General features: G+C 46.6%; 8 protein-coding genes and 3 pseudogenes across 8 annotated transcripts; 5 read left to right on the plus strand and 6 right to left on the minus strand.

The window, feature by feature from the left end:
* The first annotated feature begins 5533 nt into the window (after window positions 1–5533).
* LOC125553339 lies at window positions 5534–11711 on the plus strand. Its single transcript, XM_048717140.1, has 10 exons — window positions 5534–5713; window positions 5815–5898; window positions 6271–6337; window positions 6898–6977; window positions 7481–7544; window positions 7756–7814; window positions 8404–8505; window positions 10793–10897; window positions 11294–11386; window positions 11567–11711. Exons 4-10 carry the CDS (start codon window positions 6924–6926, stop codon window positions 11633–11635), a joined length of 546 nt encoding a protein of 181 aa, XP_048573097.1. The 5' UTR covers window positions 5534–5713; window positions 5815–5898; window positions 6271–6337; window positions 6898–6923; the 3' UTR covers window positions 11636–11711.
* Window positions 11712–17660: 5949 nt separating this feature from the next.
* Window positions 17661–18386, minus strand: LOC125554472 (germin-like protein 9-1). Its single transcript, XM_048718022.1, has one exon. The coding sequence runs from the start codon at window positions 18384–18386 to the stop codon at window positions 17661–17663; it is 726 nt and encodes a 241-aa protein (XP_048573979.1).
* Window positions 18387–18987: 601 nt separating this feature from the next.
* On the plus strand, window positions 18988–19635 carry LOC125553340 (putative germin-like protein 9-2). Its single transcript, XM_048717141.1, has one exon. It carries the CDS (start codon window positions 18988–18990, stop codon window positions 19633–19635), a length of 648 nt encoding a protein of 215 aa, XP_048573098.1.
* A 1286-nt stretch (window positions 19636–20921) lies between these two features.
* Window positions 20922–23201, plus strand: LOC125554473 (germin-like protein 9-3). Its single transcript, XM_048718023.1, has 2 exons — window positions 20922–20952; window positions 22543–23201. The coding sequence occupies exons 1-2, from the start codon at window positions 20922–20924 to the stop codon at window positions 23199–23201; spliced, it is 690 nt and encodes a 229-aa protein (XP_048573980.1).
* A 2500-nt stretch (window positions 23202–25701) lies between these two features.
* LOC125553341 lies at window positions 25702–26359 on the plus strand (annotated as a pseudogene).
* Window positions 26360–29246: 2887 nt separating this feature from the next.
* On the minus strand, window positions 29247–30086 carry LOC125553343 (germin-like protein 9-1). The gene is made up of 2 exons (XM_048717142.1): window positions 29791–30086; window positions 29247–29676 (listed from the first exon to the last, which is right to left on the minus strand). Exons 1-2 carry the CDS (start codon window positions 30084–30086, stop codon window positions 29247–29249), a joined length of 726 nt encoding a protein of 241 aa, XP_048573099.1.
* A 724-nt stretch (window positions 30087–30810) lies between these two features.
* On the plus strand, window positions 30811–31473 carry LOC125553344 (germin-like protein 9-3). Its single transcript, XM_048717143.1, has one exon. The coding sequence runs from the start codon at window positions 30811–30813 to the stop codon at window positions 31471–31473; it is 663 nt and encodes a 220-aa protein (XP_048573100.1).
* Window positions 31474–32941: 1468 nt separating this feature from the next.
* LOC125553345 lies at window positions 32942–33579 on the minus strand (annotated as a pseudogene).
* Window positions 33580–34443: 864 nt separating this feature from the next.
* On the minus strand, window positions 34444–35669 carry LOC125553346 (annotated as a pseudogene).
* Window positions 35670–46422: 10753 nt separating this feature from the next.
* On the minus strand, window positions 46423–47139 carry LOC125553347 (putative germin-like protein 9-2). The gene has a single exon (XM_048717144.1). The coding sequence runs from the start codon at window positions 47102–47104 to the stop codon at window positions 46472–46474; it is 633 nt and encodes a 210-aa protein (XP_048573101.1). The 5' UTR covers window positions 47105–47139; the 3' UTR covers window positions 46423–46471.
* Window positions 47140–48467: 1328 nt separating this feature from the next.
* Window positions 48468–49947, minus strand: LOC125550158 (40S ribosomal protein S25-2). The gene is made up of 3 exons (XM_048713082.1): window positions 49806–49947; window positions 49511–49720; window positions 48468–48771 (listed from the first exon to the last, which is right to left on the minus strand). The coding sequence occupies exons 1-3, from the start codon at window positions 49806–49808 to the stop codon at window positions 48658–48660; spliced, it is 327 nt and encodes a 108-aa protein (XP_048569039.1). The 5' UTR covers window positions 49809–49947; the 3' UTR covers window positions 48468–48657.
* Window positions 49948–53340: the final 3393 nt, after the last annotated feature.

Consider the following 53340-nt stretch of genomic DNA (forward strand, 5'->3'; position numbering starts at 1 on the left):
ACGCAAAGGGGACGTTTTTTGGGAATGGGTCGGCGCGCTGGGCCAGCGTTTTTATCAGCGGCGATCCAAACGAATGTGGGCAGACAAAATGGGTCGTCCGGTTGAAGTTGCTCTTACAAAATTAGAAAAGAAGAAAATAATAAGAAAGAGAAATAAGTCGGCGCAGGAGCGCGCAGTGAAAAAGATGAGAAAAGTGCATGAGGAGAGAGAGAGGATATAAAGTTGATTATGTCGTGTGTGGGCCTAATGGGGCAGCTATGCATTGCGTCATTTGCTAGGCTAGACTAATAGAACGCCGGTGCATTGCTATGAGCCTGAAACGTGAGGCACTAGGAAGGTGATGCTTCCTTTGTAAAGCAAAGCAGCGTTGGTACGTTGGAAGACCGGACAAGCTGAGTGGTGGGGCCACAGGTCACCATGCAATGCAAGCGCAAGAGAGACTGAGAGAGATGCCTGTCTGCAATGCAAAAGGTTAAAGTGAGCAAAGACCCTCTCCCCAAGGCAACGACTGCACATTTTGGCAATATGGATGCATCTACGCCGGGTGGTGATGGGATGGAAAAACCAAAAGCTGCCCCGGACTTGGAACCCCAAAGAGAAAGCACCGTTCTGTGTACACTGCCTGTGGCGCTGACAGCTGTGTACGTCCTTGAAAGGTCATCAAACTTGGTGTCGGTGATCACTTTAGTCCCTGTAGTTCAAAATACCCAAACCACCACTGTCTGTTCTACGGTTTGGTTTGCTCTACGTATTCACTGACTTTTTTTTTGCGGGTGACGTATTGGTGCTGGTTAAATGGATAGAGTGGCGTTGACTATTCGCCGTGCGCGCCCGTCAACTGTTTGTTTCTCTACGCAGCTGGTGCGCATGTTCGCCTTGTATCGTCTAGGCAACCACGATCAAAAGTTCAAGGAGACCTACAAGCCCGACGCGCCGACGCCGGGCGCGTCAGAGGGGCGGCCGGACGGCAACAAAGGGGCCAAGAAGGCGAAACACGTCGACGCGGCTACCACGCGGGTGCAGGAGTCCATCGAGCATTGCCCCGGCGACGCACAGGTCCGGGCCGTTCTACGTGAAGAGAAGACCGAGGCGCGGTGGTCGGCGTTGATGACGAGCAGCGCCGTCAAGCTCGACCTACTCCGGACCAACATCGCCGTGAAGAAGAGGGACGCCGACCTGGCTTTCCTGCTGAACGGGGCGGATATGCTTCAGAGCAACGACGAGGCGATCAAGGCGTGGTACTTGGCGGAGCGTGGTCTAATCCTGAACCAGCTGCCGTCGACGGCGCCGCCAACTCCCACGCCCACGCCGCCACCATGCCCGAGCGATGATGCCTCCACGACTCCCCGCAGTACATAAGCCACGCCGACACTGCTCAGCACAGAAGCCACGCCGACGCCGTCCAGCACAGAAGAAGCTCCGACCCCGCCAAGCCCGCGCACGCCGACTCCGCCGACGCCGGAGGCCGACCTCGTCGTCTGATGCGCTGCAGGCGTGCCCTTTCTTTTTGAACGCCGGACTTTTCATTCGATCGCCGAACTGTAGCCGTATGATCGCCGGATTTGTGACGTCTATTTTATGAGCGGGAATGAACTACGTTTAAATTTGCCACAGGTTGGGGGGCGCCTGGAGGCGGCGCCTGAGCGTGGCTGGGAGTTAGGTCGTCCCAGGGGCCGATCTAGCGTCGATTCACCCTTAGGCCGGTCTTTTTCAGCATCCTGGGAGGCTGAACGGCCGGAGATGCTCCGATATACTGATTTGCATGCAACCAGCGCTACTCCACCTTGTCCCACGACGCCCATGCCTTGCATGCAGAGATGAAGCGCTGTACTCATGTGGTAAGGGAACAAGGAAAAGGAAGGAAGGACCCATCAACTAAGGCTGCGTATTCCAGGGCGTTGTAATCTATTGCATGCGCCAATCCATCTTTCTTCATATTGTGCATGCAACCACAGAGGCAAATTAGTCCAAAAAGTTACAACAGACTCTCTCCTCGGTACGTATCCGGGCTTGCACTTTCTACTGCCTCTGATTATTATATGCTTTCCCAAACTTTCTACTTTAGATCTTCCTGTAGCCCGACAGATTATTCCGATGCTGCTCTCAACCCGCCCGAACTTTTCTTCCTCTTTTCCGATGGTGGCCTGACAAGAGAGCAGAAATGCAAAGTTCACCTCCCAATCTCCCATGCATGTTGGACCCTGGATGCATGCCTGCCTGCTTTTGTGTTCGAAGATCCACCCCAACTACTGCTTGGGCTCCCACATATCTATAGCATAAATATGGCAGAAAGAGGGCATCCACATTCTACTCAAACTTCAGTCGGTCGTCCGCTCCCATATATATATCGGAGCTGAGAGAGTGGGGGTCCAAGCTGAGGGCGTTTCCTGCTCCTGCCATATATATGCATGGCGGAGCACCATGGCGCCGCCGTCTCCGTCGACCCCATGCCGGGCTTGATAGCTGAAAAGAATCGGCTGGAGAGACGCATCTTACAGTTTCCCCGCAGCCTCAGCCGCGACGGCCATGCCTCGACCATCGAAGCTCTGGGAGGGTTTCTTACCAGGTTCAGCGGCCAAGGAGAAATCCCTTGGCTCCGCATCTACGACTCCTACCCGGCCTGGCAACAGCAAAGTAAGTACTCTACTAGCTAGCTCTCTTCCCGCTCCGATTAATGCTACCTTGATCGACAGCGATCTAGGCCCGGGAATGCCTGCTTACTCAATGATAGTACATGCTTGATGCTTCCTAACTGAAAATTGGGATGCAGATGTCATTATCAGTATTTCACTCCCTAGCACTAACCGCAACATCAGCAGGTGAGCAGCATGCAACTAGCAAGCACGTACGCCGCAGTAAGCACAAACTAACAGCCAGCACACACGCACTCGGCAGCAAGCACACCCAGAATCAGCTCGCAGCAAGCCAGCAAGAGCGGGAGGACCAGAGACACCACCGGAAGAGAGCAGAGATTGGGAAGGGGCCGGGGGATACCGGCCTTGTTGGTGACGGCCAACAGGCGGTGGCCGCGGACACTCCAAGCGGCGGCGAGGCGAATCCAGATGCCCGCGACGGAATGCAGGCAGACCTAAATCCTCGATCCAACCTGCTGCACAACAAACTGCGAGAGAGAGAGAGAGTGCTGGCTGTTTAGGGTTACGGCCCCTTTTTTTTGCGGGAATAGGGTTACGACTTTGCGAGTGGTGGAGTGGGCTTCTCGTGTCTCCGGCGTGTCTTTTTTTTTTTTTGAGGGGATGTCTCTGGCGTGTCGGCGCCGTCCCGGCGGCGTATGGGCATTTTTTTCCTTTTGTTTTAAATAAAAAATTCACAATACCCCAGGGATACGCATATCGCTGCCGTATCATGCGTATCGCCGTATCGCTGACGTGCAGGACGGGGCATATATATGGGAGCTTCGTAGCGCGCATATATATGCATGGTTTCACTTTCACGTTCACCCTTGGATCTGAAATGCATGCACACAGGATGGTTTGGACTTTGGGCTAATCATCATTCTCACTTGGGATAAGTATATTTTTCGTCCTCAAACTCTTCTGAGAGTTTAGAAATCATCCCTCGACTCTAATCCGGATAGTTTTCGTCCCTCAACTATCAAAACCGGATAGTTTTCGTCCCTCGTGCCGCTTCGGGCGGTTTTCGTCCGATGTGAACAGTAGATCGATGACTAGTAATTCGAAAAAATAGCAAAAAAAATCAAAAAATCTGAAAATTTGTGGGATCAAAGTTCCTCGGAGGCGTAAGGTGCGTGCAATTTTTCATACTGTTTGGACATTCCAGATGCTCATGACAAAGAAAACTTTAAATATGTACGTCGGTGGACAGTAAAATTGAAAAAAAAAGAAAAAAAATCAAAAAAATATGAATTTTTTTGGCATCAAAGATGCTTAGGTGTGCAAGGTGCGTGCAAATTTTTGTGCTCAAATGACATAAGAGGAGCTCTAGTCAAAAAAACAAAATAGTGCACTTTTTCAAGTTTCTTTCCGAGCCAAAATCTTTTTTTTTTGCCACGAGCTTCCACAATGTCCAAACACTATGAAAACTTTTAGGCACCTTGAGCACCCCGAGCATCTTAGATGTCGACAATTTTCATATATTTTTTGATTTTTTTTCTATTTTTTTGGTTTTACTATTCACCAACGTACATATTTATGGTTTTTCCTTTGTCATGAGCTCCTGGAATGTCCAAACAGTATGAAAAATTGCATGCACCTTGCGCCCCCGAGGAACTTTGATCCCACAAAATTTCAGATTTTTTTTGATTTGTTTGCTATTTTTTAATTTACTGTTCATCGATTTATTGTTCACTTCGGACGAAAACTGCCTGAATCGGCACGAGGGACGAAAACTATCCGATTTTAATAGTTGAGGGACGAAAACTATCCAGATTAGAGTTGAGGGTCGATTTCTAAACTCTCGGAAGAGTTGGAGGACGAAAAGTATACTTATCCCTTCTCACTTCCGCCTCACGTATGTCTTGACAGGTGGCCTACTGAACCGGGAGTGGAGCAGAGCTGCTCTGCTGCAGAAAGCCATGGTGTTCTTCACGCTAATCACCGTTCAGGGTGACAATGGCGGCGCCATTAGCAGGAAAGCATTGGGAGGTGGTGCCAAATGGAAGAGCACGGGGGCATCCAAGATATGGAGCGAATTTGTTCTTGACAAACTCTACTTCAAAAGGGATGGCGAAACAACGCGTGGGTCCAGAGAGCAAGGATTCACTGCTTTCGAGTTTCACCTCCCGATGAACCACTCGGTACATACATACATACATACATACATACGTACACACGCAACTGCTTGCCCACACTTAACTGCTTCGAACTGCATGCATGCATATCATCATGGACGTACACCCTCATCCTGGTTGCTAGCTAGCTTTTTCGTTGGTGTAGAATATTGCATGCAAACTAGCTAGCTAGCTTTTTTTGTTGATAGATCTTGCAATCAAGGTATCAAGGTAGCTAGTGCTACCTTAGCTTTTTTTGTTGACTGATCAGCTTGGCTTGCCCGGCCACAACGAGTGCATGCATACACATGTACTGCCTGACTTGCTGTACATGCCTTCCCTTTTTGCTATAGTATCGCATGCTCAACAGTGCACTTCCTTGACTCATTTCCCAACACCAGCGGTAGCACCTGCTCATTAACTTTGGTCTCCATATGCCCTCAAAAGAACATTTTTGGTCTCCATATTAGGATCCGCATAAACATATAACCAAACCAACGATTTGAACCTTCCTACTTTCCGTGATGCGATCTTCGAAACAAAGACTGACATTGGACAAAGTTTAGCCTAATTTGATTTTTTTCCCAGAGAGTGATTTTCTCTTGAGGAAAGTGACAAAATTTGAATGTCGGTGTTTTTAGACACATTTTAGACATTTTTTAGGGATAGACACATTTGAATGTCGGTGGTGCTCTCGAACCTCCCTCATGGGCTGTTTCCTAACGAGCCCAGCCCAGCCCCAGCCCAGCCTTTAGAGACACCAATCATGCCCAGCCAGTAAACAAACTCCCTTCCTCACGAGCCCTCCCTCCCTCCTAGCTCGTCGACCCCTAGGGCCACCGGCGGCGGCGGCCAGGCCACCCAACCCAACCCAACCCAGAGATAGCTCCGCCCGCATCGCCCACCCCGAACTCTTAGTTGCGTAGCAAGGGAGCAAACGGCAGGCTTGGAGGCGCCGAGGATCCGGTGGGGGCGATGCATTTTGTGTGCAGTAAATCGGCGATTCAGCCATCTACTTATGAAAGTACATATGTGCTGATGTTTCATGTTTGATTTTTAATTTCTAGCCCCGCCCCCGAGTCGCTATCTGCGTGCTGCATCCTACGGACTATCACCATACTGTTCGGGATTTGAAGGATTATACTCACAAGGTAAAGCATTCTCTGTTCATTCATATGGATTGTAGACCTCAAGGAATTTACCTCACCATCCATTTTCTGTCGGCTGATTTAATTGAACCTAAACCAAACTGCATTGATGCATTCCAATGAAAATCCCATTTATTTTTTTGCCAAATCTGTAAGTGGTGTTCACCTGTACGTGCTACCTTCTATATTCATTGTGCGAGCCAATTAACCAAATCTATTCCGCTACCACATAGTAGAAAAAAAAGTGAGATCGATTGATTCCACAGTATTGCTAGAAATGATATCAACAGCATCAGTATGATCTTAATTTATTTTTAAACACTGTTGAACTAGATTTCTTGCATACTCAGTGCTGAATCTACTCTCTTCTTTCAGGGATGCTTTCCAGGGAGATATCAGGCAAACCTGCAGGTGGTGCAACATGTGCGACCAATCAATCAAGGTATTTATATAGCATAGTATCATACTTGATGGTCATCCTTCAACAATTTAACTCAAATAGGCAATAGGCGCCAACTGTATGTTATTGGAATAATAATGATCTTTGATCTAGGTACATATATAGAAAGCCCTCATTTTATATACGTCCATGCCTAATTCTTGCAAAGTATGAAAAATATGTACATCGATCTGTTCTTTGATTTTTTTTACTTGGAATTTCGTGTGCTGGTACATTTAATTTCTGCAGACAAATTTAAAACCCCAGGGGTTGATTTTAGCCACATTGTATGTAATATTTGATAAAGTTAATAACGTAAAAAGCATACGCCTTGAGCTCTAGATGTGTAGTACAGACATCTACTATCTGAATACATGGTTGAACATAAATCGATCACTGCAGAATGATGAACTAAGGGGTTTATCAGTGATAAAGATAGCCACCTATATTGTGGAATTTAATCTGGGCTATGTAAAATAGCTCCAATTCTCTGTGCGGTGGCCTATTAAGTCATATGGTCTTACAATGGCAAAAAATTACATGCTTTACTACCTTTCTTGCAGGCCCCTGTGTTGCTGGTACCGGATTCATGAATAGTCCACAGGTTGATTACACCAGTAATCTACTAGCTTCTAACAGTGGGGTAACTGTACTTTCTGACCATTACTAGTTATTCCTGCCTGGGGTTCAATTTCATGTGTAACCTGCATGTTTGCTACATATATATGTAACTACACACACCTCTAAACTGTACTCCCTCCGTAGAGAAATATAAGGATCACTAAAGTAGTGATCTAAGTGCTCTTATATTTCTACGAAGAGGGAGTACATATTATCTCTTGTAAAGGTAGAAGCAGTTTTAGTAAGTAAATTTTGGTGACACATATTTGTCATGAATTTTCTTAATGGTAATGGGGGGTAAGAGAGGTCGGAATGCACTTACCAATCATGCTAAGAACCAAGGCTTTTACTCTTTACTAGTCATGTGTACATGGGTCCAGAAATGGTAATTAGGACGGGAAGAGAGTATTAGCAGCAGTAGCATTAGTACATGCCATCTTAGATAGTACTATGATTTTAATTTATTTTGAAACAACACTGAACTAGATTGCTTACTCAATGTTGAGCTCACCCTTTTCGATTCAGAGAGACATTCTGGGAGCAAATCAAGTGGACCAGATGGCAGTGCACCATGAGGGACAATATTTAGGTGGGTATCCATAAGAGGGTGTTATTTTTTCTCTGAATGCCCTTTTTGACCAGTCATAAGATAGCTATATTGTTTATCTCTGCCTCCTATATATATTGTGGAATTTAATCTGGGCTATATGTAATAGCTCCAGTTCTCTGCGATGTGGCATATTCAATTGCATGGTCTTTCTTATACTGGCAAAAAGTTTACATGCTTACCTTGTTTGCAGACAGCCATGCTGGATTTATGAATGGTCTACATGTTGATTACACCATTAATAACACTGAGGTAACTGGTCCATTCATACCAATACAAGTTACTCCTGCCTATAGTTCAGTTTCATGTGTAACATGTTTGTTTGCCTAGATACGTATGTACCTATGTACACCTCTAAGTAACATAGTTCAGCTTCATGCCTTACTTTATTACCTTGTCTGGCAAGAGGGTGGTATCAAGGGCTCTGCAAATGCTTAATTGGGAAATCATGTTCAGAAGTAAGGCATGAAGTCCTTCGATGTTCTGGGTGTACTTTGGTAAAGAATATGCAATTCAAACGAGAATGGAGTATTAGGTTATTAACACGCAGGACTAGCCTACGCATTATGAGATATCATGCATTCTGTTTATACCATGTTATAAGATTACTGAAAATATTGTGAGGTGATATATCTCAACGCCATGCACAATCAATACTCCTTCACAAGTCTTACTTGATGACAAAACCAGCAATACATGCCATTTTCCTGTAGAGGCGACTGATACTGTGTAGTATGTAATTGTATACCATGTTTGACCCATCAATGTTTTTACTGTATGATAGTGACCATATGTATTAAAAAATTATGGAGTAATCGTGGCCATTGTCATTTATTCGCAGAGTTCTGGATACAATCCTCCTGCCGGAATACAGATGGATATACCGTCCAACACGTATCCTATGAGTGACGACATGTCTTATATGCCATCGGAAATTAACATGGTATGCACACTTCATCTGTAATTTCCCTTGCAATCATAGTGGAGGTGATATCTGCTTTTTAAATAATTCTCAACTTGGTGCTGTCCTTCAATACATAGCTAGACATCAATATACATATAAGCTTACTCCACTCTTAACTATCATTAACTTGCTAGACATAATGTTCCAAACTTGATTCATTGATCGAGGCTGAAAGTGCTACTACTAGTTTGTAATATCAATTCTCAACTTGGTGCAGTCCTTCACTATCTAGCTAAGCATCAATAATTCAATTTACATACAAGCGGTTTCAGACCTATTATTTCTTCAGTCTTAAGTCCTAACTATATATAGTTAACTTGCTAGACATAATTGCCCGATCTTAATTCACTGATAGAGTCTTAAAGTGTTTGTTATGGCGCTGCTAGAAGGAGGGCGTGAGAGGGCCGGCCGGGGGCCTTTTGCCCACGGCCGGGCAAGATGGAAGGGATTTCTTCCTTAATTCTTGCTTGATTAGATTGATACATCTCCTCTCTTTATATAGAGAGGTTTACTTGACTCCCAAGCAAGGCTTACTTGACCCCTAAGCAAGCGACTCTTATCTCTAATTAACCCTAAGACTAACGGGCTATACCACCAGCCCAGGCCATTAGGCCCATTACATACTCTAACACTAAACCCCACCTGGACATGCAGCTTGTCCTTGGGCTGCAGCCTAACCAACTTATAAGCACGACTCGACGCAACACAAACCTAACACCTAAAAACAAGCCTTTTACATCTCGGCTTGTTTTATTACTCTCAACCTGAAATGGACTGGGACGATTTATTTTGGACCCCTTAACAAAAAGTGGACACCATCCGCACGTCGGACGTGCACATGTACATCCACCTGGATTCCATGGACACCATTTGGACAAAAGGAGTGCATTTGTATGGCCACCTGGAAGTGGTCGCAAAAGCGACCAGCAGAGGCGCCCTCGCGGCGGCAGGCGGAATACAGTGGTGCTACGTGGTGCGCTCCTGTCAGTGACACCCTGCCTTCTCCCCGCCGGACGACTGTTGGTCTGCACCGCACAGAGAAGAGTGGAGGGCATGCGATGGAGAATGACGAGGAGGGGTGAAAATAATATGCCCAAGATCCCCGACGCAGCGGACGAGATCGAGGTCCTTTGTGCAGCGAAGCGCAACTGGGAGGAGCGGCAGCTGCAGACCACACATCTCCCGCACACGCCGACGCGCTAGGAGGCCGCGCGCAGCAGCTTGCAGCCTCACCGCCGCCGGCATGTGGCTGTTAGTGATCCTAGCCGGAAGCGGTGACGGCGACGGCAGGAACTTGATCTACTGGATGGGGACGCCCTGGGGAAGCGGTGATGGCGATGGCGGGAACTTGATCTGGTGGATCGGGACTCCCGCCGGCGCGGTCGATGTAGGGCCGGAGCTGACCGGCGGTGGCTGCTGCGCCGCGCCGGGCAGCGGCTTCTGCGGGGGAGCGCAGGGCACGACAGAGGCCGCCAGGAGCGGGGGCGGCCACTGCAGTCAGGGCGGGGCGGTGGTGGCAGTGGATGGCAGCTGCAGCGGCTGCAGCCACGGCAGCCACATCGGTGCGGTGGCGGCGACGGGCGGCGCAGCCGGGTGCGGCCCGTAGGACCCGGCCAAGAACAGGGGGATCTCCTGGACCGCCTGGGTTAGGTCCCGCAGCGTCCCGGACACCTCCGGGGTGAGGACGGCGGGGGTGGGCGCGACGGAGGATCCCAGCGCGGGCAGGAGCGGGGCGACAGTCGTGGTGGTCGCCGAAGGCGACGAGGTGACCGGCAGCGGAAGAGACGGGTTGGGCGGTGGTGAAGACATGATCAAACCAAAGCTAGCTGATACCAAATTGTTATGGCGCTGCTAGAAGGAGGGCGCGAGAGGGCCGTCTGGGGGCCTTTTGCCCACGGCCGGGCAAGATGAAAGGGATTTCCTTCTTAATTCTTGCTTGATGAGGTTGATAGATCTCCTCTTTTTATATAGAGAGATTTACTTGACTCTCAAGTTAGGCTTACTTGACCTTAAGCAAGCGATCCTTATCTCTAATTAACCCTAAGACTAACAGGCTATACCGCCAGCCCATGCCATTAGGCCCATTACGAACACTGTTAGATATCTGTATGAATTAATTAAATTATGTGGACCATTTCTAGTATCTTGATATTGTTACTATCCTAGCAAAATAAGATTTTTTTTGTAGGATCATGGCCAAAATTGTCCGATGATTACCGTGTTTCAGTTGCCATGTATACTGAATTGAACTGACCTTTTGTTGCAGTTTGGTGGACAATATTCTCATGCAAATGCCATGCCAATCCAGAGAGACTACTGCGATACTTCGTTTTGGAATAGTAACATGCATGCTCCAATCCAGGATGCCATGGTACACTCCCTTACTGCTGTGAACATCGCTTTTTAGACCGACATGTAAGTTAGACCGGGTTCAAATAAGACATAGATGATCCTTCCGTGTTCTGATCTCATTGGGTATCGTGTCTATACCATTATAAGATTACAGTAAGTATTGATAAGTCGTGGTACCATTATAAGATTACTATAAGTACTGATAAGGGATACATCTCGACTCCATTCGTAATTAATTGCAATACTACAAAATTGGATCTGGCAGCCGATATAGTGTGACTTCTCACATGTTATTTTTGTTAAGCAGAACAGTTAGTAGTTAGTTAGCGTACATTATCTGGCAAGTTATTTTTTTTGCTTGTTGATAATCTGCTTACAGCTACATTTCGCAACATAACAACTTGAATTTGAACAGACTAGTTACAGTCAGCCATCCATTCATTCCGCTGCATCTCTGGAAGAACCTTTTCATCAGCTCCTATTATCAGAATACAACTCAATGCCCGAGGTACTACAATCAATATGCATTCTCAGTCTTGCTGCATCACCGCATATTTGTTTCTCTGTCAGCAACATAGACAACATTCAAGTATACAGTCTTGCGAAACAAGAACGAAAGTTTGTAGGACTGTTTTAATTGCCACATATATTGGAATTGAACTGAGTATGCATTTCCTCTTGTTTGCAGCCTGGTGGACAAAATTCTCATGCTGATGGGATGTCAACCCAGAACTACCACTACTACAATCCTTATTGAGAGTTTCGAGATTGTGATGTGCTATATGAGTATGTGGATTATCATGTTTTTCTTGAATAATCGTGTCCTAGGAACACGTGCTGCTTGCTTGTGGAACAACCTCTAAATTCATGTACTCCCTCCATTCATTCCAAAATGTAGTGTATATTTTGTTTCCTAAAAAGTCAAACATTTCTATGTTTGACCAAATTTAATGGAAAATATACCAACATCCATAGTATAAAATTAGTATCATCAGATTCATCAGGAAATGTACTTCTATATTTTATTTATTTAGTATTTTAGATGTTCATATTTTATCCTATAAACTTGGTCAAACATAGATATCTTTGACTTTTGAAAAACTTAATATGCACTACATTGTGCAATGGAGGGACTACACAATGATGTTATTCTACATGGTTGCTCGTAGATAGACATATGTGCGAGCAAGCAATTACAAAACACATGTGGATGAACAATATAAACCTTTGTACGATTGCCGGTCCTGTTTCGTTGTGTTATTTGAGTGATGATATATAATGTAGAAATGCAAGGCCTTATTAGGGCATCTCCAATGCAGAACGCTTATATACACGCTTAGAGAAATAAAAAAATCAAGGCGCTGTTTGTTTCAACACTAAGGCTTAGTTTGGCAGTATAGTTTTGGAAAAACCAAAGTATTCTAAAACCACAGTATTCTGATGGGTGGGCAACAAATACTCTGGTTTCTAAAAAACATAGTTTTTCTCAGTTTTTGACAAGTCCACGGCAGTGTTTGGCTGCTGTTGTTTTGCTGCAGCTTTTTAACTGATAACTTTACTACATGGCCAAATCAATCAGCAGTGCTAACTCAGCTACACATAGCAACACGACCGGATTAATCAGCGTGTGCTAACGGATGCTGGCTGCATGCAGCCCTGCCATGCACGATGTCAGCCTCCTATGTATCATGTATGAGTGTGTGCTTCAATGACCAACAATTTACTCCACATGCTAGCTTGGTTCGAGACGTGCAGCACTACCAGAAGCCCAGAATCCAGAAAGTAACCAGCAACCAGCGAATTGTTTAAAATATACGCAACAGATAGAGGAGTCGGGGGCATCCATCAGATTTTCTAATCTGGACATCAATGGGCGAAGTGCTCTCCCCAACGACTTCTCTTGGCTTGGTTTTAAAAAAAGTGATCATGACCTCTTTTTAAAATACTGTAGAAAAACTACAGTATTAGAGATACCACAGTATCTTAGACCACTGTAATTTTTTAAGCCAAACACCTCAAAGTATTTAATACTGAAGTTTTTTTAGAAACCACAATATTCCCAAAAAAACTTTAAAAATACATCACTCCCAAACGCACCCTAAGGGCATGTCCAACGCGGCGCTTAAACACAGGTGCCAGGGTCTAAATCCCGGCCAATTAGCGGTTGCTTTCTTTAATCCTGGTGTCAGGTGAAGCGTCGACGCAAAAGTGTGCATCCAGTGCCAGACACTTTTCCTTCCTGCTGTAAGCGCCCAGGCTGTTTGATTAGCCCATGTCGTTAGCATCTGCCGTTGTAAGTCCAGGCGCTTAGATGACTTTTTAATTTTTAATCTTTAATTTTTCCTTCATTAGCGTCTATACAAGCGGCTCCCATTGGAGATGCCCTAAGTGCCAGGCGCTTAGGAAAACCAGCTGCCGCACAAGAGCATACCCTGCACGGCAAGGAAAGCACAAGCGCTCGCTTCTACTTTTTGCGCCGATGCCTCGTATGATGTCAGGAATAAACGTTCGAACCGTCCATCGACCAAGGAATAAATCCTGGCGCCCCTGCATTAGCGCCTGCGTTGGACATGCCCTAGGCCTGAAGAGTTGGTCAGTCATTTTTCTTTTGTGTAATCTGAGTAGTCCAATTCCAATGTTGTCTTGGTCGAGATAGAGAAAAAATTGAGTGCCAACTCTTTAATTGTTACTTGTAAGTGAACGCCAACTTTTGTGCATTCACTCCTCACAAACAAGGAAAAAAGAACTATTGTATTCAAACTAGATTTTTTTTAGGCAAGCACTGAGCAACTAGATGATATCAGGGAACTAGCTATCTTTGTTAGTATGAAGAGGGAAGCATGCAGAACGGCGGGGAAGCGAGGTCGCGACCACTGTCCTCCTCCTCTTGCGCTTCGGAGTCTCCGACTCGGTTGGAGGCTCCACAATCTGCAACGGCACCTCGTGCACCGTGGGTTCCTGATCTAGTGGATGCTCTATCCTGGATCTGAACGCCCACCACCTCCTCCTAGTCCACGGGCTGGAGGAATCTCGGCCTGCTCCATCGCCCAGAGGAGGATTTCGATCTTCTTCTTCGGTTGTGTGGGCGGGGGGAAAAGATTTGCTTTCTCCCTCTTCGTCATTTCTCTGAGAGTGGACATTGCCGTCCAGTTCAGCTGCCTTATATTGTCAAACCAAGAACGGATCTCTGTCAACCTAGCCATCTTGACCTGGTCGCCGCTGGCGATCTCCACGAACTCGGCATTGTCGCCGCCGGCGATCTCCACGAAGTCGGCGTTCTCGCCGCCGCCGATCTGCTTGATCTGATGCTCCATCGAGGTTCTTGCGTGGATGGAAGAGGGGGTGGATGTGGAAGATGAGAAGAGCAAAGTTGCGGCCGCGAGAAGGAGGAGAAGGCTAGCAGATGGCCGCGGTTGTAATGGTGATGGAAGAGGGGAAGGACCACGGCGGTGGCTTTGCATTGGACGAGAGGGGCGTGCACATTTTTCCTAGGACTGAAATGCCCCTTGATTAAAAGGTGCCCCCACCTTGTCATATTTTTCCTAGGACTAAAATGCCCCTAGATTAAAAGGTGTCCCCACCTTGTCATTAGTACTTTCGAGTACTTTCATCCGCGTACTTTCGAGTACTACGTATGTATGCGCCGTTAGATCGAGACGAACGAACGGCTCCAAAAAATGCCAACTACTGTAAAAGTTATAATATCTTTATATCTCGTTGTATTATTATACTGATTAATGGTATTTTGGATAATTTTGTCATGTTCGCCGAACTACGCAATTAATATATATGTAATAGTTTTGAACTTTTGATAGACAAGTCTTAGATTATGTGCTTTTTTTGACAGTGCGGTCTTGTGTGATGCTTGCTTGATGATCGAGCTCTGTCCATGTTTTTGAAGATGTTGTGTCAGTCTTGTAATAATGATAGAAAGAGGAGGAAGAGGCGACTGGCACCTTGGTTTGCTGCCCACCAGTCTCACTCCGACTCCGAATCTGATTCCAATCTCATCTCGAATCGGTCTCCACCTCCGACTCTATCGCCAACACACACACTTAAATCCGTCCACACACCCAACAAGAGCCACGCGATGTGGGATTGATCCACGCACACCCAGGACCAACACCTGGATCTGGCGACTATGGATCTCGCTGCTGCTGCTTATGGCCACCATGCAGGAGTAGACGAACGGCCGATCATCCGCAGACACATAAGCCTTGAGAACTGCCCGTCCCTGACCCCGCCTACTCACGGCTACCCCGACGAGGACAACGGCGGCGAGCGGCCACCCTTCGTCCTTCTCGAGCTGTACGCCTACTTCGCCGACCGCGACAACGCCACCACGGCCAGCTGCGAGATCACGGACCCCGAGCTCAAGGGCAGCAGCATCAAGCTCACCTTCTGCGTCGTCCGCCCGCCACAGGTCTCCTACCTGTGCGTCCATGCCGTCGGCCTGGGTAACCCCATGTTCGCCGACCCGCCTGAAATCGTCGCCGCGGAGGCAGAGGGGAGCCTCGCCTTCATACGCGTCCTCATCGGTGATACTCCGCTCGACGCCGTGCTTGACAACAGCAAGCGAGAGGAGTTCTTTGTGTATGACGCCCGTCCTCTTGCCTGTGTTTTGAATTTCGGTTTGAGATTTTTTTTTCGCCCTAGGCCGAGATGGCCGAATTTCGGCCATTTTCAAAAATTTCGGTTGAAATTTGACTACAATTTGATTCAAATTTGACCAATATTTGCCAAATTTGATCGATTTCCGCTTAAGATACTTTCCGCCCCAGGTTGAGATGGCCGAAATTCGTTTTTTTCGGCCGAAAATCAAAACACAGCCCCTCGCTCGTGCACCTCCCGCACCCCGGCCACCACCAGTGCTTTGTCGACGGCACAGCCGCCATCGTACGCCAGTGCCGCGGCCGCCATGATGGAGCCGGTGGCCACGACTACGCCTACATCATTGCCGCGCAGTCTCGTTGGTTCGGGTTCGACAACCCTTCCCATCTCTGGCTCTACCACTCCGACACCGGCGCTTGGATCAAGCAGCCGGTGGCAGTCGAGGAGCCACTCCCCGACAACTACACGCATGGCTGGAAGGCCGCGGTGTGGAGCATCGGCATTGGTACTAGTACTATCTTGTCTCCGGAGGACTGGCGCATCGATTACGAGCTCGACTCCTCTGAGTTGCGACCAGACATTGATGGTACCGTAGCTCCTCACATTGGCCTGCCCAAACTGAGCCTGCAAGATGACGGCATTGTGTACTTCCTCACCAAGGTTGACTACCGCCACACAGGTCTCCCGGCATGGGTGCTCGCTGTTGACATGAGGAACAAGACCGTCCGGAAAGTCGCCGAGTTTAGCCCGACCAGGAGTGTCGGTTTCTCCTTCGACTACGATGCTAGTAGGATCTCCAAATATCTTAGAGTTGCTCCATGTGTTAATTGAACACACCGTGGAGATAGTCATAGATCATGAACAACGTACGAAATTAACATGCATGACATGGAAGCACACGTAAAGCAGCATTTATATTAGGGCGGATAAATAGCGGTTTATTGTCGAAACTACATTCATGCGATCTGACTTGTAGATCCGTGTAAAATTTTCTTTTAATTTTTTCTTCCATATTTTATATGTTCTTTTTTTTCTTTTTTTTCCTTATTTGAAAAGGGGAATGACCCCGGCCCTGGAGAAAAAAAAATTATGTTCTTTCATTTGACCGAGACTTCGTTAAGTCTCAGTCGACTGAAATCTAGTCACACCCTTTTATGAAATTATGACCCAGCATAATCTGCCCATCAGGATTCAGTTCCTAGACTTGGCACGGGTGATCACATTTCCCCCCGGATTTATTCTAGCTTTCCCCACACTATTCTTTCAATGGTATAGCATGGCTGTCAACTAGGAGGTGTCTATGACGACTTTCTTTATCTCAAGATCCGCTGGCTTAGTCTCTCGAAGGTGCTCATAGGACAGGGTGAGTGTGTGTGTGTTTGTGAGCATATGTGTATGTATTGTGTTTCTCATAACAAAATTATGAAGTTTATATATTTGTGCCAATTTCTTTATTTGGTGCAGAGCTCTAAAGTGCATCACTAAACGAATATCTTCTCAAAGGTTTATGTTGTACGACTAGATATAAGGTTTATATTGTCAAAGATTTACATATATGTGTTTATGATGAACTTTTTATATACAAATGGTGCTTTTAATTGAAGTATAATTTAGCATCAAGGGATACAAACACAGTGATCACACAACCAGTCTCTACATGATTAGAATGCAAATAACCAACATCAACACATACACAAGAAATATTACATTTGCCAAAACCAGTCATACAAGACTGAAACTATACCTAGGCAGAGGAAAAAAGAAAAAAAATGAATCATTCAAAACAACAGATGATGAAATACAACAACCATCGGCATCAACCATCTGTGTACAACACAAGAAATGATACAATAAGGTGGACAATGCACTTATATTCCGACATTTATATGATTCATTCACTAGAGAATTATCGAAATGTTGAAGAATCATCTTAGTAAATCCAAACATCAGTTAACCCAAATTATAGACCCAACCGACCAAAAATTATGCATCGACATGTCAACTTCAAAATTCATCTAAAAAACTACTCGGATGCACAATTATCTAGAAATCATCACAATATTTATATCCATCGGATACATTAAATAGCTTATTCACGAGTCACGACCGTAAGTACTTTTGAAATAAGGTCGTGACAACGGACAACAATACAGCTCTCACAACATCCCAAATCAAAGCAACAATAATGCGGCTGCGAAGCCAACCAGGAGCGAGAAGCATGCCGGCACCAGCGAGGCGGCACCGTTCTTGGGCGCCGGAGGGGAATCGGGAGCGGGGGCGGGAGCGGGCGGCGCGAGGTCGTGCTCGAGCGCATGCACGGTGGCCTCGTCGACGTGGAGCGACTTCTCGAGGACGGCGTCCGGGATGCCGGACTCGAAGAGCGTCACGGGCAGGGAGACGGTGCCGGGGCTGGCGCTGCCGAAGGCCGAGAAGGCGCGCGCCATGTGGTCGCCGCCGTTGAACTGGAAGTGCACCATGCCCTTGGGGAACACAAACATGTCGCCCGTCTGCAGCGTCTGCGCGTACAGCTCGTTTTTGGTCTCGTCGACGAGGCCCACCATCAGCGGGCCCTGCACCACGTAGAGCAGCTCCGACGCCCTGGGATGGACGTGCGGCGGGTTGACGGTGCCGGGGCCGAAGACGAGCGCGGCGTAGGAGACGGACTGGCCCAGCAGCGCGGGGAACTCGGCCGCGGTGGCCTTCGACACGGTGAACTTGGCCGGGTTGGCGGAGTTGTCGGCGATGAGGCCGGTGTAGGTGAAGAAGGCACCGTCGAGCACGGACGCGTTGGTGCCCGAGGGCACGACGAAGTCCGTGAGGATGTCTGGGTCGCTGGCGTGGGCGACGAAGGCCACACCGAGGAGGACGAGCAGAGTAATACGAGATGATGGCGCCATTTTCGCCGAGTTGTAAGGTTCTGTGATCGGTGGAGGCCGCCGGCTGGAGGCTATTTGTAGGAGTCGCCGGGGCATTGGAAGAGCCGTCAAGATGACACTGCCAGCTGGAGCAAATTTAGCTCGCCATCACAATTGTTGTTTCCAATGTTTGACAGGTAACTAGCAAATTTGTAAGCATCGATGAAGCTCTTGTGACAGTTGATAATACTAAATCCAGTGCTACATTACATATTTGCAGGGTTTTGGTGGACAAGTCATACAGCTGTAATTTAGCAAGTCGAGAGTGAGACACAAAGTAGTACCGAAGTTTTGATCAGAATGCTAATAATTTCCCTAATTTGCATGCAGGTATGTCCATATGCATTGTAGGAGACACCAAAGAGTTGCATGACATTGGCCAGTTAATTCTTCCTCAGATGTGTGCCAATTAGCCCTAGCGTGCGTGGGTGCATGCGTGTTGCAGCTTGGTGTTCATCATGTCTATCGATCGATTTTCTGTAGAAGTAACACAAGCAGATCTGCAAGATCTTCACCGCATCTCACAACCACACCCTCCAACCATCACTCTCTTAGCAACGTTGTAGCTACACATTCAACTTCAATGGTATCCATGAACTACTACTCCTTGGTGTTGGTGGTAGTTGCATTGGTCTGGGCACTGGCTGCCGTGGCCGGCGACCCAGACATCCTTGGTGACTTCATCGTGCCGGCGCCGATGGTTGGCATGCCGCCGACGAACATCACCAGTGACTTCTTCACCTACACCGACTTCCTTGCCGCAAAGGAGTACATGCCGTGGCCTCCACAGTATTTCATTGTGATCAAGGCCAATATGGAGGTGTTCCCTGCGCTCAACGGGCAGAGCGTGTCCTATGCCATGCTTGTGTTTCCCTCCAGATACGTCAACCCACCACACACCCATCAGCGCGCCGCTGAGTTGCTGTTTGTCCAAAGCGGTGCGCTCTCCGTCGGATTTGTTGACACTGCCGGTAAGCTCTACACACAGGTCCTCGTGGCAGGTGACATATTTGTGTTCCCCAAGGGCCTCGTGCACTACCAGTACAACCAGGGCCCCAACCCTGCCACCGCGTTCTCGGCCTTTGGCAGTGCCGCCCCGGGCACCGTGAATGTGCCTGCCTCCGTGTTCGGCACCGGCATTGACGACGCCGTGCTTGCCAAGTCATTCAAGACTGACTTTTGGACGGTGCAGAAGCTCAAGGCAGCGCTCACTCCACCACCCAAGAAGTGATTCATTGGTGCTTTTGTCGCTCTTGTTCTTCGTCACTGTATCGCCCCTGCCGCGAACTAATAAGGCACCATGCTAGCGAATGACAGTGGCATAATCCCGGTTGTATTGTTAGTTTGAGTTGTGATTGTTGTGACTTGTAATAATATGCTTCTTGTGGTTTGTGAGTTGATATTGTGATCGTGTCAAATTTATTTAATCATCGTTTGAAGAATGTGCCATCAAATACACTTGTGTATGTTATGCAACTCTGTTCTTTTTCCTTGCATTGTTACATGTAAACTCTGCCATTTTACTTTCAGTGTGAGTGTGTGACGTATTATAGCAATTATACATTTGAGTAGTGTTGTGGTTCCGTTTCGTTATTGTTTCAGCCCCAAAGATGGCCTAACTCCACCGTGTGAGAAGCTGGTGCTGCTTTTGACGCTTCAGCATCTCGTGTTTTGGAGTTTTTGCTGCTCACTAAACTAAAAAATCTCCACGAGGTGCTTTTGGAGTTTGCGGCGGTGTGTGTGTGTGTGTGTGTGTGTGTGTGTGTGTGTGTGAGAGAGAGAGAGAGAGAGAGAGAGAGAGAGAGAGAGAAAAGGGTGTAGAATATATTTTTCTGCGGTAAATTATTTCAAGGCTCTTCATATAGTGTTTTGCAATTTTTCGGGATCAGATTTTAGGATTCACGCAAACAAAAAGTGATGCAAAAATTATGATCTCACATTTATGAGTAATAGACCGAGAATATACTTTTCCAAGTCTACTGAACCACACTCACTATCTTAATATTAACAATTCCAGGTGGCCAATGCCAACCGTTTTCGTTTTCTTTTTTGAGTTGACCAACAGCTTCCTAGTTTAGGGTATATGACAGAAAAGTCTTTTTGTTTGTTAGACAACATATAAATAATTACGCATGCAACCAAAGAAAATCCCACTTGCAAAAATGAGCACCAACAAAATAACTAAAATAATGTTCCCCACAAAATAAAAATAAAAATAAATTATGCACGAGTCCGTACAATAGATCGAATGCATCTCATTGTCAATAGTAGGTAGCCTAAATACATTTAATTGATTATAAGGGCATTATTCTTTTGGGTGGCTTAGAAGCGTTCTAATTGAGGTCACTAGAAAATTCACACAATTGTGACATTCGCTACTATGGACCAATAGAGTGCACGACGCGGCGTGTGCGTCCTACTCGCTAGCCAGCCGCCTCCTACCCAAAAAAACTAGGGTTTCTCTGCCTCCCGCCGGCGCTGGCGTCGGTCCGCCCCGTCTACCGTGACCTTAGGGCCATGGGGACGGAGTGGATCCTGGCCCTTGCCAGTGGGAGGGCTCCGTTTTTAGATCCTTTTTCGAGATTTGTTAGGGTTTGTGTCCTACTCAGGAAGGCGAGACGGCGGCTACTCTCTGTAAATGGAATAAAGGTTTCCCCGTCTAGTCCCCGTTCCGGTGATGCGTCTAGCATCCTCAGTGGGTGTGTGGAGGTGTGTCTCCGGTGGATTTGCTCGGATCTGTTCGTCGTTCGTCTTTGTTCGTGTGTCTTCAGGTTGGATCCTTCTTATCTACACTCTTCATCAGCGGCGGTTGCTGTTCTGGTGCGTTGGTTCTACGGGGCCTTAGCACGACGACTTCCCGACTGTCTACTACAACAAGGTTTGCCCGGCTCCGGCGAGGGAGGGGCGATGACAGCGGCGCGTCTTCGGTTCGCTTCAGTGCTTGTAGTCGTCGCTAGGTGGTCTACAAGTCTAGATGTCATTTTTATTATTTCTAGTGTTCGTTGTACTATCATGACTAAAAATGAATAAATCGAAATTTTATCCCAAAAAAAAAGAGTGCACGACGCGACAACAAACTGACCTAATCGGCTGGCGCCATTTTCGCTAGGTTGTAAGGTTGCGTGATCGGTGGAGGTCGTCGGCTGGAGACTATTTGTACGAGTCGCCGGGGCTTTGGAAGAGCCGTCGAGGGGACCCTGCCAGCTGGAGCAAGTTTAGATCGCCATCGTCATTGTTGTTTCCTATGTACGACAGATAATTAGCAATTTGTAAGCATTGGTGAAGCTCGTATGACAGTTGATAGTTACTCTAGACCTGATAATACTAAGGGGGTGTTTGTTTCCACAGATTTTTTTGTGTAGGGACTAGAAAAAGTCTCTCTTAGAGACTTTTTTACTAAATGGGAGGGACTTTTTAGGGACTAAACTAGGCATTTAGGACTAAATAAAGAAGACCCTCAATGAGAGTCTTTTTGGGATTTTTTGGGACTTTTCCAACAATGCCTCTTCATGCACCCATTGACCCGCCACCCCATGATGTTGTTTGATTATTATTTTTCTATATACTAAGGGCAACATGGTCATTTAATAGTCTCTAGGAAGGGACTAGGACTCTGGAAACAAACAGGGAGAGACTTTTTGAGGACTAGAGACTTTTTAGTTGGGACTAGAAAAAGTCCTAGAACTAGAGAACCAAACACCACCTAAATCCAGTGCTACATTGCATATTTGCAGGGTTTTGGTGGACAAGTCATACAGCTGTATATAATTTACGAAAGAAATGAAAATAATTTACCAAGTCGAGAGTGAGACACAAAGCACCAAAGTTTTGATCAGAATGCTAATATTTTTCCGAATTTGCATGCGGGAGGTGTATCCATAGGCATGGTTGGAGACACCAAGGAATTGCATGACATTGGCCAGTTAATCCTTCCTCGGATGTGTGTCAATTAGCCCTAGCGTGCGTGGGTGCATGCGTGGGTACGTGCGTGGGTGCGTATGTGTACATCAAATGCTCAATCGATCTTCTGTTTTATATATATGTATAAATAGCACAAATAGACCTGCAAGATCTTCACCGCATCTCACAACCACACCCTCCAACCATCAATCTTTTAGAAAACTTGAGTTGCATTCAGTTTCAATTGCCTTCATGAAATACTATTACTTGGTATTGGTGCTGGTGCTGGTTGCACTGGCCTCATCGCCGCTAGCCACCGTGGCCGGCGACCCAGACATCCTCACCGACTTCGTCATCCCAAACATGTATGGGATAGCGTCGATGAACATCACCGGCGACTTCTTCACCTACACCGGCTTTCGTGTCACGAACGGGACCCTACCATGGCCTCGGCGGAACCTCATTGCGATCAAGGCCAACATGGAAGCGTTTCCGGCGCTCAATGGGCAGAGTGTGTCCTACACCAAGCTCGTGTTCCCCTCCGAATGCGTCAACCCACCGCACACCCATCCGCGCGCCGCCGAGCTGCTATTTGTCCTCAACGGTGCACTCTCCGTCGGGTTTGTCGACACCGCTGGCAAGCTCTACACACAAGACCTCTCGGCCGGCGACATGTTCGTGTTCCCCAAGGGCCTAGTCCACTACCAGTACAACCTGGGGCAAAGTCCTGCCATCGCGCTATCGGCCTTCGGCAGCGCCGCCCCGGGCACTGTGAATGTGCCTGCCTCCGTGTTCGGCACCGGCATTGACAACGTCGTGCTCGCCAAGTCGTTCAAGACTGACTTTTGGACGGTGCAGAAGCTCAAGGCAGCACTCACTCCACCGCCCAAGAAGTGATACATATGTGCTCTTGTCGTTCTTCTTCTTCTCCACTGTATCGCCACCGCCGCGAACTAATAAGACCACCAAGCTAGCGCATGATAGTGGTGTAATCCCGATGGTATTGTGAGGTTGAGTTGTGATTGTTGTGACTTGTAATAATATGCTTCTTGTGTTTTGTGAGTTGATATTGTGATCATGTCAAATTTTATTTAATTTTGGTGTTAAGAATGTGCCATCAAATATGCTTGTGTCGGTTATGCAATTCTGTGTGTTTTTTCCTTGCATTTTTACAAGTAAACTCTATCCATCTTATTTTCAAGGTGATGTACTATTGTTATTATACTCCCTCTGTTTCTTTTTAGTCTGCATATAAGGTTTGGTCAAAGTCAAGCTTTGTAAAGTTTGCCTAACTTTATATTAAAAAAAATTAATATTCATAATATAAAATCAATATTATTAGATGCAACATGAAATGTATTTTCATACCACATAGTTTTAGTATTGTAGATGTTCATATTTTTTGATATAAATATGGTCAAATTTTATGTAGTTTGACTTTGACCAAATTCTATACGCAGAGTAAAAAAAATGGAGGGAGTACATTTGAGTAGTGTTCTGGTTCCATTTAGTTATTATTTCAGCCTAACTCCACCGTGTGACAAACTGGTGCTGCTCTAGACGCTCAACCCTCTCGTGTTTTGAAGTATTTTCTGCTCAAGCAGTTTTAACATGGTTCCTCTTGCCTCCTCTTAACACAAGAGAGGTAAGAGTATATAATAAATCTAAGCCGTTCATTTCATGAAGTAGTGGGTCTGAGTACCTCTTATCTTCTTAACTCCCATGTGAAAAGGGGAGGTAAGAAGGACCATGTTAAAATTTGTCTTTTCGGCTCACTGGACTAACCTGCCGAAGGTGTTTTGGAGTTTGCTGTGTGTGTGTGTGTGCGCGCGCGCGCGTGTGTGTGTGTGTGAGAGAGAGAGAGAGAGAGAGGTACAAGTCTCTTAATATAGTCGTTTTCAAGATTATTGGATTCATGTAAATAAAAAGTGATGCTAAGATTATGGTTTTAGGTTTATGAGCAAGACCGAGAAATAACTTTTTCTAAGTATATTGAACCGAAGTCACCTGCTTAATATTGTTTCGCTTTCTCTTTTGAGTTGGTCAACCGTTTCATAGCTTAGGGCACAATGTTTTGTTGTTTGTTAGACAACAAAGAAATAATTACTCATGCCATCAAAGAAAAGCCTGCTCACAAAAATGAGTACCAAGAAAATAACTACAATGTTCCCCACAAATAAAAAAAATGTGAAATGAATTATGCACAAGTCCGTACAATAGATCAAATGTCTCTCACCATCAATAGTAGGCACGCTAAATACATTTTATAGATTATCAGGGCATTCTTTGTTAGGTAATCTTGTCTAATCTGGTTAATTAGTGTTAGCAAAGTTGATTAGTACTCCCATCTATGACAAATATAAGATGTTTTGGATATTTCAATATGGATTACATATGGACAGGAATAGGTGAACAAATACACTAAAATGTGTGTATATACATCCGAATCAAAAAAGTTAAAACATAGCTAGGAGGGAGTAATTAAGTAGAGAAGACGTACTAGTTGGTCTAGTTTGTGTCGTGTCTGGGCTTACAATGCTAGCCCGGTTAGAGCTAGCTTGTGCTTTGCCTGTATGGTACTAGGAGTGGCGTTTGAGTAGGCTAGTATCCGACAACATTCTTTTCATTGCGGCTTACTTGCGTTTTAATTGAGGTCGCCGCAAAGTTCACACATTAATTCGCTACCATGGACCAATAGAGTGTACGACGCGTCAAACGAACAGACCTCAACTTGGCCGGGGGGTTCTATCTCCTTTTCGAAAAGGAAAAGACCTAACTCTTTTTTTTGCGGGTGGAAAAAAATCCTTAACTCATCAGCACGGCGGATAGTTTAGTTAGGTTGTTCCAACGAATGGGCGCCCAGTATCTGGGATGCTTTCGTGACAGAGTTTTCTTTTGTGTGTGTGCATGGACACGCTGTTCTTGTGACAGTTAATTGTTAATACTTAATAATGCAGTATTAAAACAAACATACAGTTGTACGCTATTTGCTCAACAGTTCAGACAGCTAAGTTTGGTGAAGTTTTTTTCTTTTCCGGAAAGACGGATTGGTAAAGTTGAGAGTGAGAGACACAAACACCCAAGTTTTTTTGTTAGAATGATAACAAAATTTTGAAAGTTTCATGTAGGTATATCCATATGCTTGGAGACACCAAAGAGCTGCATAACATAGGCCAGTTAAATCTTCCTTAGATGTGTGTGCTAGCTAGCTGGTTACAGCTTGCAATTCTAGAACGCTCATACATCACCCTTGGTGTCATAGACTCTTCATCACATCAATAGGTTGCCCCTTCTGTGTAAATAACACAGCAAGCAGCCCAACATCTTTCACCACAGCCTCCATCAATAAATCTGTTATCACAGCTAAGTTATTAGCTTGCAGATACATTCAATTTCAATGGCTTCCACAAACTGCTACACCTTGGTGTTTGTGGTGGTTGCATTGGTCTTAGCGGGCGCCGTTGCTGGTGACCCCGACATCGTCACCGACTTTGTCGTCCCAAAAAATATTTACGGGATAGCACCGATAAACATCACCGGCGACTTCTTCACCTACACCGGCTTCTGTGCTGCCATGAACATGACCATGCCGATGCTGATGCCGGGGGCGCAAAACTTCACTGTGACCAAGGCCACCATGATGTAGTTCCCAGCCCTTAACGGGCAAAGTGTGTCCTATGCCTTGCTCAAGTTCCCCTCAGAATCCATCGACCCTCCACACACGCACCCGCGTGCCGCTAAGTTGTTGCTTGTCCTCGACGGTGCGCTCTCTATGGGATTTATGCATGCATCTGGCAAGCTCTACACGCAGGACCCTGGCCGCCGGTGACATGTTTGTGTTCCCCAAGGGTCTGGTGCACTAGCAGTCCAACCCGAGGGAAAGCCCCACCGGCGCACTCTCGGCCTTTGGCACTGCCGCCGCAGGCACCGTGTCTGTTCCCATTACCGTGTTCGGCACATGCATTGACAATGAGGTGCTCGCCAAGTCGTTCAAGACTGACATGCCTACCATGCAAAAGCTCAAGTCGGCACTCACTCTACCACCGAAGAAATGATTCGTCAGTGTATTGCTGCCACCATGAATAATAAGCCCTCGAGCCAGCGAGTGATGGTGAAGTAAAGCTGGTGGTCATGTGAGTTTTAAGTTGTGTAATGATATGCTTGATGTGACTTGTGAGTTGTTTGTCGTGATCATGCCAAATATTATATGATTTGGGTGTTAAGACTATGACATCAAATGTACTTGTGTCTATTATGCAAGTCTCCTTGTTTCATGCTTTGCACATTTACATGTAAACTTTGGGGAGCATATTTGGGGCACGCAAGCGCGGGGGCACCGAGTCCCTCCACGTGTGCAAATTAAATTATGTTTTCATATGCGTGTTACTCGTGATGAGTGTTTTCAAATAAGATTCATTTTGAATACGTTTTGACGAATTTTGAAAATAAATGTTAAGTTTCAACTCTTCAAACTTATTATGAGCGACCCATAAAATCATGATTTTTGTGCGTACAAATGACAAAAAAATGATTTCAAACTTTACCCATGAAACATGGTAAGAGCAAGCGACAAAATTGCAAGTTTCAGATAAAAAGTCATAAGTTTCAATGACTGAAACTTAAAACTTACTATGCCATTGTTCAGATTCAACTACTTTGCGAATTGCGAGACGATCGAGCGGTCGGGAAGGGCTTGATAGGTGTGTACCTCTGTGAATTTCCGTAAACTCCGTCATGTTACTTTCACTGTGATGTACTATATTATTTCTTATTGTACAATCGACCATTGTTGTGCTTCCGTTTCATGGATATTCCGGCGATCACTCCCCCAAGATGACCTAACTCCACTGTGCCATATGCCGGTGCGGCTATTGACACGCCACCATCTCGTGCTTTGGAGTTTATTGCTCGCTGAAATAACCTGCACGGGGTGTTTGGAGTTTTGTGTGTGTGTTGGCCTGCATGTGTGTATTGTATGAGCTTCGAGAGCGGCATTTAAATTGGGCCCGGGAGTGAACAAAAAAAAACTAAATACTAAATAAATTCAAAAACTTCTGATTTTTTATGGAGAAAGATGCCAGAGTGCGTGATATCCTTAAAAAATTTGAGAGCATTTGGATGTCTGAGTGGCTCTCAGCGAAAAAGACAAATTTGGGGCCTATGAAAGTTTCTACTATTTGTGCACGGACCCTATTTTGACTCTTTTTTGCTGAGAACTACTCAGATGTCTAAATGCGTTGAAATTTGCACGCAGCTCACGCACTCAAACATCTTCCGTGCAAAAGAATAAACAGATTTTTAAAAATATTTCTAGTATTTGTTTTAGAATTTACTGTTCACTGTGTGTAGATGAGCCCATGCTTGGAATTGAATATTCGATGTGGTTCTCTCAATTTTGTTTGGTGACTGAATAGGGCAGCTTGTTATGACCAAAATTGATTCGCTTTTTTTGCTATGTCCATGGAGCGACCAGCCTCATTTATTAAATATGTTTGCAGTTAAAAACCAATCCATGACTTTTAGTAAGGACTGAAGCTTTCGGTAGTTTCCATTCTGGTTCTACCTGTTTTGCATCCGCTTTGACAGCTCCACTCCTCAATCTGATTTAGACAAACCCACGCTCTATGGATGTTGATATTTTTTCTTTAAACTTGGTCAAACAGACACGCTTGACTTTTGGAACATTATTTTATTCCTTTTTTTCCTTTTTGTAACATGATTTTCGTTTATATAAGTAATAGTGGGTGCCCTCTACTGCAAGAGTTTAACAACCTTTATAAATACCTATTGAGTTGTGTCTGAAATAAATAAAGAAAGAAAATTGATGGTCCTGATCCTTTGGAATGGTCAAATTTGTGTTTTATATCACTACAGAATATTAAATATTTGTAGGAAAACAGCACTACATAGAGTTTGGGTAAGTTCAATTATCTATTCACGAGATATGTACAAAATGTTTGCAGAATAGTATAAAAAATTCCTTGCGTCCTTGAAAGTTCGTGTAACCTTGTTGTTCGCATGACTTGAAAAAAAAGTAGGTTTGAGATCACCATATTAAAGTGTATTATGAAAGCATGTATAATAATACTCATCAATTTAGATCCGCGTAATTTCGTTTGTAGGTCATGGTATAAAATTACACCTCTAACCTCACCAACGGAAGGTTGTGATTTAAACTTGATCACGTAATAACAGAATAAGCTGGCCCGTGTTGTTGTAACTTTGTTAAGTTATGTTGTTCTGACTTGTGAACGTGATAATATGCTTGTTGTGACTTATGATTGTGCTCATCTCAAATTTTGTTTGACACAAAAACAATGTTTTGTTGCTCGTCGAACAATTGAGAAATAATAGGGTTATGTGCCATCAAAGAAAAGCGCACTCGCATAAGCATAGCGAAAAAGAAAAGAAAAGAAAAGACATAAATTATGAGTCCATACACTCTATTCATGGCGTTGAATGAACTGCTTATATGTTTGCAGTCCATCTAGTTTTCGCATGAACACGACGAATTTAGATGAAACTTGCATCAAAATAGAAAGTTCACGTGAAGTCTTACTATTCAACACTGCCCATTTTGTGTGTGTGTGTGTGTGTGTGTGTGTGTGTGTGTGTGTGTGTGTGTGTGTGTGTGTGTGTGTGGATAATATATCCAGGATTAACTATTTATCAGCTGCATTGAGCAATAAATATTTGTAATGGTATTATGTACCGAAGTGTCAACTTCAACAATCATCTAAATTGTCCATGCACACACTTTGTATACTGTAAACCAAGTGAAACAAATTCAAATACCTTTCACATATATAAAATTTCCCCCTTAGTAACCATCACAATTATTTTGGTTCTTCGGCTAGTCGAAATAGCTTATTCGCCGAAGTACTTTTAAACTACGCTCCTCGCAACAAGATAAGCCATGGCTCTCAGTCACATCTTCACAAGTCACAGCAACAATGCCGCGGCGAAGCCAGCTAGCAGCGCGAAGCACGCCGGTGCGGGCGCCGCACCACCATTCTTAGGCGCTGGCGGTGTATCTGGAGAGGGAGCGGGAGCGGGAGCGAGCGGCGCCAGGTCCTGCTCGAGCGCGTCCACGGTGCCCTGGTCGACGTGAAGCGACTTCTCGAGGACGGCGTCGGGGATGCCGGACTCAAAGAGGACAGTCGGGAGCGAGATGGTGCCGGGGCTGCCGCTGCCGAAGGCCGAGAAAGCACGCGCCACGTGGTCGCCACCGTTGAACTGGAAGTGCACCATGCCCTTGGGGAACACGAACATGTCACCCGTGTGCAGCGTCTGCGCGTACAGCTCACCTTTCGTCTCATCGATGAGACCCACGAGCAGCGGGCCCTGCACCACGTAAAGCAGCTCCGACGCCCTGCCGGCCACCATTGAAATCATGGAAGAAGAAGCACATGCATGACATGAGCACAAACCTGTATATACTGAGGATGAATCATGATCAACTAAAAAGAGTGTAAAGTTTTGTTACCTTGGGTGGACGTGAGGCGGGTTGACGGTGCCTGGGCCAAAGATGAGGGCAGCATAGGAGACGGACTGGCCGAGCAGCGCCGGGAACTCGGTGGCGGTGGCCTTTGTCACCGTGAACTTGGCTGGGTTGGCGGAGTTGCCAGCGAAGAGGCCTGTGTAGGTGAAGAACGTGCCGTTGAGGAGCGACGCATTGGTGCCGGGCGGCAGGATGAAGTCTGTGAGGATGTCCGGGTCGCCGGCGAGGGCAAGGAAGGGCACAGCAAGGAGGACGGCGAGGGCAAGACACGACGACACCATTTTCACGTAGTAGTAAGGTTGTGTGAACGGTGGAGGACTGGAGGTGGCTGGCCTGAGGCTGTGATTATTTGTAGGAGGCTGTAGGGGCCAAACAAATTGGCTTGCCGTTGCTATCGTTGTTTCCTAAGTTTGATGATACAGTGGTGACAGTTCATGGTTGAGACATGATTATAAATCCATTGCTAGTTCATGGTTGTAGCCTGTAGGAGGCTGTAGCCTGTAGGGACACTGCTAGCTGGGACAAATTGGCTTGCCATTGCCATCGTTGTTTCCTAAGTTTGACAGGTGATGTACACGTTTGTGCTCATGTCATATATGTGCTACATTACATACTTGCAGGGTATTTAGTGGGCAGATCATATTTGTCAAGTTGAGCCTGCAAAGTTTGTATCAGAATGAGAACAAAAAGATTCTGAGTCGCATGCTGGTATATCCATATATATGCTTGGAGACACCAAGAGCTGCATGGAATTGGCCAGTTAATTCTTCCTCAGATGTGTGTCAAATAGCACTAGCTGGCTCCAGCTTGTTGCTGTACAATGTTCATGCATGGCCCTCGGTTTCTCAGACTCTTCATCACCTCACTAGCTAGATTTCCTCTTGTGTATAAATTACACAACATGTAGCTCAACATCTTCACCACAACTCACAACTACCGCGTTCACCAATCAGCCTCTTTGTCACCACAAGATCATTAGCTTACTTGCAGCTACACTCAACTTCAATGGCGTCCATCAACTCCTACTCCTTGGTGCTGGTGGTGGTTGCATTGGTCACGGCACCACATGCCATGGTGGCCGGCGACCCGGACATCCTCACCGACTTTGTCGTCCCTGACAACTTCTATGGGATAGCACCGATGAACATCACCGGCGACTTCTTCACCTACACCGGCTTCCGCGCCACCATGAACATGACCATGCCCATGCCCATGCCGGGGGCACAGAACTTCACTGTGACCAAGGCCAGCATGACGGAGTTCCCGGCACTCAACGGGCAGAGCGTGTCCTACGCCATGCTCAAGTTCCCCTCCGAATCCATCAACCCACCCCATACCCACCCTCGTGCAGCAGAGCTACTGCTCGTCCTTCACGGTGCGCTCTCCGTTGGCTTCGTCGACACGGCTGGCAAGCTCTACACTCAGGACCTAGCCGTCGGCGACATGTTCATATTCCCCAAGGGTCTGGTGCACTATCAGTCCAACCCAGGTCAAAGCCCCGCAGTTGCACTCTCGGCCTTCGGTAGCGCCGCCGCGGGCACCGTGTCTGTTCCTGTTACCGTGTTTGGTACTGGTGTTGACGATGCGGTGCTCGCCAAGTCCTTCAAGACTGACCTGCCCACCGTGCAAAAGCTCAAGGCGGCACTTACTCCGCCACCGAAGAAATGATTCGCCGGTGTATTTCTGCCACCGTGAATAATAAAGCCATTGAGCTAGTGAATGATGGTGGAGTGAACCTTGAGTTGTGTAATAATATGCGCATGTTGTGACTTGTGAGTTGTTATGGTGACTCATGTCAAACTTCATTTGATTTGGGTGTTAAGATTATGCCATCAAATATACTTGTGTCTGTTATGCAACTCTGTTTATTTTTATTTCCATGGTTACAAGTAAACTCTATCATGTTACTTTTCAATGTTACATACTATGTTTTTTTTTGCAGGAAAATGTTACATACTATGTTAATCGTTATTGTACAAGTGAGTAGTGTTGTGCTTCTGTGTGTGTGTGTGTGTGTGTGTGTGTGTGTGTGTGTGTGTGTGTGTGTGTGTGTGTGTGTGTGTGTGTGTGTGTGTGTGTGTGTGTGTGTTGACAAGCAAGCCACAACTTCTATTAAGGACTAGTATGAAGGTTTTCAGTAGTGTCCATTCCGGTTCTACATGTTCTGCCTCCGCTTTGACCACTCTTCGAGCTGATTTAGACGCACTCACATTCTAGGAGCAGGCGTCATCTTATCCAAACATACACTTAATTCAAGCTCATTTCATGAGAAATTTTCTCATGTGCATAATAATATAGCGATGGATGCACATTCTTCTATACAAATCACACTTATTATTACAGGTCACAACATAAGACAAGTGTCCCTCTCTATCTTCCATACACCATTTTGGGGAGAATCCTATCATTCTAAATAACACTATGGAACTCAGTAGATGGCCGCTCGAAATGAAATGGTTCTGTGCTGTTTTAACTATCTATCGCCACAGAAACATCCAAATATAAATGTAACTAAAGATTAGCTACAATCTTGGTATGGACAGAACTAAGAACAAATTTCAATGTCAGATGAGTCTTGCATTCACTACACCACAACATATCGTAGCTAAAAACTGCTGAATCGCCCCTCTGGCTAGTTTCTCTCCCTTAGCTCTAATCGCCAAGTTCATCGCCACAATTTGACAGCAAAGTTCACTTAATTAGTTCACTGCTATAAATTTGACATGCCAAAATTTCATCATGCACATAATTGTACACTTTTGTGAAGTCTGAATTGTTTAAAACATGTATCATATGCCAAACTGAAACTGTGTATCATACAACATCGGTGCCTTCAAAATGGTATACAAACTCACCAGGCACAACCCAATACAAAATCGCGAACATATATGTAACTCAAAGAGTCAAGATCACAAGTTCCAAACATCAACACACACACAAACCATTCGATCCAAATCAAGATGACATTGCAAACACATATATTCAACATCATTTCACCACCAAATTGCTCCTACCATGTGGATGCAGTACTTGGTTGTCTGCATTGCTTGGCAGGTCAGTTATTTCAAGAAGCAAAAAAAAAAATATTCAAAACACACACAAGGACAGTTGGCACATCAGTCTTGAACGGACGGACTTATTTCTTGGGTGGCGGAGTGAGCGCCTCCTTGAGCTTCTGCACAGTGGGCACGTCAGTCTTGAATGACTTGGCGAGCACAACATCGTCCACTCCGGTGCCGAACACGGTGACGGGCACGGACACGGTCCCCGCGGCGGCGCTGCCGAACGCGGAGAGTGCCATCGCGGGCCGAGACCCCTGGTTGGACTGGTAGTGCACCATGCCCTTGGGGAACACAAACATGTCACCAGCGACAAGGTCCTTGGTGTAGAGCTTGCCAGCGGTGTCAACAAAGCCAACAGAGAGCGTGCCCTCGAGGAGGAGGAGCAGCTCGGCAGCTCGGGGGTGGGTGTGCGTCGGGTTCACGGTGCTCGGCGGGAACCTGAGCTTGGCGTACGAAACGCTCTGCCCGTTGAGAGCAGGGAATTCTGCCATGGAGGCCTTGGACACCGCGAATTCTGCCATGGAGGCAGTGGCACGGGGCGGAAGCCGGTGTAGGTGAAGTAGTCGCCGGTGATGTTGATGGGAATGCCGATCAGCGTTGTGGGCACGACGAAATCAGTGAGGATGTCAGGGTCACCGGCCACGGCAGCCAGCGGGGCTGACACCAGCGCAATGGCCACCAGCACCATGGAGTAGAAGTTCATGGACGCCATTAGAGCAGAGCTTGAAGCTTTTGCTAGGTGAATGCCTGTAGCCGTGCTGATGGAGGATATGATTGATAAGCTGCTATTTATAGGCAGCCAGGTTTCCATTTCTTGGAAAGGAATTGGAGGAACCGAGGAGTTGATGTCTTGTTCTTCTGTCCCTTGTGAGTGACGAACACAAGGTGTTGCATAGAGAGTAACCATTTGCTGGCTAAGATTAAGACCAGGAGAGCGTGTGGTTTCTCAACTCCCGGGTGTCCCTACACCAGTGATGTTTCTGCTCCTCGGGTGCATCAAAACTGCAAGGAATTCACTGGTTTTTTGGTGAAGTTAGCATCATGAACAGATGGTTGTGGATTGGGGATTGAAGAGGGGAACGAATCGTGAGCTAGGCCTAGGGGAACAAATAGGAGTACTAATAAGACTTAGGACCAAATTCCATTTTGAACAACAACGATCAACCTATCAGCCTTGCATACGGAATAAACATTACAAACGAAAATGCAATACCTAGCTTCTAGGAAAACGCCTGGGTGCATTCCTGTTACAAAAATACATTCACTCAAAGGACGTGAGCAAGACCAAATTTCTTATCTTAATAGTGTCATTCTTGCTTCTTAACAATGTGAATTAGGAGTAAAACTTTGTGAATGGATGAACAATGGAAAGTTACAACAGCATACATAGATACTCCATGGTTCAGAACATTACCATGATGTTCATAGCATCATAATAAGCACCAACTAATGACATCCAGTTGCTATCCAAAATCACATGTTCTATCGGTAGTACTGATATAACAATAAATGAGAAGAGTACGAATGAAATACATGATGTGAATCCAAGGGGAAAACAAACGAGTAGTCTTCGACATTACACAAGCCCTGCTGAGAATGGAGACTCCTTGTCTTCTTGCATCTCACGGAACATAATTGGTGTAATGTTATCTTTGAGGCGGTGTTGAGTGAGCAACATGCGATATTGACTCTTCCCTATGTTCACCATCCCTAAGAACTTGCCATCAATGTCGAGACGCAGCACATATTTTGAATTAAACCTGATCAGCAGCTCACGCTCGTTGAGGACAACCATATCATTGAACCATTGCACTGTTGAATGAAGTGGTGTTTTCATTTTCTTTTTGAAAGAAGTTAAATAAAGTTGTCGTGATGCCTCCACCGTTGACACATCATCTGATACTTGAAAGACCATATTTTGGCGTCATAATCCAGCATCACCCAAACATCCATAGCAGTGAAACGAGGAGTCGAGCTGCCCCAAAAAGCAAGTGTTTCCTTCATTTTGAATAACCTCCTATTAGAGTACGGCTGGGCAGGACCACGCATCCACCGGAATGACTCAACTTTTGTGTCAAACACAATAATGTCTCTCCTGTCTCCCGTAATTTCATTGGTGGAATAAGGACACCAATGCAGGCTGCCATGGTGGTCTATTGGTGGTGGACAATGAGGCAAATAACGCAACCCATTCAGTAGCATATGTTCCACGGAAGCATGTCCCACACAACGTCTTGATGTAGTTGGTATTCTGACTATGATGTGCCTCGGCTCAGTGGATCCCACTGTGAGGACATATAAGCTGAATATATGTGACCGTGAGACCCAGAGCACCCTGTATTCTCCAGTAGGATGGTGCCGGTAGAAACCGATTACGTTGTTGCCGGCTTTCCCAAGTTGAGGCTGTGGTAGGACAGCATGCATGCGGATGAGCGGGTTGCAAATGTAGAATTGAGATCTCCGGTAGATGATGAGGAAGCCATCACAAGCGGCTTGGATGCTATTCTCTAAATGTTGTTTGGCACCCGGAAGATATGGCTAGATTTCTTGACTGGAAGCTTTGGCACTCACATCATGGAAGACGATGAAAGTGGCTGGCCACCCCTGCCCATTGATTATGGGGAGTGATCGCTGCGAGTGGTGGTGTTCAAGCATAAATTCACTCATGGAGGTGGCATCACGCCAGGACGTTCTGACGGCACGACAACGACCAACGTCCTTGGGTGTTAGCCGGACGAGTAGCTTGTCGATGAGCTCCCCAGGCAAATCCTCAAGGAGTGTTGCCCCTCTTCTGTCCGGCATGGTGCTCCATTGAGTCAAGGGTCAACTAAACAAAGCAAAAAAAAAAGATTTACTGAATGTCTTGGGTGACTAACTTAAATAAATAACACAAGTAAGAAAAACTAGTTATGGAAGATGAAACTGGTTTACCTTAGAAGATGAACATGAAGAGTAGGCGAGGTTCCAGCGATGGCGACGAACAGGGTCCGCAACATGGGTGTGTTTTGTCGTGTCTAGCCATCCATAAATGAATATTCAGCGTCAATAGCAGATGTAGAGAAAAATTAAGAAACACACACACACACACACAGAGAGAGAGACACCCATGTTGAAACATTACTAACACCAACTAACATAAACATCAAAGTTGTGAACGGTTGAAAACAAATGTCATATGCCAAACTGAAACTATGTACCATACAGAGTTGGTGCCCTCAAAATGGAACACCAAAGTCACCAGACACAGTGAGGTTCAACCAAATACAAAACTGCACACATATGTGAGAGAATCTCTAGCGGATCCGCTAAAATCTCATACTGCAAAATTGTTTTAGGGTTCCCCCGAAAACTTATTTGTGGTACCGTGCATGCTCCGGTGGAACATATCCTGTAAATCAGTACTGCATATTTAAAAACATCTTCGTGCTAGAAAATAGTTCATCACACAAACATAGTGCATACATAGGAAATACAAACTTCGGGCTACGAATTAATAGCTAAATCGACCGTCACTCGTCGATGTCGAGGTAGAACTTGACTGCGAACTTGCGGAATGCGTGAGCGAGGGCGTGCTCCTCCTTGGCGGCAGCGAGACGATCGGCGACACTTCTTCTCCGGCCGCATATGTGCGCTCCACGGTGATGAGCTCCGCATCGGCCTCCCGGCACCTCTTGAAGTGTCGATAGAGGTTGGCGTCGAGCTTGTGGAAGCTGGCCCAAGGGCTCCGCCCGCCGCTCCGGGAGAGCCGGCCGCTGTCACGAGCTTGCTTCTAGCGATATGGCTCCATGGTGCCACTGGAGCTGCCGGCCTCCGTGTCGTGGCGTTCCTTCTTGTGCGGAGACGACCCGCCACGGATTGTCGCCCATCCGCCAGCCATCAAGGGAAAAAGAAGAGGCAACGAGGGTTGAATTTCTCGCCGAAGTATGTGAGAGCTAGCGGCGAAGGGGATCCGGAAGTCTAACCCTAAAAGCCCCCCCCCTCCCGGTGTCGTGTATATAGCGGTTGCGGGGTGGAATATCCAGGTCACCCTAAAAATATTTACGGGCCGACTGATACGCGGAATCTCTTCGGGGCAAAAAATGCCCAAACCCACATATGCGGTGCTTTTTGTGGAGAGGTGCTCTAAGTAAAGAGTCAAGATCATGAGCTCCAAAGATCAACACACAAACGTTTGATTCAAATCAAGACCACATTGCAAACATACACTATAATTCAAGCTCATTTCACTAGCAATTTTCTCCTGCATGTGCATTATAACATAGCGATGACATTCTTCTATAAAAATTAAAACTTATTAGTTCCTCCGTTCACAAATATAAAATGTTTTAGATATTTTAATATGGACTACATACGGACTGAAATAAATGAACAAACACATAAAAACATGCCTATATACATTCGATTCTGAAAAACTTAGGGCATCTTACATTTCGTATCATATGAATTAAGCTCTTATAGACGAGGGTCCCTCTTTGCTTTCTGTACACCATTTCGGGGAGAATACTTTCATTCCGAATGACCCTATGCAGACTCTGTAGATGGCCTCTCCAAATAAAATGGTTCCATCTTGTTTTAACACTCTGACACAAATGAAACATCCAAATATAAATGTAACTAAAGATTAGCTAAGAACAAATTTCAGTGTCAGATAGTCCTGCATTCACTACGCCACAACATATCGTAAAAGCTGTTGAATCCCCATTCTGGCTAGTCCCTATCCCTTAGTTCTAGAAAACAAAGCTCTAATCACCAAGTTCACCGCCGCACTTTGACGGCAAAGTTCACTGCTTCAAATTTGGCATGCCAAAATTTCGTCATGCACATAATTGTACACTTTTGTTAAGTCTGAACTGTTTAAAACAGGTGCATATGCCAAGCTGAAACTGTGTATCAGACAGCCTCGGTACCTTCTTCTTTTTATTTTATTTTTGAGCGTGAACGGCAGATGCTCTGCCTTTGCATTATAGAAGAGGGAAAGTGGTCCAGTTAATAGGGAAACCAGACCCGAAAACCATACAACACGCGGTTAATATGGGAAACCGGCAAAAACCACATCCAACAACTCATGGCACATCATCTGTGCCGGAAACAAGCGCCCCCAGACCTAGGAACGGAGGCCATGCCTTGTGTCCAACAAAGACGAACTCCGCAAACACCCACAAACTCTCTACAATGGCAGCACACCGAAGTGCACCCTCGCAACAGAAGTGGTCAAGCATTGGCCTGAACTAATGCGTGCACCGCCTCGATCGCCTTGGGCGTGTGTTCCTTCTTGTACATCTGCAGATAGTGTTGCATCTTCTCATTCAGGTCTTCTTCAGATGCTTTTCCTTTGTTCTTGAGTGTTGGAACCTCTCCAAAGGCCTCCGCCCGCCTATACTCCGCGCGCTTGGCTACAGGAATGTCACAATCTTTGTTTTTCTTGTCCAAACGGCAGTTTCGTCGCTGTAAGAGAGAAGGAGCAGCCTCTCCCACCTGCAAAACTTGCGGCGAGCTCGACACAGTGAGAGCAAGCTCTTCGAGGAACTCCCCCCACGGAGAGGAGGCTCTCCCAAGAGGCTCATCTGCATCCATCCGGATCAGCTCCTTTGAAGGCTTGCTGGTGCAAGGAGCACTGGAAACCTTCGGCTCCTCCAGTGTCGACTGCTCAACAGGCTCCACCTCAGACATAACCATGTCAAAACAAGAAGACACCTTGGCCCGCTCCTCCACGCCTTGACTCACCATCCCGAGTAGGACAGAAGCCAAGTCAGGAGGATCATCCTCGAGCATGACCTTCTCCAAGGCAGGCGGATCATTAACGGACTGAGCCTTCTCACTCAACTCAGCTGAGCAGCCAGCCACAACAAGCGCACTGCAATCCTCACCAACGGCCACAGCAGGAGGAGCAGATTCAACATTGGCAAGGTCTTGGCTGCCCCCGATAGCTTCCATAGGTTCCCATAGGCTTGAGACTTGAGCAGTCCAACTCTCCACAGCAGCAACCAAGTCTTGAAGAGGCTTGAACAGCACCTCAAGACGAGCAGCGAACAAGGCCTGTAGCTCAGCGCCAAGCGCCTTCGCCTGAGCTGCAAGGAGAGGCCGCAAGGGCTCCAAAACAGCAGGAGGCACGCCGGGGTCAGCCGCCGGCACGACACCATCAGTCGCAAGGTTGTCTTGGTGAGAAACCACCGAAGCCCAAGTGCGACCAGGTCGATGAAGTGGGGCTGGAGGCGATCCGCTGCAGGGGGGAGGCTGCTGACGAGGCCCGGTAGGCGCGAGGGGGGGCGACGAGGTTCTGAACCGGCAGGATGCCGTGCCAAGCACTCCCGCTCGCGATGGCCGGAGTGGCCACATCCCAAGCACCGGACAGGGCCGCGGCAGCCCGCGACAAAGTGGTCCGACGCCAAGCACCGAAAGCAGAGGCCGAAAGTCCTCTGCTTGAAAGTGCGAGGCAGTCCAGCATCCTTCTGTTGGAATTTTGCTAGTAGGCCTTTGGCCCAAAGCCCAACTAAAATTCTGAAATTCTCTTGGCCCATTCATGCACACATGTGAGTGGAGTGAGTGAGGCTAAAGTTTAGTCCCACATTGGAAGTTGAGAGAGAGTTGCACCTCTTTATAAGGTGAGCTCTTCTACCACTTGTATGAGCATGAGAAGAGGAGACCTACACGCGCGCTCCTCCTCCTCGCTCGCCTCGCCACGCCACGCCACGCCTCGTCACGACGCGACACGGGTTGCGGGATTGAGTCGAGCCGAGGACAGAGCTATGCACATTGTCTATATTTTTGCTGCATGGGAAAATTAATGAGTCATTAATTAATAATTAACGGACGCGTTAATTACTGAACCGTTTCCGATTCTTTTGGATCGTGATGACTCGGACGTGGGGTTTACTCCCACGACCTACCCGGCCCGCAATATATAGTCAGGCAGACGTCTACCCTAGCCGCCGCTTCATATGGTTTCTCATCACCGTTCCAGATCATTGCGCCGCCAAGCTAGTCTTCTCCATCCCTCCTTCCGGCGTGCACCGCGAGAAGGGACAGCAGGCCTTCGGAACCCCGCCTCTCGTGATCCTGTATGGGAGAGGGGCGATCAGGTTTTTGGGGAGCGCACTCGCGCGACTGCTGGCAGTGACGACTTCGTGAACAACGACTTCTTCCCCGACCTCGACAACCTCATCCTCGACGACATGTGCAACAACATCAACGCCGGTGGTGCTGCACCCGCTGCACCGTATGTGATTCTATCCTTCCTGTTCGAGATCGTGGTAGAATTCATGTTTCTAGTATGTGCCCTAGATGTGATATGTTCATCTGCTATGCTAGTTCGCATGATTAGTTTAATCTCTACTGCTGTGGTCATGATTTATATTCTGTTTATTCGGATTAAATCTCGTAGTAATTTGCTCATATTTCCAACAATCCAAAAACCTGATTATAGGCAATTTACTCCGAGTGGTTTTGCTGCGCATCTGAAACCGCCTGCCTTTAAGGGGGCGCAATATAAGAGGTGGCGCACGAGAGCAGTCTACTGGTTTCAGACCATGGGCTGCTATGATGCCACCAAGGGCAAGCCTGAGGGCGATCTTAATCCAGCACAGCTGGAAGCTTTTGAGAAGATCGATACCCTCTTTAAAGGCGCTCTTCTTAGTGTTCTTGATGACTCCATTGTGGATTCGTATATGTCGTTTGACAACGGCAAGGACATGTGGGATGCGCTCGAGGCCAAGTTTATTGCCTCGGACGCCGGCAGCGAGTTGTACGTCATGGAGCAATTCTATGACTACAAGATGACTGATGAGCGCCCTGTTGTACAACAGGCTCATGAGATACAGTCGCTCGCAAAAGAACTTGAGTACTTCAAGTGTGTGTTGCCGGACAAATTTGTTGCCGGAGGCATCATTGCCAAGCTTCCACCTTCGTGGAACAATTTTGCTACTTCCCTGAAACACAAGAGACAGGAGTTTTCCGTTGCGGATCTCATTGGTACTCTTGATGTTGAAGAGAAGGCGAGAGCAAAGGACACACGTGCTCGAGTTGCTGAGGGAGGTTCTAGTGCCCACATGGTACAGAAGAAGAACTCCCAGCCCAACAAGTACAAAAACAATAAGAACAAAACTCAGGGCAAAGGCAAGTTTGATACAAAGAACAAGCCATCACATTCTACCAACTTCAAGAAGAATTCTCATAAGAAGGGGAAGGGACTTTGCCATGTCTGCGGTGATCCTAATCACTGGGCTCCAAAGTGTCCTAACCGCTTTGAGGAGCGCGAACATGAGAAGAGCGGCAAGTCCGCTAATGTTGTCATCGGTGATACTGATATGAAGGAATCAGGGTACGGTATTTTTCCTACCATCCTTTCAGTATTTCAATCCCCTGATTGGTTAATTGACACCGGTGCCAATGTACATGTTTGTGCTGACGCCTCCATGTTTTCTTCTTACCAGGCAACAGGGACTTCACCCGTGCTGATGGGAAACGGGTCACATGCCATCGTTCGAGGTGTTGCTACGGTCGATCTGAAGTTTACTTCGGGGAAGACTGTGCGTCTGAAGAATGTTCATCATGTGCCGTCCATTAATAAAAATCTCGTTAGCGGTTCCCGTTTATGTCGAGATGGTTTTAAGTTGGTTTTCGAATCCAATAAAGTTGTAATTTCTAAGTGTGGACAATTTATTGGAAAAGGCTATGAGTGCGGAGGCTTGTTCCGCCTATCTTTGTCAGATATTTGCACTAAAGTTATTAATAATGTTTGCCACAATAATGAGTCTGATATTTGGCATTCACGACTCTGTCATATTAACTTTGGTTGCATGACGCGGTTAGCCAATATGAATTTAATTCTGAAAATCTCTACTGTCAAAGGCTCCAAGTGCCAAGTATGTGTGCAAGCTAAGCAACCTCGCAAGTCCCATAAGACTGCAGAGGCAAGAGACTTGGCGCCACTAGAGCTTATACATTCTGATCTTTGTGAGATGAATGGCGTGTTGACAAAAGGTGGAAAGAGATACTTCATGATGTTGATTGATGACTCCACTAGATATTGTTATGTGTATCTTCTGAAATCAAAAGATGAGGCTTTGACTTTCTTTAAAAACTATAAAGCTGAAGCAGAGAACCAACTTGATCGAAAAATTAAACGGCTTAGGTCCGATCGTGGTGGAGAGTATTTTTCCAATGAATTCGATCTGTTTTGTGCGGAACATGGTATAATCCATGAGAGGACGCCTCCCTACTCACCCCGGTCAAATGGGGTAGCCGAAAGAAAGAACCGAACTCTAACTGATATGGTTAACACCATGTTAGACACTTCGGGTCTATCCAAGGAATGGTGGGGGGAGGCGCTAATGACTGCGTGTCATGTCCTAAACCGAGTTCCCACAAAGCATAAGACCATGACTCCATTTGAGAAATGGGAAAGGAAAAGGTTGAAACTCTCTTACCTACGTACTTGGGGTTGTTTGGCGAAAGTCAATATACCAATTCCCAAGAAGCGCAAGCTTGGACCAAAAACCGTGGATTGTGTTCTTCTGGGCTATGCTTTTCATAGCATCGGCTATAGATTTTTGATAATAAAATCTGAGGTATCCGACATGCATGTTGGTACGATTATGGAATCAAATGATGCAACTTTCTTTGAGGACATATTTCCTATGAAGGATATGTCGAGTTCATCAAATCAGGAGATACATACTCCATCTAGTGAGGAATTCACTATAATTCCTGAACCCACCATTGCGATGGAACACGTTGAGAATCCTGTTGAGGGTAACAATGGAACTCCTATGAGGAGTAAGAGACAGAGGACTGCAAAGTCTTTTGGTGATGATTTCATTGTGTACCTCGTGGATGACACACCCAGGACTATTTCAGAAGCCTATGCATCTCCTGATGCTGACTACTGGAAGGAAGCTGTACGTAGCGAGATGGATTCCATCTTAGCTAACGGTACCTGGGAGATCACTAACCGTCCATATGGGTGCAAACCTGTAGGATGTAAGTGGGTGTTCAAGAAGAAGCTTAGACCTGATGGTACGATTGAAAAGTATAAGGCACGGCTTGTGGCCAAGGGTTATACCCAGAAAGAAGGTGAAGACTTCTTTGATACTTACTCACCCGTGGCTAGACTGACCATAATTCGGGTGCTACTATCACTGGCTGCCTCACATGGTCTTCTCGTTCATCAAATGGACGTTAAGACGGCTTTCCTTAATGGAGAGTTGAAGGAGGAAATTTACATGGATCAGCCAGATGGTTTTGTAGTACTTGGTCAGGAAGGAAAGGTGTGCAAGTTATTAAAGTCTTTATATGGCCTTAAACAAGCTCCTAAGGAGTGGCATGAGAAGTTCGAAAGAATATTAACTGCTGTCAGCTTTGTAGTAAACGATGGTGACAAGTGCGTGTACTATCACTATGGTGGGGGCGAAGGAGTTATTCTTTGTCTGTATGTCGATGACATATTGATCTTTGGAACCAAACTTGATTTAATCAAGGAGGTTAAGGATTTCTTATCTCGCTGTTTTGAGATGAAGGATCTAGGAGTAGCTGATGTTATCTTAAACATCAAGCTGTTGAGAGATGAGAATGGTGGGATCACACTGCTTCAGTCTCATTATGTGGAAAAGGTCTTGAGTCGTTTTGGGTATAGCGACTGCATGCCTTCTCCAACTCCATATGATGCTAGTGTGTTGCTTCGAAAGAATCGACGGATTGCTAGAGATCAACTGAGGTATTCTCAGATTATTGGCTCGCTTATGTATTCGGCGAGTGCCACGAGGCCTGACATCTCTTTTGCTGTGAGAAAGCTGAGTCGGTTTGTGTGAAAACTGGGAGCTGATCATTGGCATGCGCTTGAGAGAGTTATGCGCTATTTGAAAGGCATCGCGAGCTATGGGATTCACTACACCGGGTATCCAAGGGTACTGGAGGGTTATAGTGACTCAAACTGGATATCTGATGCTGATGAGATTAAGGCCACAAGTGGTTATGTTTTTACACTTGGTGGTGGCGCTGTTTCCTGGAAGTCTTGCAAGCAGACCATCTTAACGAGGTCAACTATGGAAGCAGAACTCACAGCATTAGACACTGCCACTGTTGAAGCAGAGTGGCTTCGTGAACTCTTGATGGACTTACCTATGGTTGAAAAACCAATACCCCCTATCCTGATGAACTGTGATAATCAAACTGTGATCGTCAAGACAAACAGTTCTAAGGACAATATGAAGTCCTCAAGGCATGTGAAGAGGAGACTAAAATCTGTCAGAAAATTGAGGAACTCCGGAGTTATTACGTTGGATTATATCCAAACGTCGAAAAACTTGGCAGATCCCTTCACAAAGGGTCTATCACGTAATGTGATAGATAATGCATCGATGGAGATGGGTTTGAGACCCACCGCATGAGTTTTCCATAGTGGTAACCCACTCTATGTGATCGGAGATCCCGTGAAGTAGAAGTGGGAGACAAGCTGTTGGTCAGCTGGGAGGAGAGTATCCCTATATTAATTATCCCACTCCATAAAGATGCAATACTCTCTTGATCTGCATGGCAGGTTGATAATTATCTTAATGTGTTCCAAGTGGCTTATTCGGGTAAGCAGAGATGTTGTCCTGCAGAACATCTTCTGAGGAACACACCTATATGAATTTGACTATCAACGTCGCAGTCTGTGAGAATTGGGTGTTCTCTAATAAATTCATGAAAGGCCCTGGAGTATGACGTATACGCTCCACCCGCGGGGAAGCCTTGCGACAGCCCAGTATCGGTCAAGAATTTGTGTGAAACTAGTTTCACAGAAAATTTGTAGTTCAAGGCATAGTCCACTATTCAAGTTATGATTTAGTGTAGCATAAATTTCTAAGTGGAAGTTCAACTTCACAGTCTCCACTAAGCACCGATATATAAAACAATGTTTTGGAACTAAATGATGAGATGTGCCAATGAGACTTTGTGGGGGATTGTTGGAATTTTGCTAGTAGGCCTTTGGCCCAAAGCCCAACTAAAATTCTGAAATTCTCTTGGCTCATTCATGCACACATGTGAGTGGAGTGAGTGAGGCTAAAGTTTAGTCCCACATTGGAAGTTGAGAGAGAGTTGCACCTCTTTATAAGGTGAGCTCTTCTACCACTTGTATGAGCATGAGAAGAGGAGACCTACACGCGCGCTCCTCCTCCTCGCTCGCCTCGCCACGACGCGCCGCGGGTTGCGGGATTGAGCCGAGCCGAGGACAGAGCTATGCACATTGTCTATATTTTTGCTGCATGGGAAAATTAATGAGCCATTAATTAATAATTAACGGACGCGTTAATTACTGAACCGTTTCCGATTCTTTTGGATCGTGACGACTCGGACGTGGGGTTTACTCCCACGACCTACCCGACCCGCAATATATAGTCAGGCAGACGTCTACCCTAGCCGCCGCTTCGTATGGTTTCTCATCACCGTTCCAGATCATTGCGCCGCCAAGCTAGTCTTCTCCATCCCTCCTTCCGGCGTGCACCGCGAGAAGGGACAGCAGGCCTCCGGAACCCCGCCTCTCGTGATCCTGTACGGGAGAGGGGCGATCAGGTTTTTGGGGAGCGCACTCGCGCGACTGCTGGCAGCGACGACTTCGCGAACGACGACTTCTTCCCCGACCTCGGCAACCTCATCCTCGACGACATGGGCGACAACATCAACGCCGGCGGTGCTGCACCCGCTGCACCGTATGTGATTCTATCCTTCCTGTTCGAGATCGTGGTAGAATTCATGTTTCTAGTATGTGCCCTAGATGTGATATGGTCATCTGCTATGCTAGTTCGCATGGTTAGTTTAATCTCTGCTGCTGTGGTCATGATTTATATTCTGTTTATTCTGATTAAATCTCGTAGTAATTTTCTCATATTTCCAACACCTTCCTGGGAGGGGGAGCAGCCACCTTCTCCAGGCTCGGGCGGCGCCGTCTCCCAACCTCCACCCAAGCCGGGGCGGCCGGGGCTAGAGCGGCGGGCGCCAGGGTTGGAGCCGCAGGGGCCGGAGCGGCCAGGTCCGGGGCGGCCGGGGCCAGAGCGGCGGGCGCTGGGGCCGGAGCAGCAGGGGCCGGAGCGGCCGGAGCCGGGGCCGGAGCAGCAGGGGCGAAAAGCGACTGCCGGAGAGAGGCGCGGGTCGGGATCCGGGTCAGGGCCTTCGTCCCTGGCCGGGCTGGGAGGGGGAAGGGGAGGGGCGGCGGCAGGGGAAGCGGCGGGGGCTAAGGGGGCCATGGGCGAGGGCGGCGAAGGGGGCTGTGCGGTGGCGGCGGCGGCGGCCGCGAGCGGAGTCGCGGGATACCTTCAAAATGGTATATACCAACTCACCACACACAACCCAATACAAATCGCGAACATATACAACTCAAAGAGTCAAGATCATGAGTTCCAAAGATCAACACACAAACCGTTTGATTCAAATCAAGACGACATTGCAAACACACATATCTCAACATCATTTCACCACCAAATTCCTCGTACCATGTGCATGCAGTACATGGTTGCCTGCATAGCTCGGCAGGTAGGTTATTTCAACAAGCAAAACAAATTCAAAAACACAACACGGCGGACAAAGTGCCAAGAACAAGACCAAACATACGGCACGACACACGGACGGGCTTATTTCTTGGGCGGGGTGAGCGCCGCCTTGAGCTTCTGGATGGTGGGCAGGTCGGTCTTGAACGACTTGGCGAGCACCGCGTCGTCGACGCCGGTGCCGAACACGGTGACGGGCACGGACACGGTGCCGGCGTTGGCGCTGCCGAATGCCGAGAGCGCCACGGCGGTCGTTGTCCCCTGGTTGTACTGGTAGTGCACGAGGCCCTTGGGGAAGACGAACATGTCGCCGGAGACGAGGTCCTTGGTGTAGAGCTTGCTGGCGGTGTCGACGAAGCCGACGGAGAGGGCGCCGTCGAGGACGAGCAGCAGCTCGGAGGCGCGCGGGTGGGTGTGGGTCGGGTTGACGGTGCCCGGTGGGAACACGAGCCTGGCGTACGACACGCTCTGCCCGTTGAGCGCGGGGAACTCGGCCATGGAGGCCTTGGTGAGCGTGAAGGCCAGCGGCGGCAGCGGCGATGGGTGGAAGCCGGTGTAGGTGAAGTAGTCGCCGGTGATGTTCATCGGCATGCCGACCATCGACGTTGGCTGGATGAAGTCGGTGAGGATGTCCGGGTCGCCGGCCATGGCGGCCATCGGCGCGGCCACCAGGGCAACCGCCACCAGCACCAAGGAGTAGAGGTTCATGGAAGCCATTAGATCACAGATGATCCTGGCTCTTGAAGCTACTATTGCTGGTGCTTGTGGCTGTGGAGATGATGAGTGAGGGTGCACTGCAATTTATAGAAGTCTTGATTTCCTTTTCTTGGACAGGTGGAGGAACCGAGGACATGATGTCCGTTGTCCTGTCCCTTGTGAGAGACAAGGCACACAAGGTGAGATGCATAGAGATTGCCAATTTGCTGGCAAGATTAAGACCAGCACATCACAGGTAAGGTTTGGTCCTCGGATGCATCAAAACTCCCAAGAATCATTTGGTTCCTGGGTGAACTTGGCAACACATGTAGTTTTGCAATTCTGTGCTGCTTGTTCCATGTAGTTAAACTGACATTGTTGATTGAGAGGTAAATTATGGAGAATCAGAGGAAAATGATGGGTAAATGCGTATGTACTAGCAACAACTTTTATGCAGGCATATGTATACTTCAAGGACTCACAAACATGGTAATTCGATCCTCCCAAAATCAAGAATTCATTGGCCCCTGGGTGCAGTTCTGGAATTCTGTGTGTTCCATGTCTACAATTCACAGGGTGGTCCAGTCATTTGAGCTGGGACATAAGGCTCTGGCATTACTTTTAATTAGTACTCCGCCCGTTCACAATTATGAGATGTTAATCTGGACAACATACAGACTGAAATGAATGAATAAACACATTAAAATGTGTCTATATACATCCGAATCAGAAAAAAGTTGAAACATCTTATAATTGTGAAGAGAGGAAGAAATTCCAAAAGCAAGGTGAAAAATAGATAGATTGCTCAGATTTATGTACATAGTCCAATCCATATTAATTGTCTTTGATTTGGTACAACTTTGTATTGTACATCCATCCGTTCAAATCTACCAAAACGTCATTATATCAAAGGGGGTAACAAGCTTTAGCAGCTGAAACTTGCTATTGGACTGGTTCACAGTGTAGCTTTCTGTATTTTGTGTTGAGATGAGAAAACAGGACATCAGAAAAATTATTTTGCAAAGATGTGAAAAGAAACTAAATAAGAACTTGTATTTACTTCTGTTGATTCAGGAATTAGGGCCTTAGAGTTATTAAAGAGTTGGAACGGGCACAACAATGGGGAAGCCAGGTAGTACAGACAACCACCATTATTCAGGGAAATAGAAACCACAAAGAGTTGCATCAAAATCATGCGCACGATAATTTAATCCTCCCGAAATCAAATCTACTTTAGAGAAACTTCATCTTATGCACCATTACCCTCGCAACTAGGGGCCACTATGCAGCTATAAATAAGGTTCAATTATACAACCGGATGGAACATTCATATAGCTGAAGAAGCATGCAAACAGGGACAGCAACAAATACAAACAGAGTCTGATAATATAAGGTAGATTTCATTGCGTCTTATAGATTGTACCAAAAACTCAAAGCAATTCAAACATACTTGTGGCACGAGTGCAAGACAACACCCACAAAGTGCCTCGCTGAACATAATGAACCTCAATATAACAGGAACATCTCAGTCTACTGGACTAGAAAAGGGACACATAACACATGATAATGATAAATTAGGTGTTTGTGGCCCTGGTGAAGATCTGCTGGCTGGAGTGGATTGACACCATCCTGATGAGCCCCCTCTCCATCAGGTCCTTGATGGCCCTGCGAGCCAGTGACCCGTTGATCTGCAGGTACAGAAAGACATAATGAGTGAGATAATCATATGATAGAGTGCATAGAAAGCAACCAACACAGATGATGCACTGATATACAGCGTGGATATGTGTACATGCCAGAACAATTCATAGACCAACAACACAGCTTTAGTCCCGTCATACTACAGTTGCAATCTAGTAACAAGGCATGTAGGCAAAAAATTGTAGACAGCAAGATGCAGCACATTTTACCACTTTAGTATTCATCAGCATCGCCGAACCATATTAACTCTACAAACCAATGGTTAATAGTACTAATCAATGGTGATGCCAAAGTACACCAAACATGGGTACTGCACATGTCAAAATCAGATTTTGCAATGTCTACTGCATCCTGAGGCTGCTGATGAATACCAAGCACCACCATTGATTCAATAGTGAACATGTCAAAAATGGGCACACCAATCAAAATCTGAGGATGCCAGGCTTATGCACCAAACTGTGCATCACGCTGCACAAAAACTATCAGCACAGATGCAGCAGCCGAGACCGGCATCCAATAGGACATGCAAACAATTCATAACAGTCATATATGCCCTAGGCTAGAGAGGCTTGGAGCGCATGGGGGTCAATCCAAACACCAGAGCATGACAGTAAAAGACTTAGCAGACATATCCTAACATCCCGAGATCTCGGTTCTCACGGGAAGGAAGGAAGCAAGTAGGAAGAAGAGATCCCGAGGGAGGGAGGGAGGGAGGGAGTGCGTTACCCTGAGGCGCTCGGAGAGGACGGAGGGCGTGATCTGCTTGTACTTGGGCACCTCGGTGAGCAGCTTGTCGTAGGTGGCCTGGTCGAAGAGCACCGCGTTGTTCACCTTCTCCTTTTGCTTGCCCTTGCTCCACTTCTTCTTCTTCTGCTTGCCGCCGCCCGACTTGGCCGGCTTCGACGACGCCGCCGGGGCCTTCTCCTTCTTCGGTGCCTGCGACGAAACAAGGGGGCCGTCAGCGCGCGTCCGGTGTGGTCACGCGGGGAGACGGATGCGGGGGGCGGGCAGGGGCGCGTACCATGGCTGACGGCGGTGGGGGCGTGAGCGGGAGCGGCGAAGAGGAGGAGGAGGGGGAGGCGGCGGCGGCGGGGAGAAGAGATGGGTCGTTGGGAGGAGGAGGGGGTATATGAGTGGGATGGGGGCTAGGGTTTCTCTGTGGGCTGGAATGGGCTGTTGGGCCGCGCGAGGTGGGCTCGTTCTGAGGAGTTTATCCATATGAGTCCATTAACCCTCAAAAGAAAATATGAATCCATTTCAAGTTTCTTGGACATTTAAAAACCGTCTCCGTGTTCGTGCATGTGCAGTGGAAGTATCTGAAAAATGTGTGTTTGCAAAGGTGCAAAGAGAAAGGAGGCTCCGTCGTATGAAACCCCCTCTCGGAATTTGTGATAAGCTTTGACCATGACATTTTTAGAAGAAAAAGAAAAAAGCTACCGGCTTATATATATTAAATTAATGAGGCCCTTACACAACAAACACACACAACAAAGAGAGAGAGAAAACGGCATGATACAACGGTGTCGGGGAACAACCACACCCCCAGATAAACAACAATGCACACTGATGAGGCATCGCTTGGACTCATCTGGGTTCTCGTCCACAATCAGGCAAACGGAGCTAGATCACAACTCACTGCACCCTTGTCGGGACTACGAAACCCTCAACATGAAGAGAAGTCCACCGCACTTCAAGCACAGCGTCAATTCACGCTTCCTTTGCAACGATGTTGCTGACGACCAGCCAAGATCGCCAGCACAACGACAAAAGGACAGGGCCGACCCTCATGTACAGAAAGGGACTTGGACATGCAAGATTCCAACAAAAGGGTGATTGAAGCCCGGTTAGAAAAAAAGAAGGGTGCTTGGATCTCTGGTTGAAATATAGGGCATGGGTGTAGTGTAGGGGGGCTACAGCCCCCCCTCCCCCTCCACGAGCAATCTGTATTTTTCAATAATTGTTTATATTGGGGTGCATGTATCCCATAAAAATCATTTTTATTTATAATCACATGTATGGGGTACTAACCGTGAATGAAAAGTTGTTGGTTAACTAATTACTTACATCATTGCTGCCACGCCGAGAATGTATCGTAGATGCGACCCATGGTATTTCCACATCACGGAACCGACTGAGGAAGTCTTGGATGGCGGCAATGGTCATGGCACGATCGCCGGCCTCGGGATGGAGGTCCACGATAGACTTCACCAGCCAATATTTTTCATCCAGGGCGACGAGGCAGACGGGGTGCAGAAGCCGGAACTAGTGTGGTGCTAGCCCATGAAAGTCATGAAAAGGGGGAAATGCATTGCTCAGTGTTTTGCTCTCGTGGATCTTCTCTCTCGGCCCAAGTCCACTACACTGAAGGTATTCACAGCTACACAACAAAGGTGATGGCCTTGCCTCAAAAAAAAAACAAAGGTGGTGGCCACGCGCCAGCTATTTAGGGCATGTACAATGGTGCTATCTTAAGAGTGCCACATAGGATCATAAGAAAAGGTTTGTCTTCTCTTATTTAAGAGAAGACAAGAGGTAATCTCTTAGCACAATATGTCTCACCATGTTTGTAGGAATTGCTAGTTATTGAAGATAAGGCTAAGAGATGACCCATTGTAGACTTTCTTTTTTGTCATCTCTAAATTACATGTAAAACTTAAGATAAGACTATCTTATCAACCATTGTACATGCCCTTATAGGGCTGGGGCACGAGGAGTTGTTAGTTGTTCAGGTCGAGACTTCGGCGCGAAATCAAATTCTAACAGGTGGCGGGCCATGGAGACTTTGCTATCACTATCATTAGCTAGTCCCATGATGATAGGAGCCGCGTGTGGAGGTGGGGTTCACTGTGGACCGGACTGGGCTGTTGAGCCGCGTGTTGTGGGCTCTTTCTGGGGAGTTTATCTGTGTAAGTCCATTTGAAGTTTCGTACGTTCGAAAACCATCCCCATGTGCATGCATGAGCAGTACCAGACCATTTTCTGAAAAAAGAGCAGTAGCAGACCAAAACTAAATAGGCAGAATTATACATTATTTGGACTTCAGTCCAGTTTCCAGTATTTTCTTTGGATCCTAGGTCTATGGAGAATTTTAGAATCTTGTACTCCCTCCGATCCAATTAATTGTCGCAACTTTGATAGTAATATCTAAAACTGACGAGCAAGACCTTAAGCATTTTCGGCATTTGGGAGGAAACAAGACGAGAAAGCCCGCCTTTATTCTACATCGTCACCATTTTCTGAGAGTCTTTGAAATCGCAACATGTTGTATCTATCTTATAGTACTCCACCCGTCTCAAAACGTAAGACCATTTTTAACACTATTATGTTCTTACATTTTAGGATGAAGTGAGTATTATTATCAGTTTTGCTAAAGCACATCTAGATGTGCAATAAGTATTGCACATCTAAGTCCTATGTCATTGATCTTATGTTAAGATTCGTGTGGATATTTTCTTTTCCTCTTTATGTTTGATTCACTCACTTAGATGTGCAATAACTAGAGCACATCTAGATGTGCCCTAGACACATCCATTATCAATTTTGCTAAATCATGTCATTTGGGATAATCTCGTCCCCTTACCTGAACGATGCTATCTGCGTGTAATAAATAGCATTGATATACCTGCTTGGCTTAGGAACGATCTCCGTGTCCATGTGCTACTGAATTTTTCAAAGAGCTTTACAAGGCGGATAACAATCTAAATCCAGATGCATTGCTCAACCTCTTTTCGGCCAAAAGTGACACCTAAGATGAATGATCAGCTATGCTGTGAGTTTACTGAGAAAGAAATTAGTGATGCATTATTCCAAATTGGGCCTTTAAAAGCACCGGGTGTTGATGGTTTTCCGGCTCGTTTTTATCAGAGAAATTGGTCTTTTATGCGGGATGATGTAGTTGCTGCAGTAAAGGAGTTCTTTGTGAATGGAGTTATGCCTGAGGGCATAAATGACACGGTCATCGTTCTCATACCTAAAGGTAACTCGCCTGAGTGCTTTAAATATTTTCGTCCAATAAGCCTCTGCAATGTTATTTACAAGGTGATATCCAAGTGTCTCGTCAACCGTTTGCGGACTTTCCTCGATGAGCTTGTGTCTGAAAGTCAAAGCGCGTTTATCCCGGGAAGGATGATAACTGACAATGCCAGCATCGCTTTCGAGTGCTTCTATAAGATCCAACAGAGCAAAATTTCCCAGAACACTCACTGCGCTTATAAGTTAGACCTGACTAAGGCTTATGATCGCGTCGAATGGAAGTTTCTAGAAGGTGCCTTGTCCAAGTTTGGCTTCTGCCACAAATGGATATCGTGGGTAATGACTTCTGTTCGCTCAGTGAGATATGCGGTGAGGATGAACGGGGAAATTCTGGAGTTCTTTTACCCTACGAGGGGCTTGAGGCAGGGTGACCCGCTAAGCCCCTACTTGTTCCTCTTTGTGGCTGAGGGTCTCTCCATGGCCCTGGACAAGCAGTGTGAAGTTGGACACATTACCCCAATTAAAGTAGCCAGGGGAAGCCCAGGGATCTCGCATTTGTTGTTTGTAGACGATAGTTTGCTCTT

Source organism: Triticum urartu, chromosome 4 (assembly GCF_003073215.2).
Source record: "Triticum urartu cultivar G1812 chromosome 4, Tu2.1, whole genome shotgun sequence".
NCBI lineage: Eukaryota > Viridiplantae > Streptophyta > Magnoliopsida > Poales > Poaceae > Triticum > Triticum urartu.

Coding starts and splice junctions, on each gene's coding strand:
- LOC125554472 (XM_048718022.1), bottom strand. CDS start 18,386: ATGGCGCCATCATCTCGTATTACTCTGCTCGTCCTCCTCGGTGTGGCC.
- LOC125553343 (XM_048717142.1), bottom strand. CDS start 30,086: ATGGTGTCGTCGTGTCTTGCCCTCGCCGTCCTCCTTGCTGTGCCCTTC. Junction 29,677..29,790: donor CCGCCTCACGTCCACCCAAG/GTAACAAAACTT, acceptor GGTGGCCGGCAG/GGCGTCGGAGCTGCTTTACG.
- LOC125553340 (XM_048717141.1), top strand. CDS start 18,988: ATGGTATCCATGAACTACTACTCCTTGGTGTTGGTGGTAGTTGCATTG.
- LOC125550158 (XM_048713082.1), bottom strand. Junction 48,772..49,510: donor TCCTCTCCGAGCGCCTCAGG/GTAACGCACTCC, acceptor CTGTACCTGCAG/ATCAACGGGTCACTGGCTCG.
- LOC125553347 (XM_048717144.1), bottom strand. CDS start 47,104: ATGGCTTCCATGAACCTCTACTCCTTGGTGCTGGTGGCGGTTGCCCTG.
- LOC125553339 (XM_048717140.1), top strand. CDS start 6,924: ATGAATAGTCCACAGGTTGATTACACCAGTAATCTACTAGCTTCTAAC. Junction 7,545..7,755: donor CCATGAGGGACAATATTTAG/GTGGGTATCCAT, acceptor CCTTGTTTGCAG/ACAGCCATGCTGGATTTATG. Junction 10,898..11,293: donor CTCCAATCCAGGATGCCATG/GTACACTCCCTT, acceptor GAATTTGAACAG/ACTAGTTACAGTCAGCCATC.
- LOC125554473 (XM_048718023.1), top strand. CDS start 20,922: ATGGGGACGGAGTGGATCCTGGCCCTTGCCA. Junction 20,953..22,542: donor GTGGATCCTGGCCCTTGCCA/GTGGGAGGGCTC, acceptor AGTTGCATTCAG/TTTCAATTGCCTTCATGAAA.
- LOC125553344 (XM_048717143.1), top strand. CDS start 30,811: ATGGCGTCCATCAACTCCTACTCCTTGGTGCTGGTGGTGGTTGCATTG.